At 39.0% G+C, this 72089-nt stretch overlaps 1 protein-coding gene across 1 annotated transcript; it reads left to right on the forward strand.

Moving 5' to 3' along the window:
• Positions 1 to 14093: 14093 nt before the first annotated feature.
• On the forward strand, positions 14094 to 48197 carry LOC127420871 (histone deacetylase 9-B-like). The gene is made up of 11 exons (XM_051663457.1): positions 14094 to 14415; positions 17684 to 17889; positions 20347 to 20512; positions 24116 to 24239; positions 24350 to 24471; positions 33680 to 33811; positions 34017 to 34123; positions 36426 to 36548; positions 39764 to 39917; positions 40118 to 40335; positions 43667 to 48197. The coding sequence occupies exons 1-11, from the start codon at positions 14325 to 14327 to the stop codon at positions 44006 to 44008; spliced, it is 1785 nt and encodes a 594-aa protein (XP_051519417.1). The 5' UTR covers positions 14094 to 14324; the 3' UTR covers positions 44009 to 48197.
• The last annotated feature ends 23892 nt before the right edge of the window (positions 48198 to 72089 follow it).

A 72089-nucleotide genomic window follows, 5' to 3' on the forward strand; every position in this document is an offset into this window, starting at 1 on the left:
GTCATAAATGACTATGGAATGAAATATAGATATTTCTCACATGCTGGTAGTAAATAAAAATTAAGTATTAAGAATATTAAGAATGGGTCTGATCAGTACAGTTTTTCTCAATCGCTTTGGCTCAATTCTTGAATGAGAATATTTTTTTTTTTCAAAACAATAAGTTCAAAATCTCTGAACAATTAGTTTCTTGTTCACACCAGATTTTAATTTCTTATTAATTTAAGCAGATTGCACGTACAACTGTTTACAGTTTGCACAATAACTAAATGCACATGGCTTGCTGATCAAAACTGATGAGTTGATTCTCAGTGAAACTGTCATACTCTTCACAACTTCTAAACATTCTTTCATCGTGTGAGCCATCACATGAAAAATGATCCATTCAATTATCAAAATCTGTACATACATGTATATTCCATAAATACTGTATCTATGACATGGAATGATTGTGATGTCTGATAAATCTATGGCCAGACCAACAAGAGTGACAGGATGTCCACCAAGAAGATGAGAACTTGTAGTGTTACGTATGTGAGGAGGTACAATTTATTGTCTTTTACAGAACTACCGCAGGTTTTTTTTTTTTTTTTTTTTTTTTGCATGGATGTCATTTTGTGGCAATTTTCTGTTCACTATATATGACTTTACATGTAAGAAATGTGTTAAACTGGACATGCAAATGTGAATTTTCTGTTTACATGTAACACATTGCTACAAAAATACATTTATATATCCTTTTTTCTGTGTACTAAAGTATTGTACAGTATTGACTTTCCCCAGAACACTTTTACCTACTGTTGAAATCAGTATCTAAAAAGCTCAGTGTGATACACAATAGCATTCAGCTGGACAAAACTGACATTCTTGTATAGTACAGTAAGCAGTCAATGTCAACAAAAATGTAGAACAAAAATGAAATTTGTATATAACAAACATTTCCAAGGTTGACTGCCATGGTGAAAAAACATCCAAATATTTTGACCAGTATGGCTCACACAATGACAAAAAAACCTTTCATTTTGGTGGCATTGGTCAATTTACTGACACAATAACTAGGTTTTGAAGCATGAGTTAAATGTTTTGGGTGAGTTACTTCATTTTGCAGACATGCAATAGAGTTGTGATAAAACAGTTGTGGCATTTGCACTTACAGTTAAGACTGTTTCAAAAAATGAGCCAAAGCGATTGAGAAAAACTGTTAGAATCAAAAAGTTGTTATAACAATAATTATGCAATTTAAAGGGATAGTTCACCCAAAAATGAAAATTATCTCATTTTCTTATCCTCATGCCATCCCTTTCATTCTTCCACAGAACACAAATTAAGATTTTTAGGAGAATATCTCAGCTTTGTGAGTCAACTCAATGCAATGTTAATGGTGGCCAAAACTTTGAAGTTCCAAAAAGCACATAAAGTCAGCATAAAAGTAATCCATAAGCCTCCAGTGGTTTAATCTATATCTTCAGAAGTGATATGATAGGTGTGGGTGAGAAACAGTATTTACCTCCTTTTTACTCTATATCTCCACCTTTGACCAACCCCAACCAATAGGTGGCGATTATGCACGAAGAATGCGAATCACCAAAAAACAAAAGAATAATTTTGAAGTGAAAGTGAAAGTGGAGATTTATAGTATATAAAAAAGAATTTACAGCGCTGAAATATCCTTCTAAAAATCGAGTGCTTAACAAAAGTTCAGGAGGAGCATGTTAATTTAATCCAACCAATCAGTACGGAGTAAGTGTATATAAGCCGCTGCTTACCTCTGTCCTGCGACAGTTCTTCCGGCATCCCTCCGCCACTGCAACTCCACACTCATGGCTAGTCACCACTAATCAGACAAGGAAGTCCAGGGGTTTCCTCAGGCTCGGGTCGAATCTCAAGCTCGAGCCCTCCATTATGGACAGCGAGCCACAAATGTTTATCTTCTCTTCATTTCAAAGATTACATGAACATGTGAACTCATGAAATCTTCATTTGTGTTCTACAGAAGAAAGTAAGTCATACACATCTGGGATGGCATGACGATGAGTAAATCATGAAAGAATTTTCATTTTTGGGTGAACTATTCCTTTAACACAGCAGGTGCAGCAAAGAAACAGCAAATCAAATTTGAATTATTTTAATCCCAAAGGGGTAATTTAGCTTTGGTCATGCAGAAGGAATCGGATAAATAGAGACACCGGGGTACAGGTGATGAAACAAAAGCAGATATGGTTTCACTGTTTATTCAAAAAATGTATTTGAAAAATATTTAGAATATTATAAATAAATATCATTGAATATTTATAAAACAATAGGAAATATACTATGAATTAATAATAATAAAAAAAACAGAAATATGTCTTGTTATGTAGAGAGTGAAGACACAGTGGGTGTAGCATCAGGACATCAGGAGGTGTTTATTATAAATAATAATGTGCGTAAAACATTAAATAGGGGAAAAGAGTATTCATGGGGATATCTAAATAAAAAGGTCATGGTCAGGAAGTGTTCTGAGGGTGTGGTCCAGGTAAGGGCATATTTCCAAAACATAAGATGGCAGGGGAAGAGTCATTTATATTTATGAGTAAAGTGCTAGTTGGTTAGGGTTAGGTTTAGGGGTAGGGTTGGGTTATAGTTTCTCCGACCAATCAGGTATAGCATTTTCCTAGTGAATATTACTGATTTGTCCAATCAGGTTTGGCTTTCTTTTTGGGGGGATTTTCTCCCCTTTCTCCCCAATTTGGAACGCCCAGTTCCCAATGCGCTCTAAGTCCTCGTGGTGGCGTAGTGACTCGCCTCAATCCGGTTGGTGGAGTATGAATCTCAGTTGCCTCCTCGTCTGAGAACATCAATCCACACATCTTATCACGTGGCTTGTTGAGCGCATTACCACGGAGACATAGCGCATGTGGAGGCTTCACTCTATACTCTGCGACATCCACGCACAATTCACCACGCACCCCACCGAGTGCGAACCACATTATAGCGACCACGAGGAGGTTAAATCAACCTGACTCTATCCACCCTAGCAACCAGGCCATTTGGTTGCTTAGGAAGCCTGACTGGAGTCACTCAGCACGCCCTGGATTCGAACTTGTGACTCCAGGTGTGGTAGTCAGTGTCTTTACTTGCTGAGCTACCCAGGCCCCCTGGTTTGGCTTTCTTTATGAATATAAACGAGTCTTTTATTCCATCGGGCCACACGCGCTTCCACGGTTCTGCCGTCTCAATGTAGAATTCTGCTCATTCCATCACAACCTATAGTATATGAGAAATATGCAAAATATAGAAACTTAGCAATACATGCCTGTGTCTAGAGGGGCAAAAATACATAAAATAACAGTGAATTTAAAATGTTTTACTTTTAAAATGCAAAGCATGCTGGGAACTACAAATCCCCTGGCCAGTTTTAGTTATGTCAACAAAAATGATTCATGTAGTCCCAACACAAATGGATTATGTAAAATTCAGTCAAAAAAAAAATAAAAAATATTCAGTAGATTAAATACAATGTAATTAAGTTGTGACAAAAATGTACGAAGTTGTGACAAAAATGTTTTCAGTGAAGGAAATTAATGAAATATAATGAAAAAATAGAATTATGAAAAATAAAACATAAAAATAAACATTACATTTAGATAAGTTCTCTTAGTTTTTCCCACAAAAACCTCCATGCATTTTTTGGGAATGTTAGTTTATGGTTCTAAAAAATAAAACCTAAAATTAACGTTCTTATGACGTTAGAAATTGGTTTCTAAATGAGAACCATTCACGAACGTTCTAACGTAAGGGGAACGTTCTGTGTTTGCAGGGGTATGCATAATTTAAAAATAATAACTGAGAAAGGTTATTAACAGGCGGGAAATTGCACAAATTTGTCTGTTTTTGTATTTACTAAATATGTAAATAATATATTCTATGGAAGCTTCTTTGCTGAAAGAATGTGTCTGTTTTGTGTGGTCAAATCACGTCTCAAAGCATTGCGCGAGCTCACTTACTGTCCGCATTTGGTCTCTTGAGAAAATATCAGGCTGCAAATGTGATGTGAGAAATTCTGACACCTTCTATAGACCAGTGTGCTGTTATTCTAGTCTAGTGCATCTTCTTCGCTATTGTGGAGATGCGCTATTTTTAGAAACGGACTGTTGCGCGCGCGCGTCCCAAGCCTTGAGGCGCGAGCGCTGAAGATGCGCGGTGCGGATATTTTTTATGAATGAGTGTTTGATCGCCACCATTTCTCTTATATCACTCCACAAACGAGCAGGAACAGATACAAAAGAGTCTCTCAGGTAAGTGTCTTCTTTTTTTCTTTAGGGTTTTCATCGTTCAGATAGATAGATAGATAGATAGATAGATAGATAGATAGATAGATAGATTGATAGAGAGAGAGAGAGAGAGAGAGAGAGAGAGAGAGAGAGAGAGAGAGAGAGAGAGAGAGAGAGCGAGAGAGCGAGAGAGACAGACAGACAGACAGACAGACAGACAGATTGATTGATTGATTTTAAGTTTTTAATCATTGGCTAAATCTAAAGTCAGATAACTGCTTTTAAGCTATTTAGGGTCATGCATTTATTTGAAATGATGCATGGTATAATGCATGCATGCAATTATATGGAATTAACTGGAGCAGTTTTTTACACCAGACTCTGTCTAATAACACATAATAGTGTAAAAATATTAATTTTAATGCATATGTAATTTAATTGAAATTATTTTTGTTGGTTTATTCTAGAAGGGTTTAGAGACCTTAGGGGAACATCACTGCACTATAAATAGAACTGACAGCACACACACACACACACACACACACACACACACACACATACACACACACACACACACACACACACACACACACACCACCTCTGCTATACAGAACCTGTTCCACCAGTGCGTCTCTGCTTGTTTTTAACACAGTGGTGTGTTATTACATAAAGATGAGACTTATGCATGCACAGGTGGATTGTTACTGCTCATATCCATGGCGACCTCAGGAGAAGCTCATAGACTACATTAACAGGTCTGCTATAAATATCGGTGTGAATTTGTCACAGTCTGGCACTATTATTGAACATAAGGGAATTATATGCATATAGGGGAGACCGGGGTTAGTTGTCACACTCCAGTGAATATTTCTCTGGTAGGTTTATTTTTGACAGTCAATTTCTGTATAGTGACATACCTTAGAGGCTTGACTCCAAAACAGCTAGTAAATATTTCAACCATTATTGCACAGGAAAAAAAAAAGATACAGTTCATTAAACACAGGTTGATCTTTTATGAGTTAAGTTGTCATAATGGAACCTAGTTCAATACAAGTTAAGCTCAGTCGACAGCATTTGTGGTATAATGATAACCACAAATATTATTAAAACTCATCCTCGTTTATTTAAAAAACAAAAGCAAAAATCTGGGATACAGTGAGGCACTTACAATGGAAGTGAACGTTAAAATACTCACTGTTTCAAAAGTACAGAAGACATAAACAATATGCGTCTAAACATGATTTTAATGTGATAAAACTTTTGAATCAGTGAGTATTTTAACGTTAACGAATTTGCCCCCATTGACTTCCATTTTAAGTGCCTCACTCTAACCCAGATTTTTGCTTTTTTTTTTTAAGAAAAGGAGGGACGAGTAAAAATAAATGTTTGTGGTAATCAACATTATGCTACAAATGCTGTCGATCGAGCTTAACTTGAATGCTGAACCCCCACAGTGAGCTTGTTAGAGGACACAGGTACCTCTCCATCACTGAAAATGGCATGACCTGCACTCCACACTCACTCTTACCTGCGCTGTAGGGGCTGTTTTCAGGCCGCAGGTAAAAGTAATGTGACAGAAGTGATGTAAATTTAGCCTCGTCTGGCGTCCGCCTGTTTGCAGATCATGGTCTGGACGTGTTTCTGGCTGGTTTATGGAGACAGATGGACGTCCAACTGACAGGTGGCACAGAGGAGACACTTTCAACACACAAACGCAGACAGATTCTCCCTGAAATTATGCAGTGATAATGCATGGATCATACATGGAATTATTGCAATATATTAACAGAATTATTGCAATATATCTTTTGATTGTCTTAATACACAAACAAAAAGCAGTTGTACTCACAAGCAGTTACACATGAACAATCACACAAAAACATATTTGCACACACACATTTGGGTTGTGTCAAATCTCTGACTGCCCTGTGTTAAAGTCACTCATGCACTTTTGTAATTTAGCCTCAAGAGGGAGCGTTTGCAAGAGTGTTCAATCCTGTTTGCAAGTGTGTGCGTCCTCCTGGTAGCTCTTGTATTCTAGTACTCTAGTACTACTTTTCAGTATGCAGCATGTACAAGGCAAATACCCTATACTTAATTTCTCAAGATGTGCAGTATACAACCAGAGCACACTGCGTGAAATACTGTATCCCACAATATGCTGGACTTGTGATTAATTCACTAGAATAGTTATCTCTTGACTCATTCTTGATCAGACAGCCAAAAGTTAAGACAAATGTAAAATAACCATTTTTAAAGGGATAGTTCACCCAAAATGAAAATTCTCTCATTATTTACTCACCCTCATGCCATCCCAGATGTGTATGACATTCTTTCTTCTGCAGAACACAAATCAAGATTTTCAGAACAACATTGCAGCTCTGTAGGTCCATACATTTACATTTATGCATCTGGCTGACGCTTTTATCCAAAGCAACTTACAGTGCCCTTATTACAGGGACAATCCCCCTGGAGCAACCTGGAGTTAAGTGCCTTGCTCAAGGACACAATGGTGGTGGCTGTGGGGATTAAACCAACAACCTTCTGCTTACCAGTTCAGTGCTTTAGTCCACTATGCCACCACACAGTGCAAGTGAATGGGGATGAGACCTTCGAAGTTCCAAAAGTTACTTTTATGCTGCCTTTATATGCGTTTTGGACCTTAAAAATTCTGGCCTCCATTCACTTGCATTGTATGGACCTACAGAGCTAAGATATTCAGTAATAAATGATAAATACTTTTTCACATACTAGTTTTAAAAGCTATTATCTCAAAATATACACTACAAGTACATTTATGTGCATACAGTTGAAGTCATAAGTTTACATACACTTAGGTTGAAGTCATTAAAACTCCTTTTTTAACCACTCCACAGATTTCATATTAGCAAACTATAGTTTTGGCAAGTCGTTTAGGACATCTACTTTGTGCATGACATGAGTAATTTTTCCAACAATTGTTTACAGACAGATTGTTTCACTTTTAACTGACTATATCACAATTCCAGTGGGTCAGAATTGTACATACACTAAGTTAACTATGCCTTTATTTTTCTGGAAAATTCCAGAAAATGATGTCAAGCCTTTAGGCAATTAGCTTCTGATAGGAGGTGTACTGAATTGGAGGTGTACCTGTGGATGTATTTTAAGGTCTACCTTCAAACTCAGTGCCTCTTTGCTTGACATCATGGGAAAATCAAAAGAAATCAGCCAAGATCTCAGAAAAAACATTGTGGACCTCCACAAGTCTGGTTCATCCTTGGGAGCAATTTCCAAATGCCTGAAGGTACCACGTTCATCTGTACAAACAATAGTACGCAAGTATAAACACCATGGGGCCACACAGCCATCATACCGCTCAGGAAGGAGATGCATTCTGTCTCCTAGAGATGAACATAGTTTGGAGCGAAAAGTGCAAATCAATCCCAGAACAACAGCAAAGGACCTTGTGAAGATGCTGGAGGAAACAGGTAGACAAGTATCTATATCCACAGTAAAACGAGTCATATATCGACATAACCTGAAAGGCTGCTCAGCAAGGAAGAAGCCACTACTCCAAAAATCGTACTTTTTGCAGAAATGTCCTCTGGTCTGAAGAAACCAAAAATTGAACTGTATGGCCATAATGACCATCGTTATGTTTGGAGGAAAAAGGGTGAGGCTTGCAAGCCGAAGAACACCATCCCAACCATGAAGCATGGGGGTGGCAGCATCATGTTGTGGGGGTGCTCTGCTGCAGGAGGGACTGGTGCACTTCACAAAATAGATGGCATCATGAGGAAGGAAAATTAAGTGGATATATTGAAGCAACATCTCAAGACATCAGCCAGGAAGTTAAAGCTCAGTCGCAAATGGGTCTGCCAAATGGGAAATGACCTCAAGCATACCTCCAAATTTGTGGCAAAATGGCTTAAGGACAACAAAGTCAAGATATTGGAGTGGCCATCACAAAGCCCTGACCTCAATCCGATAGAAAATTTGTGGGCAGAACTGAATAAGCGTGTGCGAGCAAGGAGGTCTACAAACCTCACTCAGTTACACCAGTTCTGTCTGGAGGAATGGGACAAAATTCCAGCAACGTATTGTGAGAAGCTTGTGGAAGGCTACCCAAAATGTTTGACCCAAGTTAAACAATTTAAAGGCAATGCTACCAAATACTAACAAAATGGATGTAAACCTCTGACGCACTGGGAATGTGATGAAAGAAATAAAAGCTGAAATAAATCATTCTCTCTACTATTATTCTGACATTTCACATTCTTAAAATAAAGTAGTGATCCTAACTGACCTAAGACAGGGAATGTTTTCTATGATTAAATGTCAGGAATTGTGAAAAACTGAGTTTAAATGTATTTGGCTAAGGTGTATGTAAACTTCTGACTTCAATTGTACTTCACTACCACAGTGATACAGGAACACATTATAAGAGTGTGCAACGGAACTGCGCACTTGCAATGTGTTGGCCAGATACTGCACAGGTATTCACATCTGTGTTTGAATACTTGCGTAGAGTATGTTTGTGGCCCTACTATTAAACAATGTGCAGTAAGAAGTACTCTTGCATTCAATTTGGAGCACAGCCAGAGAGAAAGTATGGGGTCAAAATCCCGTCAAAAGTATTCAAAAATAATTAGCGTGAATCAAAATAATAATAAGGGCAGATAAAGAAATAATAAGCGCATATCAAAATAATAAGTGCAGATCAAAAAAATAACAAACATGAATTAAAAACACATTTAAAATATGCTGCAAAAAAAAAACAAAGAAAAGAAAAAAAGAAAAAAAGAAAAAAAAAGCAAAGTTATCAGAATTGCAAACAAAATCATGTTTTCCTTGGTTATATTACTGTTTTTTTGTGTTCTCTGACAATTTTGCTCATATTTTCATTTATTTATTTTTTGTATGCTTACACTGTATTTTTCTTTGCTTTTGTTTCCGAGTTCTGCGCTTGGTTTTCTAAAACTTGTGAGTAGAGTTTCATGTAAATCAGGGGGCATTTTGCATCCCCATTGATCCACTAGTTCTTGATCGACATCTCCTCCTCTAGACAATCATTCGAAGAGGGGAGGTGACATCACTTCAATGCGACTCCGACGGCTGCTGCTCAATTGCAGGATGGTAGATGAAGATGGATAAACGTCAGTTGGCAAATCCTGGACAATCACAGGTAATTGAATATAACTATATTATTTGTGGTTGATAGATACGCTGCTTGTGTCTGTTTTGAGTATTTTCTGCCAGCTCTAGGAAACAATGTGTTGTCCGAGTAGGTCATTATCATAGTCCGTTAACACATGTATCAAGTCAGCTGAATTTAGTTAGCAGAGTTTTAGTTTAGACATTATTTAAGACTTCCTTGTTTGTAGGTTATTGGCTGCATATCTAACAAAAACAAGGCTGGGTTGGTGTGGATGTTTGATGCATATTTTTACTAGCTGTACCAATGTAGTCGCAAGTTCAGAACCCAGCTTGATCCACTTTTCAATGTTGCTGAATGTGCCTTTATGTACTGATCCTACGTTGGCATTGTTGGTATGGCTACATGTAGTTTATTTTTCCACAATACTGCAGCGAAATCAGAAACAAGTGACCAAGTGTCCCCACGTCAATAAATAATGCAATAAAGTGGTCTTGACATTGGACTTCTTTATTCACAAATAGGCGCAAATTTAAGGACCATCTCTAAAGATACAGGCAACATTGGAGCTTAAATATCCTAACATTTACAAACATTTCCATAACATAGAGTATACAACTTCAATAACATTCGAAGCAAATGACTTACAGTCATACAACCAACTCCAAAGTGTGCATGTAGGTGTCAGCAATAATGCACACCTTTTAGATTTTTGATATGATTAGAAAAACAAAAAGTCCAATTATATGTAAGCATTTCTATATTCATCAGTATTGTAATAGGCCTTGGTGTCATAATTATTATCTTAAATCAGGAAATACTTGTTTGTATGTTGCTTTGCAGGCTGTTTGTGCCTTACACAAACAAGAGTAGCCTATTAAATTTACACAAAGATACATTCAATTTATATACTGTAAACACATCTCTCATACTCATTGTTTCCTAGAGCTGGCAGAAAATACTCAAAACAGACACAAGCAGCGTATCTATCAACCACAAATAATATAGTTATATTCAATTACCTGTGATTGTCCAGGATTTGCCAACTGACGTTTATCCATCTTCATCTACCATCCTGCAATTGAGCAGCAGCCGTCGGAGTCGCATTGAAGTGATGTCACCTCCCCTCTTCGAATGATTGTCTAGAGGAGGAGCTGTCGATCAAGAACTAGTGGATCAATGGGGATGCAAAATGCCCCCTGATTTACATGAAACTCTACTCACAAGTTTTAGAAAACCAAGCGCAGAACTCGGAAACAAAAGCAAAGAAAAATACAGCGTAAGCGTACAAAAAATAAATAAATGAAAATATGAGCAAAATTGTCAGAGAACACAAAAAACAGTAATATAACCAAGGAAAACATGATTTTGTTTGCAATTCTGATAACTTTGCTTTTTTTTTTGTTTTTTTTTTTTTTGCAGCATATTTTAAATGTTTATATATTTTTGATTCATGCTTGTTATTTTTTGATCTGCGCTTTTTGCTTATTTTTGCGCTTATGATTTTTTTATCTGCACTTATAATTTTTTGATTCACGCTTAATATTTTGATTCACGCTTATTATTTTTGGATCCATGACCGCAGTACTTTTGACGGGATTTTGATCCCATAAGAAAGAGTTTATAGTCATTGTAGATATAACAGACATTGTTTTGTTGTTGTGGTTATTTTTATCTGTCCTCTTTTACCTTGGGAGTGTCTGTTTCTCTGCCACTGACCTGTGCAGATGACCTATTTACAACACTGCCTTTGTTTTGTCTACAGAGGAAGACCAGGAAAGCTATAGGTGTGTCTCTCTCTCTCTTTCTTTCTCTCTCTCTCTCTCTCTCTCTCTCTCTCTCTCTCTCTCCGTGTGTGTGTGTGTGTGTGTGTGTGTGTGTGTGTGTGTGTGTGATCCAGGTATCACTGCCAGCACTGACTGTACATGAAACATTAATTTATTATAAGATTATATACTATATTAATTTATTCGATTTTTACATTTTCTGAAGAAAATGTGAGCTGTGATTCCCCATGCATAACTTGATGCCACAAAGCAAGGTTGTGAGTGACTGCAAGGGTATAAACATGGTTTCTAAGGTGTTCTGAGTTGTCTTTTGTGAGTTGCTAGGCAGTTGCTATGTGGTTGCAAGGATGTTCTTGGTGTTTACTAGGTGGTTGCTAGGGTTTTCTGGGTGGTTGCTTGGTGGTTGCTAGGGTGTTCTGGGTGTTTGCTAGGGCATTACTTTGCAGTTATTATGGTGTTTTAAGTGGTTGTTAGGTGGTTGAAATTTGCCAAGGTGTTCTTGGTGGTTGCTACGGCTTTACTATATGGTTGCTATGGTGTTCTGTGTGGTGTAATGGGTATTTGCGGTTATTATGGTGTTTTAAGTGGTTGTTTGTTGGTTGCAACTTGCTAGGGTGTTCTTGGTGGTAGCTAGGTTTTTACTATATGGTTGCTAGGGTGTTTTGTCACTCCTTCAATGTAAATCTATTGGATATTTCTGACTTTTTTCATGAAACAAGTGAAAATTTTCAGTGTGATTGCTTAGAAAAGTAACATTACACCTCCCTGATTTGAGGTATCATTCATATAATATAACAGTGCTGAATGAGATACACAGGTTAGTAGATTTAAAAGTACATTTAAAGTAATAGCGATGCTTGCCTTAGTAAACACTAAAAACTGCTTGGGAAAATAAAGTTGTAATGCCATTTGTGGCCACAGAGGAACTACATCTCTGTCATGCATTAGGAATGCATCTCTCCTGGGAATTGTGCTGTTTCTGGATTACAAAAAGATTTCCTCCATTTCCTAATTCCTTCTGCAGGCCTGAGGGTATTCCACGTCAATAGCTGCTGCTTTGTGTCCTATTTGTCTTTTAACACTGCTCAATTGTCAGGTGTTTTCCCCACAGGGTAGTTTAATGCAGTTGGTGTGACGCTGTTCAAAATTGAAGTTTTGTGGCTTTTAGTCCGTGTGTGTTAGCATGGAGGTCATCTATATCCTTGTGCATTCTTTAAGTGTACAAAACAAACTTTTAGCAGATATACTGTACACTTTTAAAATTTACAATCGTTATTTTCTGCAAAAATGGAACAAAAATATGCCTTTGATAATTTCTCATCAAATTCTTCCAAGACCAATTTTCTTTTTAGGTATTCTATCCAAATTAAATGTATTTCTCTATATTCTTACTGCATTATCAATTGACTCATTAGTGTCAAAAGTTGATTCTTCAAAGAAACAAACACAGTATGACCTCCATTAGGTCTCATGAGCTTTAAAAGCCTCCTTGGATGGATTTGACAGCTGTCCGTCACATAATTTTAATGATGTGAATTTGATGCCACAATGGAAATTAACACGGAAAATCAGCAAACTCTTACTGTAAAGCCGACAGTCTGAGTCTACCGTAAACACTTTGCATCTTACTGCAAATTTGCAACCAATGTATTCGCTTGTTAGTCCATGAGCTTCAAGCTTTGTTCTGCAGACAGGGAATCAAAGACTTTTGAAATGTCAGCAGAATGTGCCCAGATCTCCCTTTGAAATCAGCCTGCTAATGTATTTACAGAGTTTAACTGTCTAGAGAAACAGGTAAAGAATGACTGTGACATTGAGGAGATGAGAACATGCAGCCGGAAGATGAGACAGACTCATCTGTTGCTCTCTGAAAGCTCCTTTCAGTCATTTCAAGTGTCAACAGATAAGAAAAAAGATCAAACGGAAGAAAAACAGACAGTGACTGAAAGATTGTCCATAGAGGACTTGAAGAAATACAGTCCTACACAGAGAAGGAGAAAACGTGAGGTAGAGAGAGATTCAAAGGGTACTGAGAGAGATAAGGAGAGAGAGTGTGTTGAATCTCATAAAAAGAGATCACATCAGGTCACATTTCACCCCAAAACCAAAAGAATAAAATGAGAAATCATTGTTTCCATTAAGACAATAAAGTCTATTTTAGGACTGTTAAGATTTTTTATTTTTGTTTTGCATTTCAGCAATATTTTCATCACAATTAGACACCCCCACCCCCTATTATCATTAGCCTACAATAAAAATAATGATGTAAGACCATATGTGAATTAATACGATTGTGCATTATATTAGAAAGGATTTTTTTGTGTGTTACAGTAATAAGAATCGATTTTTTCAAAAGAGACTGATGTTTTGTGTTACACTAATTAAAAGGCATTGTTTTCAAGTGAGTGATGAGAATTATTATTATTATTATTTTTTGGTGTGTTACGGTAATGACAGTTAAATTTATTTGTGTTAAAGTAATTATAATGCATTTTTTAAGTTACAGTAATAAAAATGACTTTTTTGTGCTACAATAATTAGAATGCACTTTTTCATTATACAATAATGAAAATTATTGTTTTGTGTTACAGTAGTGACAGTGAAATTTCTCATATATTTCTATTGGTTTTGGAGTGAAATCTGACTCTTTGCACATGTTCTTTGTGAGATTCACCCACAGAGAGATAATGAAAGGAGAAAGAGAGAGGACAGGGAAGAGATGAAGGCAGACAGCTGTGTTTTTGTGTTGCTATTTTGAGCGCCTGGCCGCTGCTCTACTCCCCGGGTCTGGCCCAGCCTATTTCTGTCCTGGGCTGGTCCTGCTGCTATTCTTGGCACCTAAGAGAGAGAGAGAAAGAGAGAGAGAGAGAGAGAGCGGTTAGGAAGAGTAACAGTGAGAACATGAGACAGAGCCAGAGAGCATCGTTTGTACAGAGAGGCAGTAAAAGAGTTGACATTTTCACGCGTTTATCTACCTGATGAAACTCCGTGCGGACAGCTAAAATAAGCCAGAGGAGACGAAAGAGTCCCAGGAGTCCAGAACAGTTTTACTGAAGAGAGACAGTTCAGAAGAGAGGAAGTTTTGACATTGAGAGGGAGGTGTTGTGGCGTGGAGACAGAGCTCTGTTGTGAGGCAAAGCCAGAGTTATGCTGCAAACCATTTATGAGGCTGACTCCAGCATCACTGCAGAGTGGAGGAGGAGAATTCTGGACACACACGGCACTGCAGTCGGATCAGGTACCAGATGTGAGGAGAAGTCCCAGAGGTTGCTCTTTCATAGCTCAGGAGACTTAATTGAGTTTTTGTTTCAGGTTTTGTTTCATTGAAATATTAAGTTTGTCTATGATGTTTCTTGGTAGAAATACAAATATTAATGTGGAGCGCATAGCTCAGAACATTTACCCGTGGAAGAATATGATACTGAGCACAGTTTGAGACATTGTTGAGATCTCTTCTGACACTCTAGAGGAAAAACCAGAGATGGGGTCTTTTTCTCAGGAGAAACACCTGAGAAGTACAGTAAGAGACTCAAGTAAAAGTCTGCTTTTGATCTCTATTACATCTCATTGCTGTCCAGAAAACATAATTCAGGTTTTAGTGAGATCTCATTTAATCTCTCCAGACACAATTGAAATAGGTGGCAAGATAATATACTTTTTACAGTGGTTTTTCGAAGTGTGCATATATTGTACATATATTTTGGTCTAATATTACACACAGTTCCCACTAAAATAAATAAATAAATAAATACATTTTTTATTTTTAATATTTATGCATTTTAATTGTAAGACAAATCTCCATAAAACCAAATAAACTGAGTAAACTGAATTAACTGGGCAATATAAAAAAATACATATTATGAATGAAGCATGATGTGAAGTATTTAATTAAATGTTAATACTTCACAATTCAATGCTTGATTTATACTATGTAGGTTATTTAAAGATGCAGTTTGATGGCAATTTGTCTTACAACTGAAATGTGTAAATCTTAAAATTAGGCTGATTTATTAAAGTGCATTACAGAAGACAATTTTGCGCTTGCACTGCTGCCTACTATTTTGTAAAATTAGTGTGTAAAACAGAATGCATTGCCATTTTGAGAAGTAGTATGCTACATTGTTATCATTTGACTTCATCACAGTGCATGTTTAAATGAGTGAGTGGCATCCTAAGTTTGTGTTAAAATGTCTTTTTCTTTTAGCAGTCTGATCAAATAATGATTCAGGACAAATAAAGAGTCAGTTCTTTGCTCTGTGGTATACTGCACATTTTTGGAAATTTTAGTACATCATCCGTGTGTTCTAGCATACTGTGCACAGCATACTTACGACAGAACATAGTATAGAAATAGTAAGAGTATTATGGTAGTAGGCTATGCTACACCAAACATAGAATAGCCATTGTTTTTTTGTTTTTTTAAGTATCAACTTATTACTGACGAATTTCACTCACTGAGCAAACAGCATTAAAACAGAGTGATTTATGAGTTCGGCAGTCCAGAGTTGTGACTATGGTTCCTGCTTTTAGCTTATCTCTCTTCTGTGAGGCGTATTGGCCTTCTCTATTTCTCTATAATCCCCCATGATTTCCTGATAGGTCTTCAGGAGATACATGGAGTCATGCTGTATTGAATGAAAGTTTGGTTGTGTCCCATTTAGCATATTTCGGCTACGCACTGCAAGTATGTACTTTGCTTGTGATGGGAGAGTACATACTACACGACAGAGTGTGTAATAAGACAGCGTGCCAGTATTGGGACATACTATCATATTATAAAGTTGTGAATTGAACAAACCCCTTTGATGTACACTGTTTGCATTAGCATGCTAGCATTAGCATGTAGCTAAATTCATTACCTTAACATTCATTATTACATCACTTTAAGGTTCATGCTTGGCGTTTAACACCTGGCCACTTTTGTACAATTAAAAAAACATAACAAACTCATCCTCTTCCGTAATGCAAAGAATTCTGAGTAAAATCAGCTCTAAAAGCATGTAGCCAACAGATGCACACTTCGAAAGTCCACTAGAAAAAGTAGGCCTATACAAAGATAGCACACGTACATCTCTGTGATCATCACATTCGTACATCTTATGAACATTTTAAAGAGAGCAGATTTACATACATTCTAAATCATAAACGTCTCAAAGGCATCTGCTGAAAGTCTTTTTCTAGAGTTTTTCTAGATGAAAACACACAACTGGGGGATGTTCGTGTGCTATCAGGGTAGAATCTAGGCATCTGTAAAATACTATTTTCAAAAGAAATTTGTTTGATTTTTTTCCTTAAGAGATTCGCATTTTATGAATGTTTACCGATTTTGCACATTTTGGAATTTACGCAATAATGCAGAGGTTTTTGCAAAACCTTTCTCTTTCTTAACAGTTATTTAAAGGAGATCTCTCAAGGAATTCAAACAAATGTCTGTGCAAATCGTTCATACTGTATGTTGTAAAATAAAGCCATTTGAATATAGTTCTCTTTAGGAACTTCATATTTTGCAGATGTTTTAGGATGCAAATAATTATAATTTGCAAACTTTTGCACATTTTGACAATAGGCGTCCTGGCTAATACAGAACAGTCGGAAACCCTAACTGTCACAAAATGCGGAGCAGGTTGATGCATGTTGCAGGTGTCTGTATGTTCACTTCATGCTTGGTTTGACATATCTTAGAAAAAGCTACAAAAACACATTGAGTCGTTCTCAAGTGTAAGAGGGCAGTTATTTACCCCTCAGTGCCTCTGCACCCCGTTACTGCCCGTGGCTGCATGTTGAACGTTCTGGCCTCTTGACTTCAAGCTCGACTATTCTTAGCCACTGTATTTTGGGCTTAAGGCATTATGAGGCTAAGATTAGCACCAGTTATCATTCCATCTGAGTTAACTCCTCACATAACTACATACCGGAAGGCTTTATTTATAATGCACACTCATTTCGCCGTTTTTTTCTCGAATAACAGCGGCTAATCTCAGTAGACAGAAACATCGAGAAGTTTTCGAACAAAAAATTTAGCCAAGATGGCATGTTTTAAAAGTCACAAAGTTGTGTCTTATGACCATCTTGCCTTCTTTACTGCAATCAGAACACATGCGACACTATTTTTGGTGTTGATTGACACCTCTGGCCTGTATTGTGGTTCTGTTTTGGTGGTCTGTACTTTTTGTGGCCGGTGTATTCTGGGCAAGGGGCCCAATGGAGTCTCTGTGGCGAGAGATGGTTTCACAACACAACGGTTTTTATTTCTGTGCTTATGGGCGATGTGATGCTGATTTTCAGAGTCAAATGCATCTGTTGACTGTTACATACGTTAGTTACCCCAGAAGTGGCATCAAAGAATAACTGTGTATGCATTTGCCTAGAGGAAGGTTTTATTGCTCTGAGGTTGCTTTTGAGTTGGAATTCTCAGTTATGTTGCATTTTAGCATCAACTTTATTCCATTAAGTCAAAGGTGGCATCTTTTTAATAACTGTATTTGCTCTCTTTCTCTCGGGTTCAGTGGCATTATCCGCGGTGGGCAGGTCTGAGGTCAGTATGTTGGATTGGGATCGTGACTCTGAAGAATGGGAGAAGCAGTTACAGCATGAGCTTCTTCTGATCCAGAGACAGCAGCAGATCCAGAAACATCTACTCATCTCGGAGTTCCAGAAACAGCACCAGAACCTCCTGAGACAGCACCAGGCCCAGCTCGAGGAACACATCAAGGTCTGCACCACTAATATACATGTGAAATAACCATTAGGCTTTATTACACGGCTATAAGGAAGGCTTGATTCACATTTCTGCTTTTAAACCCTCCAGAAAGCCTTGCCCCATAGACTTCCATTGTAATATTACTTTAAAAACATGACTGCTGCTGACCGATTCATTCGTTAAACTAAGTCTTACGTCACTCTGTGTTGTTGTAAATGTTGTTGATGGCTTTGATTGCGTAAGATATTTGTGGTTGAAGTGGACCTTTAAAGCAGTTCAATGTGATATAAGTTCACTTGGCTGACCTGGAGGAAACATTGACCAAAGACTATCAATTTAGCCAGACCTGCTTAGTCAGTGATTATTGTTGAAGTGCTTAATCTCATTACCTCACTGTGTGTTTGTGTTATGCTTTTTAGCTGTGAAGTTGTGCCTTGTACAATAATGTGGCAATACCATTGTATTTTTTAATATAATACCATGATATTTACATGGTTCTCACAGGTATTTAAAAAATACAACAGTTTCCCAATGGTAAATATCCAAAATATGGTAATACTATGGTACTTTGTGGTACTAAATGACTACTACAGGGTGGCCCCAAAACAACGGGCCATTATGTTTGATTGCTCATATCTTAAAAATGCATAAAGGCGTTTGCACGATTATTGGCATACTTCAGCGACTTTTTGTAAACAACTAAATTACATCACTGTGATGTCATTGCGAGCAACAACTTGTTACAAATAAATAAATAAATAAATCGTTTAGCTAAGTTTTCAATGGAAGCAAACTTTGGTGCTTCTCTTTCGCCATGTGGCCCCATTTTTTGGGGGGTCGAACGATTTACGTATTTATTTGTAGCAAGTTCTTCCTCACGATGACGTCTTTTTATTGTTTAAAAAAAGTCATAGAAGTACACCAAAAATCGTGCAACTGCCTTTATGCATTTTTAATATATGAGCAAAAAGCAGAAATAGTGGCCCCATTTTTTTTACTATTATATTTTCATGGTTCTCTTACTCATTTTCTGTTCTTAAAACGTTTTACAAATGTTACATTGTGGTTGTGGGGATGCAACAATGTCCAGTTTTCTTAATGTGAGAAGAACATGATTTAAAGGTTAGCATGGCATTGTTCCTAACCTTAACATAATGTTAGCCAAAGCTGTTGTAATGTTCCCATGGTGATTTTTTAAAGAATATAATGGCATTACCATGGTACTGTACATGTCTAAAAACATGGTAATACCATGGAACTTTAATGTATACCACCGTTCTGAATTACCATATTCAAGTACTATTACATTTTCGTGGTTCTCCCAACCTGCTAACACATTTATGTTCTTAAAACGTTTTCCAAATATTACATTGTGGCTGTAGGGACTCGAAAATGTCCAGTTGTCTTCCAGATGAGTAGAACATAGTGAAACATTCCTAAGAAATGTGAAAAATTCCTGAACACCTAATTCGCCAGCTACTTTTCACTCTCTGAAAAAAAAGAGCATTTTTTGAAGTATGTCGAAGTGACTTACATTGGCTTACATTGACACCTAGTGGCCTGGATGCTGTCTCATTCAAACACAGAAGTTTTTAGTTACCAGTGCCATTGTAGAAATTCACTATGCACAGTTAACCAGGATTCATTTAATCCATGAATGAAACTGTCCAATAACAGGGCAGTTACTCAGATTAAGCGAGTAGTATTCAGATGGTCATATGACAAACATGGCTGCCCCCATAAAGGCGCCCCCACCCCATGTAGGTTAAAAGAGCTTTTATAAGGTTATTAATTTCTTTACAAGTAAAACATTTTATATGAGGAAAAAAAATTACTGAGTGCACCTTTAAGCACAATAGAACATGTTTTGTGAGGTAACCTAAAAATGTGCAATATGTGTTATCATCTAAATTAACTGGTTTTCCCTCAATGCAAAACTGTTATTAATCTGGATAAACTGTTCTGACAAATTAGGTTACACAAATGAAAGTAATTTTTACACATTAAATCAAGTATAAATAAATCCCCAAGGTAATAATGGCATATTACCACTTTTTTTAGTGCATGTCTGAACAAGGTTGCACTAACAATATTCTGCTAACATTGTGAGAACTTTTATCGAATATGAATGCAATCATAAGGATGTTCCATTAATGTTATTTTAACATTGTTTGTTCCTAACTTTTACACTGTGTTAGCCAAAGTTGTTGGAACGTTACTTATTAGGTGAAAGTACTTTATAATATTGCCATGGTACATGTAAAAAAAACAACAATGTAATATCAATGGTACTTTGACATACAATGGTAGCCCTACTGAATGATTGCCATATTCAGCAACCTTTTTTTTCCACATGGTTTACCCAGGTATTTTAAAGAATACAATTAAATGACTATGGTATATGTCCAGAAAACATGGTAATACCATAGTATTTCATGTCAGAGTGAATAAACTCTTTATGTCTCTTAGCTCCAACAGGCTTTGTTGACTCTCCGCCAGCAGCAGGAGGTGTTCACTGAGGAGCGTCGGCCGGTGGAGGAGGAGAAAGAGGAGGTGCACGAGGAGGAGAAGGAGGTCCACAGGAGGGAGACACAGAAACAGCAGCACCACAGGAGGAAGGAGCGATCAAAAGAGAGTGAGCAAATACTGTAGCGAAACAACCAATCCCTGCGTGAGGCCACAGTGATGTCACTGTGTGGAGGTTTAAGAAATGTAACTTGAAATGACACAAAGATTTCATGCAAAATGTGACACTGTTTGGAATGTTCAGAATAGAGTACTAGCGTACTGCGTACTGCAGAGTATCTACTGTAATGCATACTGCATACTAGCTGTGTCCCAAATGACCCATTATACACTATGGACTTACAATATACACAATGCACTCAGCTATGTAGTACATTAATTTTTAAAGTGTAGGATTGTCCCAAATGGAACACTTAACGTTTTTTAACAGCTGACGGAAGTGACATTTCAAATGTGTTGCTGCCAACATTAGCGCATTAGCCAACCTCAGTTCAACACTTGTATCTCAAACAACGTACATATTTACACAGCGTGGGTTGATGGTAAAGCATTCAGCTCACATTTTCCAGGTGCTGTCTTCACTGAAGTTTAGCCAGTTGCCACATTCTCCATAATTTACAAATGTTTTGTCAGACCAGCAGCGCAGCCAGGCAACTCCGCCCGTTCCACTACAAACGGCAAACCGCGAGCGCTAAGTGCATGAAGTGTCCAACATTTCACTCTCTGTTTTGATGGTTGAAGAAGTGCACCATCCTGGTACTTGCAGTACACTTCTTGTTGTATTTTCATTGTTAAAGGGATAGTTCACCCAAAAATGAAAATTCTCCCATCATTTACTCACCCTCATACCATCCCAGATGTGTATGACTTTCTTTCTTCTGCAGAACACAATTGAAGATTTTTAGAGGAATGTTTCAGCTCTGTTGGTCCATACAATGCTAGTGAATGGTGATCAGACCTTTGTAGCTCCAAAAATCACATAAAAGAAACATAAAAGTAATCCATACTGCTCCAGTGGTTAAATCCATATCTTAGGTGTGGGTGAGAAACAGGACAATATTTAAGTCATTTTTTCTCTAAATCTCCACTTGAACTTTCACTTTCAGATGTGAAAGTGAAACTAAACAGACACCACATGTGATTTTCAGATGTAAAAGTGAAAGTGGAGATTTAGAGTAAAAAAAAACGTAATTTTGATCTGTTTCTCAACCACATTTATCATATTGCTTCTGAATATATAGATTCAAAACTTGAGTCATACTGATTACTTCCATGTTTCCTTTATGTGATTTTTGGAGCTACAAAGGTCTGATCGCCGTTCACTTGCATTGTATGGACCTACACAGCTGAAATATTCTTTTAAAAATCTTCATTTGTGTTCAGCAGAAGAAAGAAAGTCCTACACATCTGTAATGGTATGAGGGTGAATAAATGATGAAAGAATTTTCATTTTTGGGTGAACTATCCTTTTAATATACTACTCGCACTACTTAAACTACAAAATGACATAGAATAGTGCAGACGTGTGCGGTTTGGGACGCACATCCTTTTTTAAAACAAAATAAAAAAAAGTATGCAACATTTCAACAGTAGTATGCCACTGAACATTGTTGTCACATGACCTCATTAATTTGCATACTGAATTCAGAATTCAGTGGCGTTTAGTTATCATCTCTGATAAATACGGTTGTTTTGTACTTTGAATAGAATTTTTAGTTTGATCTTTTAGCAGTCTGATCTAATGACAAACATTGAAATACACTGAAAAATCACAGTTGATATCACTTCTCGTTCATTTGTCACGGTGTTTTTTTAAGTCTAGAGCATTGTGGAATACATTATTCCAAACAGTGTGGTCAATTGTATGCCAGACATCTGGGTTATTCAACTCAATTCAACTTTTATTATCCCTCTAGGTGAGACTTGTTTTGCAGCAACACCACAAGGCAACACTAACAACAACTGATGCAATAAACTAATAGCACAAGTAGAGACACATCTGTGCACTGCAAATCAATTTTCAGTCCAAGTTAATTTTATTTTTCAGTCCAAATGAATTTTCAGTATTGTATGAATACAGAAAATTAGATCTGTATTCATCGTTCAATTCAAAATTGTTTGCTGATGACACGACGGTGGTAGGTCTGATCACTGACAATGATGAAACAGCCTACAGAGAGGAGGTACACACTCTGACACACTGGTGTCAGGAGCACAACCTCTCCCTCAACGTCAGTAAGACAAAGGAGCTTGTGGTGGACTTCAGGAGAAAAGACAGAGAACACAGTCCCATCACCATCAATGGAGCACCAGTGGAGAGAGTCAGCAGCTTCAAGTTCCTGGGTGTCCACATCACTGAGGAACTCACATGGTCCGTCCACACTGAAGTCGTTGTGAAGAAGGCTCATCAGCACCTTTTCTTCCTGAGATGGCTGAGGAAGTTTGGAATGAACCGCCACATCCTCACACGGTTCTACACCTGCACTGTGGAGAGCATCCTGACTGGCTGTATCTCCGCCTGGTACGGCAATAGCACTGCCCACAACCGCAAAGCACTGCAAAGGGTGGTGCGAACTGCCAAACACATCATCGGAGGTGAGCTTCCCTCCCTCCAGGAAATATATACAAGGCGATGTGTGAAAAAAGCTCGCAGGATCAGAGACTCCAGCCACCCGAGCCATGGGCTGTTCTCACTGCTACCATCAGGTAGGCGGTATCGCAGCATCAGGACCCGCACCAGCCGACTCCATGATAGCTTCTTCCCCCAAGCAATCAGACTTCTGAACTCTTGATCTCCCACGATCAAAATACATCAGCCCTGCACTTTATTACTCTTTTATCTCACACCGGACTGTCATAAATTATATTACTGTCATTATATTATGTCTCTCTTAACAACTGACTATCAACCGACAGCCTGAATGTCAATACAGTACAATACTGTACATTCTATATATATACTTTTTTCATATATATTTAAATTTTTATTGAATAATGTGTATCTATATAGTATCTATATAGTAAAAAACAAAAAAAAAACAAAAAAAAAAACAAAAACAGCATATTGTATACTGTACAGTGTATGTTATTATTTGTATATTGTTGAGTGTAATTGTGTATAACAGATGTTTAAATTGTGTTGTGTTAATTTGATGTTTTAAGTTGTGTAATTATGTATAACAGATGTTTAAATTGTGTTGTGTTAATTTGATGTTTTAAGTTGAGTGTAATTATGTATAACAGATGTTTAAATTGTGTTGTGTTAATTTGATGTTTTAAGTCGAGTTTAATTATGTATAACAGATGTTTAAACTGCGTTGTGTTAATTTGATGTTATTGTAAATTGGTATATGTCTCATCACTGTCACGACTGCTATGTTGATCGGAACTGCACCCAAGAATTTCACACACCATTGCACTTGTGTATATGGCTGTGTGACAATAAAGTGATTTGATTTGATTTGATTTGATATATACCAAGGTGCTCCATCCTGCAATATGCTGACTTAACCACAAGATGGCACTGTTTAGGCACTTATCAGTCCAATATGAATTTCACAGCAGCATTTGAGTGAGAATGTGCAAACACATCATGATTCAGTTATGAAATACAATTTTAGGTGACACCTTTGATATGGATCAAATAACAGACTCTTTAATCCGTCATAAACTCAGCTGGACTAAATGATGCGTTTATGTCATTTTCCTGCAGGTGCGATGGCGAGCACTGAAGTTCGACAGAAACTGCACGACTTCTTGATGAGTAAATCAGCTAAAGATCTATCTACATCTTGTGCTGGTTACCCTCTCAGCCAGCGCACAAAACTGTGGTACAGGTGCGTCCCATCAGATATTTTTAAAAAGAGTAAATATTCAATAGAATAAGAGATTACCAATGTGTGCCATTGTATTGTGATGTCATAATCTGTGTTATCACTCCTTCTAGCTCTGCCCACCCAGGTCCCGTAGAGCAGAGCTCCCCACTGTTAGGAGAGACCCCTCCCACCTTCAAATACCCCCTGACCTCTGGCCTGGACTACAGAGAGGACTTCCCTCTCAGGAAGACTGGTAGGTCAGAGTTCAGAGGTCACGCTGAAGAATTCTGTTCTATGATCGTTACAAAATCAGTATAATCTGAGACATGTTTGGATGGCAAACTCTGAAGTATTTGGGTTTGAGTCTTTGAAAAGGGCTGCTGGGATGTGTATTTGGTTACGTCTAAAGAATGAATTATAATCAGAAGTTTTATACTAGTACGTGGGTTTTGGATTAGATGGATGCCCCTTGTATTTTGCAGAATATAACAGCATTATACAAGTGTCACAGGGGCTCAGCGGAGGTGACACTGCCTAAATGTTTGCAGATGAATCTTGCCGATATTTAATCACTGAGGTCAAGAATCAACTGTGCATGTCACCGAGCCTGTTGGCCTGTGGGCAGAGCTAAATGGGGCCGGTGAGTGACCCTGTTTAGCTTTAGGGTCAGCCTGGTGAGAATGCCCACGCTTATGCCCGTTCTGTGCCCTGAGGCGGCCGGTGCAGAGGTTTGCAAACAATTAAACAGTGAAGGGGTTATCGAGACTGGACCCAGGCCCAGGCAGAGGGGTCTGGCTCTCTGCCCCCTAATCAGAGCGGAGAGGAAAGGGGGAGAGGTTAACTCCTCCTGGGCGTGAGCAGGAAGTAGGTTGCTTTGGGTCGTATGTTTACCGAATCACCCTGGAGGAAATGCAGCATCTGTGCATTACTTGTGCTCAGGGTGGTCAGTGTGGGCATTTGATCTTTCACCCCATGCTTGATGTTTTCTGAGCAGCTCAAGAGATCCTTTACATTTACATATTTTCGATTTTTATATTTTCTGAAAATGTGAGCGGTAATTGCCCACGCAAAACTCAATGCCAAGATGCAAGGGTGTTGTGGGTGGTTGCCAGTGTGTTGATATACGGTTGCTAAGGTGTTTTGAGCGCTCTTTAGCATGTTGTGATGTGGTTGCCAGGGTGTTTTGCTAGAGTGTTGTGGGTGGTTGCCATTTTGCTGCGATGTGGTTGCTAGGATGTTCTGAGTGCTTTTTAGCATGTTGCTATGCAGTTGTCAGGGTGTTTTGCTAGGGTGTTGTGAGTGGTTGCCAGTGTGTTGCTATGTGGTTGCTAGGGAGTTCTGAGTGCTTTTTAGCATGTTGCTATGCAGTTGCTAGGTGTTGTGGGTGGTTGCCAGGGTGTTGCTATGTGGCTGCTAGGGTGTTCTGAGTGCTTTTTAGCATGCTGCTGTGCGGTTGCTAGGGTGTTGTAGCTTGTTTCCAGTGGGTTGATATATGGTTGCTAGTTTTTTCTGAGTGCTTTTAAGCATGTTGCAATGCAGTTGCTAGGTGTTGTGGGTGGTTGCCAGGGTGTTGCTATGTGGCTGCTAGGGTGTTCTGAGTGCTTTTTAGCATGCTGCTGTGCGGGTGCTAGGGTGTTGTAGCTTGTTTCCAGTGGGTTGATATGTGGTTGCTAGTTTTTTCTGAGTGCTTTTTAGCATGTTGCTCATGAGTGCAGTGTGCTAGGTGTTGTGGTGTAGGTTGCCAGGGTGTTGCTATGTGGCTGCTAGGGTGTTCTGAGTGCTTTTTAGCATGCTGCTGTGCGGTTGCTAGGGTGTTGTAGCTTGTTTCCAGTGGGTTGATATATGGTTGCTAGTTTTTTCTGAGTGCTTTTAAGCATGTTGCAATGCAGTTGCAAGGTGTTCTGGGTAGTTGCCAGTGTGTTATTATGTGGCTGCTAGGGTGTTCTGAGTGCTTTTTAGCATGTTGCTGTGTGGTTGCTAGGGTGTTGTAGCTTAATTCCAGTGGGTTTCCATACGGTTGCTAGTGTGTTGAGTGTTTTTAAGCATGTTGCAATGTGGTTGCCTGGGTGTTTTGCTAGAGTGTTGTGGGTGGTTGCCAGTCTGTTGTTATGCGGTTGCAAGGACTGTTCTGAGTGCTTTTTAGCATGTTGCTATTCGGTTGCAATGCGGTTGCCAGTGTGTTGCTACTGTATGCAGTTGCTTGGGTTTTCTGAGTGCGTTTTAGCATGTTGTTATGCTGTTGCCAGGGTCTTTTGCTAGGGTGTTGTGAGTAGTTGCCAGGATGTTGCTGTGCAGTTGCTGAGGTGTTCTAAGTAGTTTTTAGTGCACTGATTTGCAGTTACTAGGGTGTTTTGTTTGGTTGCTAAGGTGTTCTGAGTGGTTGCTTACTGGTCCATGTCAAAAGATTACACTCCCAAGTCTCTATGATATTTTGGTCTCTAGATATGGCGGCAGTCCTTCCTTCAATTTACAGGATTTTTTGCATGTTTTATTAACCGCAAGGCGAAAATGGTAAGTCTGACTGCTCAGAAATGTAATAGTGAGGTGATTTTGAGGTGACTTTGCAGTGGAAGGTGATACATCTGACTCAATGATAAGAATGAAACTGGTTTCAAAGGGTATGTGAAAATAGACCTGGTTTTTATCCAGGCACTGTTTTCACGGAATTTCCAGCATGGTGAAAAACCGGGAAGGGGGTCCTGAGGCTTAGCGGGCCAGAATACCGCAAACCTCCGGGGAGATTATTCCCGAGTGCAGGGGTCTGAACTGCCTCAGGCCGCATCTGAGATCAGCGTGAAACTATGGGCCATCTTTTCATCCGCTCTCAATAACTCAGGCAACAGCTTTTAAAAAGAGACCCGTCCAGCACATTAGGGGGATACAAAAACAACAGGAACGAAACAGAGAAGAAAACAAAGACAAAAGAAAAACAGCCTGCTTTTTTGTCAATGGAATAATTTGTCTACGCTGACAAGACAGTCTGCAGGCCCACTTCCTGTGGCTCTGGTTTCAGACCATACATCAGAACGGGCAAAGATAGAGCTGAGACAGCCAATTAAAACACAAAACACCTCGCTGTGCTGAAAGAGAATGAGATTTATGAACTGTAAAACCGTATTCCCAATGCGAGCAGTTTCATACCCAACATTCAAGGTGTTTACACTGCGAAAAATAATTTTCTTATCAGTATTTTAGGCTTGATTTCCAAGTAAATGCCACTGGAAAACATTTTGTGAGAAAATTATTTATTTTGTAGTGTAAGCATGCTAAGCACTGCAAGCAAAACAAAAAATGTTCAGTGTTTTTATGTACGAATTAAATAAATTTCAAACATCCTGTATGTATACTCTTGTGTTAGTGGTTTTAAATGACTTTTTAAGGACCCCTTCCCCCACTTCCTGTCTGTCCCGGTAGATGCCTGCTCAGATTGTGCTAGACAGGGGGTGAGGGGGCTGATCATGAAGGTAACGTTTGTTCTTTGCCCTGGTCAGGAACCTTCACGACTGAGTGATTGACAGGTGTGAAGGGGGGCGGGATGTTGAGTGCTCATGATGTGCAGGCGACAGGTCTGTTTGTGTAAGGAAAGAGAACAGCGGGAGAAACACTCGAAAATTGCAAAGGCAAGCATCACGTTTACTATTGCTCATACTTGGGGTCAGGGATTTGAACAAACCTCTAACACTATGTACTACAGGCAAAAAATCCCATAGACATACATAGATGGAGGGACTCAAGCCATATCTAGAGACAAGAATATCATAGAGACTAGGGTGTAGGGCTATTTTGATTGGGACAACAAGCAACCACCTAGAAACCACTCAGAACACCCTAGCAACAACATAGCAACACCACAAAAACACTCAGAACACCTTAGCAACCATACTGCAACACCCCAGCAACCACCCAGTACACCATAGCGACTGCATAGCAATGTACTAAAATCTTACAGAACACCCTTGCAACCACATAGCAACACACTAAAAAAAACCATAACACTACTCAGGTTATTCCAGGCTTACTATAATAAGTGTTCTGCAAGTCACTTCAGAAAAGAATGCTTCACCTTCCCCCTTGCTATAGTACTGGACCAACATATGGAACAGGTCAGCACCAGCTAAAAAAAGCCTTGCAGGTGTGTGTGTGTGGGATTTTGGTGGACGTACAGCCAGCCTCTCATGCCATGTAACTCCGTCCCACGAGTGTTTGTTTAAGGAAATTTGAGTCAGGATTCATTCGAAATGCCCTTTAATGACGTGGCCCAATGTAAACACGCCAACAACTCTGCGTATTTTCCCTATGAATTAAAAATGTGTAAATCCTTCCTGCTGATTGCTGGGCAAATATTTTTGCAGTATTTTTCTAATAGCTCTTATTCATCATGTGTCACATGAGGCTAAATTACTATATTATGCCATGTCTGTAATCTGGCTATCTCCGCCAACTCAAAGCATCCTTTTCATTAAAGTCGGCCTTTTTTGTCAGTGGTCTTCCATTTTCTTAATCAGCTATTTGGGATGTGAGAAGTTAATGAAGCTATAGCTTGTTGGGTTTTTCCCCCAAAATGAGAGTCGTAAGGTTCTAGGTTCTAAGTATCAGTTATCATAATGGATGAAACCAAACCTACATTTATACAGATGCAATGAGAGGCCTCATGCTCAACTTCTGTGTGTAGATCTGGTTTTCTTCTAAATTTCTAACTTAAGAAAAAAAGTTAAGGATATTTTGTATTCCCAGAAAAAAAAAAAACTTCTTAAGAAAGTTCTTATCTTTTTACTTAAGGATTCAAATTCTCAAATTGTTTTTAAATTTATAATCATCGTAAATAACATATAAAAGTTGGGATAACCTCACAGTTGTCTTAAATCCCAAAAGGTATTAAAGATGCTTAATGAATTGAATGGGTTGTTTCATGTGTGACACATTCAGATTCCAAGTAGTCGCAATGAGCTGTGTATGTAGAAATGTGATTTTAGAACAAAAAAACATTTTCAGCTCTCAAACCATGTAAATGTTATCACGAAATTCAAACAATAAATGTAGTTTTGAAGCTTCTTAATATGGTGACAAATCATGCTAGTCAATTCAAACGGATGTGCTGCATAGCGCTCCCTCTCCACCAACTTTAGAGTCCATAGAAACATAGTAATTATATCATTTGAAAGCTGAGACTGCCCTTTTTACTTTAGTACATAAAACAATTCTGGCTCAAAGTGACTCAGAATGATGGAGAGGGTCACAAATTTTAAGCATTACAACATTATAATACTAGCTACATATATAGTACTACTACAACATTTTACTTTTATAAAAAGTTTAATAGATAGATACTTATAGTGTTATGATTTACCAGTGTTTAAGTATTGAATTCGTTGGATTAAACAAGACAACCTCATGAGCAGGCTAGTATATTCAGACAACATCAAAGCCAAAAATATTTGAGTTTCTATTTTTTATTTTTTTGGATTTTTCCCCTTTTCTCCCTAATTTGGAATGCCCAATTCCCAATGTGCTCAATCCAGGTGGCGGAGGACGAATCCCAGTTTCCTCCGCATCTTATCACATGGCTTGTTGAGCGTGTTGCCACGGAGACATTGCACGTGTGGAGGTTTCACGCCATCCACTGCGGCATCCATGCTCAACTCACCACACGCCCCACCGAGAACGAACCACATTATAGCGACCACGAGATGGTTGCCCCATGTGACTCTACCCTCCCTTGCAACCGGGCCAATTTGGTTGCTCAGGAGACCTGGCTGGAGTCACTCAGCACGCCCTGGGATTTGAACTAGCGAACTAGCAAACTCCAGGGGTGGTAGCCAGCGTCTTTTACCACTGAGCTACCCAGACCCCCGAGAACTTAAGAATTTTTTAAGAATTGCACTTAGAAACATTAGGAACTTCTGATAATTATGAACTAAAAATTTTCTCTTTTTTTTTTAAGTACATTTTTGTGAATCTGGCCCCAGTTCCCTAACGTCATCGTTTTCCGAAGTAAGCGGTAATAGAGATCGTTTTCAAAACGCTCCATTTTCGTTGGAGGAAAATGCCATTCTAGTGTGGATAAGAGGCATAAACGTAGCTAATTTAATGCATTTTCAAACAAAAAACATTCAGCTGGATGTGGCCATAGGCTTTTATCTGTCTTTCTAAAGCTCAAAGTATACTTTGGTTTTGAGCGAATGCTAGGTGTATGCATTCAGGGCGAGTGACGAAAATCTTGTCATCAGTAGAGTGCACAAGCACTGTACCCATATGGCTGGTTTTTCTAAATGCTCATAGGCTTAACACATATGTACTAATTAGTGGTTCCACAAGGGGGCAATACTCACTGTTGGGCCGTTGCTTTTACGAAAAAGTGCAAGAAGCAATGGCGTAGATTTGTCTTGAACATTGGGGGGGTTGCAGCATGAAGCATTTTCATGTTTCCACTGATCATGGTATAAATATTGGGGGGGTGATACTTGCTTGTTTTGATCCCCCCGGAATCTACGCCCCTGGCAAGAAGGTCAGAGGATACCTGAATTTGTATAGCTAGAGTCTGAAGGAGTATAAAGACATCTTCATGGGTCTAAACTCCCGAAGAGAAAGTCCACCATCTAATAGCATTTATGTGCGCTAATGGAGTAGTATACTTTGAAAGGCTGAACTTTCGACGATACGCATTCGTGTCAAAACCAAAGTATACTTTTGGCTTTACTTTAAGGCTTATTAAACTTTTTAAAATTTTCAGATAAGGCTTTGTCAAGCACACATCAAAGTTTGTCTTGACTTCTTTTTTTTATTATTTTATGTATTATTATTATTAATATTACATTCTGAAGCTTTATTTCAAAACAATAGAGGACTACGCCCTCATTTAGATTGGTAAACATGTCCGTGTGAGTGTGTTTTTATATTCCTAATCTCCTTTCATCTCTACACCCTCAGTGTGTTGTTATAATTTTGGTCTCCTGATGTGTGTATATTTGTGATGTGTGTATATTTGATGCCCACTCAGTGGTCAGACTGGCAGTAGGTGGCGTCTGTTGGGCGACTGAGTTTCCAGCCATGACTGAGTACAATTTTTTGGAGTTTTTGGACTTCACAGCTGTTCCTATTGGGACAAAAATGAGGATTTCCCCTTTTTCAGGCCAAATCTCTATGTCTCTCTGTCTTTGTTTTTGCTGATAGTTCTATCTGCATCTGTGTGTTAGTTTGAACATGGCCACCGTCAAGTTTTGTGGTTAGCACGGCAACATATACTGGACTCTTACTGTCCTAATGTCGTTCAGATGAAGAATGGAACTGATCTTCCAGTTATTACCTCATTACAGCTGGGAGCTATCCCAGAATTACAGTGAGTCTGGACACATCCACATATTCACTCAGTAGGTTCTGAGCCACTTCGTCAGAATACCTTTATCTCTGTGGGTGTGACATTTACTTAGCGATAGTTTGGGAACAAAATTGTCTGTAGAAGTTAACGAAATCTGATAGAACCTCCATTTGAGAACATCCAGGAAAGTCCTCTATAGGGAAACTACTCAAATGTACAGCAAATAATGTTTTTTTTCTTCTTTTTTTTACATTTATTTTCTTCTAAAAATAAAAGTTTCCTTTTAGGGTTAAGGTATGGTTTAGGGTTAGTGTCTAAAGTAATAATAACTAGCTTTATATAAATAAAAAAACCCCATAGGTTTACGGTATGTCTTTATTTAGATTGCAAAGTATACGTATTTTCACTCAGGTTCTCTTTTTTAATACAATTTATAGGGCTGTCAAATAACATTTTTAATCAAATTATTTACATGATGTGTCAGTTAATCGAATTAATTGCAATTAATCGCATATTTACAATATTAAGAAAAGCCCCAAAATAAAGATGATTTTGTATATAATTATTTAAATAATTTGTTTAGCCGACATCTCTGCCTGGATGAAGGAGCACCACCTGCAACTTAACCCAGCCGGGACTGAACTCCTTGTCTTTCCAGTTAACCCTGCTGTTGAACACAACATCACCGTGCAGCTGGGTTCAACTACAGTAACGCCTTCCAAATCAGTCAGAAATCTAGGGGTAACCATCGATAACCAACTACATTTTACAGACCACATCTCAAAGACTGCAAGATCATGTAGATTTACACTCTACAATATCAGGAAGATAAGACCCTTCCTCTCTAAACATGCCACACAACTGCTTGTCCAGTCACTTGTCATAACTAGACTGGACTACTGTAACGCTCTCATTGCAGGCCTCCCTGCATGCGCAATTAGACCCCTGCAAATGATCCAGAATGCAGCAGCACGTCTGGTCTTTAATGAACCAAAGAGAGCACATGTTACACCACTCCTAGTCTCTCTTCACTGGCTGCCAGTTAATGCTCATATCAAAATCAAGGCTCTGATGCTGGCATCACTGGGTCTGCTCCAGCATACCTAAAATCATTTCTGCAGAGCTACGTTTCCCACCAGAAGCTTGCAGTTGGCTAAGGAATGTCGCCTTGTTGTACCAACACAAAGAGGCACCAAAACACTTTCCCGAACTTTTGGCTTCATCGTACCACGTTGGTGGAATGACCTTCCCAACTCCATCCGTGAAGCTGACTCACTGTCTGTCTTCAAAAAATGGCTAAAGACACATCTTTTCCATGAGCACTTAACCAGTCACTAAAAAACGTCATTATTATAATTCAGATCATTCAAATTCATTACATCACAAAGGCTAGTGGCAGCTGACAGAATTTAACCAAAACAAAAAGTGGCTTTAGACGTCAAAATAAGTCAAAATAACCCTATTATTGGTCTACTTCCATCTGCACTATTTTTAATTGTTGGTCTTTGCACTTATACATCAAAGGGACACATTAGGAGCATCTCTCTTTGGCTGTGTCTCATCTCCCTAGTTTTCAGCCTCTCTAGTTATAAATATTGTGTTTTTAAAACACATAATGTGTTATATAATTAATCACTCTAATAACACAGCCCTACAGTTTTTTTGGTTGCACTTTATTTTACAGTACATGTACTTTCAGTATACTTACAGTTACTAACCCAAGAAAGTACTGAGTAATATTAAGTAACTACATGTTCTTAATGTGGGTTAAGGTTAAGGTTAGGGTTATTACCAAGTAATTACTATAGTTGTGGAATTATAGGGTACATAAATGTAGAACAGTACTGTAAAATAAAGTGCTGCCTTTTTTTATTTCTATAATTTTGTAAATTTTTGTGTTGTATTCCTATGCATGCAGTCCTGTATTTCCCCCTGTAATGTGCTGACAGTAACATTTGTGCCATGTGAACTATGCGCAAGACATAAAATCACACAGATAACGGAAGTATACTTTGGCTTTGAGTGTATCAGAATTTTAGGGAAACAATGAATTGACACATCAGAGCTATTTGTCTTTGTTACATCACAGAAACTCAAGCCATTTGGATGTGCCAAGATCATTGATGCTATCTGATTTCTCCCACAGCGTCTGAGCCCAATCTGAAGGTACGCTACAGACTCAAGCAGAAAGTTTCCGAGAGAAGAAGCGGTCCCATCCGGCGCCGAGAAGGCAGTGTACTCGTCACACCTCTGAAAAAACGAACCCTAGAACAAACAGGTGAGCAAATGACAGCAGTTTGAGCTAAACAACTCTCTACCTGCAACCTGAAAGAGAAATAAACAGCCATGATGTCAGACAACAGAGATCAAATGGCTCAGCAAGCAAATTTTAATATAAGTACAAGTCCTCTGACAGTTACATTTCAGTATTAGAGCTGAAACCTCTCTGTTTTTTAATCACTTCATATTCTCCTTTCCTCTAGATTCTTCAGCCAATGACAGCCTTGCTGGTTCTGGGCCCAGCTCACCGATTGGTTTGTGCAACAATGAGAACGGAGCGTCATCCTGGTGCAGCACAGCCCAAATCGAGGTACAGAAATCAAGGAATTCATTAACTCACCTCTTAAGTGTCACTTAAGTGTCCAAATGACCCTTGTGTTCAATTAAGCTGTTGCACCAATCTTATCTTCTCAAAGAAGTTATTTTTCGTAAACTTGCGTGCAGTTTCTATTGATTGCATTCTTGGGAAATGTAATCCCTGGTTAGGTTCCAATGTCTCATTACTCTTATCAAACTATGGGGTGAAAGAATCTGGCCCCCGAATTTTCCGTTGCTTGGAATTGAGAGGACACAGATCTGTGTGGGGGCTGTGCATTACACCAACCTGCTGAATGAACACTCATCATAAACATTGCATTTAAAATGGCATTTTAATATCAAAACACCCCCAACAGATTCTAAATGTCAGTTTGTTCTTGTTGTACAGTTATATGGAGTTTGAAGGTGTAATGTGTGATTGTGTGTGTGTGTGTATGGCAGTGTTGTGCTGAACTAACTGTGACAGCTCTTTTCCGCTGTGGTTTTGGCTGTGCTGGTGGTTGGGGAAGGGGGTGAGGGGCGCAGGGATGGTGAGGTTTATATCCCCTGTGAAGTTTTGCCCAAGCATTTCCTCACGGGCACTGGGCCAGAGAACCACAGCAGCAGAACTCTCCTTTACTCATGTACACAATCTGTCATACCGCCAACAAAGTTCATGCTCAAGTGAGAGACTCCGAGTATGTTTTTAACTGCTTACAGCCAAAGCGTTGATAGCAACAATGCCAAACAAAAGCTAATGTTATCTATTTAACTTCACTATGTCACTCATCCCACACCGTTCTCAAATCACGTGGCTTTTTGAAGAGAGGTTTGCTTTTACTTTTCTAAGTGATCAGACTTATGATTTATGCCTTGCGGGCAATAAAAGGGGCCAGAATATCAGAGAATTGGTAGTGGACTCAACCACCTAGAACACCCTAGCAACCACATAGCAACACTGTAAAACCACCCAGAACACCCCAGCAACCGCATAACAACACACTAAAAAACCCTCAGAACACCCTAGCAACCACATACAACATCCTATAAACCATTCAGAACACCCTAGCAACCATATAACACACCAAAAACCACCCAGAACACCCAAGCAACCACTTAGCAGCACACTAAAAACCACTTAAAACAACCAAATCACTGCATAGCAACACACTAAAAACCACCCAGAATGCCTTAGCGATGGCATAGCAACACACAAAAACACTCAGAACACCCTAGCAACCACATAGCAACAGATTAAAAAAACCATCCATAACACACTAGCAACTGCTTGGCAACACACTAAAAACCACCAGAACACCCTAGCAACCACTTAGCAACATGTTGGCAACCTCATAGCAACACGATAAAAACCACCAGAACACCCTAGCAACCACTTAGCAACACTCTAGAAACCACTCAGAACACCCTAGCAACCAACTAGTAAAGGCAAAGCAACCACAATAGCAGTGCGCTAAAACCCACTTAAAACCCCTTAGCAACCACCTTGTGACTTCCTACCAACCACACAAAAACACACTAAAAACAATCCAGAACACCATAGCAACACACTACAAACCACCAAGAACACCCTAGCAACTGCATAGCAACACATAAAAACACTTAGAACACCCTAGCAACCACATAGCAACAGATTAAAAACCACCCATAACACGTTAGAAACTGCATAGCAACACACTAATAACCACCAGAACACCCTAGCAACCACTTAGTGACATGTCAGCAGCCTCATAGCAACACACTAGAAAACACTCAGAACACCCTAGCAGCCTCATAGCAACATGCTAAAACCACTCAGAACACCCTAGCAACCACATAGCAACACATTGAAAATCACTCAGAACACCCTAGTAACCAACTAGTAAAGGCAAAGCAACCACAATAGCAGTGCGCTAAAAACCCACTCAAACCCCCTTAGCAACCACCTAGCGACTTCCTACCAACTGCATAGCAACACACTAAAAAACACTCAGATCACTCTAGCAACCACCTAGTAAAAGCAAAGCAACCATAATAGCAGTGTGCTAAAAACCCACTCAGAACCCTTAGCAACCACCTAGTGACATCCTAGCAACACACTAAAAACCACCCAGAACATCCTAGCAACCACCTAGTAAAAGCAAAGCAACCACAATAGCAGTGTGCTAAAATCCCACTCAGAATCCCTTAGCAACCACCAAGTGACATCCTAGCAACCACATAGCAACACACTAAAATCCCACTCAGAACACCTTCATTTGTGTTTCTCTGCCTTATGTAAGAAGTGATGTAATGCTTTCTCTCTGTCTCTTCTGCAGCGATGTCTGTCTCAGAGTGGTTTACTAAAGACAGATGGATCCATGTCTCTGCTGAATCTCTACACGTCCCCCTCTCTACCCAACCTTACGCTGGCTCTGCACCCTGCTCATGCACACATCTGCGTGAGTTTCTATCCATCACAGACACGTCATGTTTATGAACCTTATGTATGAATTTTTTTTTTTTAATGATGACAGAACTTATATTTTGGGTGAACTATCCCTTCAAGCCCCTTAGCTATGACAGAAATAAGAATGTTTCTCTGGGGTTAAACACAAAAACAGCATCAACAGGTCTGTGCTGTTCTTCTGGCAACAGATATGAATAGAGCTCACAGAAAAAGCAGCGACTGTATACAGTATTTTTAGGAGACAGTGAGACATCGAGTCGAATCTATTTGTGGAGAAAGCACAAAATACTGTACGAGGAATTCGCCAGGTTCATTAAGAGACGGAGATGAGACAATCCTCTTTATAGAGAGCAGAGATCAGGTGTGTTTTTGAAAAAGATGAGGGTTCGGATGTGTTGTTTGCGGATGGCTTAAGATGAGATTTCATTTTCTGCTTTCACTAAGTTGTTATGTTCAAACCTGGCTGGATTAATGTACAGCCCTGGGGGCTTGTGACCTCTGACCTGTGGGATCTTTAGCCCTTAGGTAAATAAGCCACACGGGTTTAGGGTTTCAGGGCGTTAATTTAGCATGCCGTTCATCAACTGCCTGTTAAAACATTCAAGAAATGGTGTTTGAAAACCACGTAACATGCCAACAAATCAAAACACGGATCACTTTAACATCAAGACGAGAATACTTTCAACACTTTCACATTTTAAAATAGTTAAATGACTCACTGGGGAATTCTAAAAGTGGTGTGATAATTACATTCACTGTATGGATGACGCAGAACACAAATGCTGACTGTACGTGTTTTAAAAAGGTTGCAGTTATTAATATTTCATATACAGGAGGTATGATGTATGTCTCTCATGCTTGAGTGATTTGGACTGGTAAATATATGATTGCGCACGGTGTGCACAAGTGATCTCCTGATGTCGGCAGACGTCGGAGCGGGAGTGTTGAACTATCATGGTTCACAATCTATCTCTCTCAAGCCCAGAGGGGATAAATACACAATCACACACATACACAGGGAAAAGTTACTTTATGAATAGCAACCTTATTCAGTCTGTTACGATTGTTTATGTCCACGCGGTACTTCTGTTGTTATTTCGCCAATCTCCACGTGACAGGGAAACAGAGAGAAAGTCAGAATAAGCCAGTATGTCTCCCCTCTGCCATTCTGAAACTGTGTGTATGACAGAACTCAGACTGAAGAGAACGAGACCTCAAGCACAACATTCGGTAGATGTGTGACACCCTCGGCCAAAATCAAGTTATTCTGAACTGGCTAGTGAGATGCCAGCTTTAATATACTGTAAAAATAATAATTTTAGACCCATTTGTTGACAGTGCTGTCTGACGTGACATCGCAGGAATAGAAACCATTCCAAAAATAGAAAGCCCTGACGCTGTCACTCGTCATGTGTCGTGGCTGGTTAGGACAAAAACTCGAATTAACATGAAAAAGATACCTTTTATCGCATATCACAGTGTCGTGTTGCATCTGGTTAGGACATGGTGTTAAACTTTATTGTATTACGGACATGAGTGATACCTCAAAACAGGGCCGTTTCTAGGCACAGGCGAACCAGGCGGTCGCCTAGGGTGGGGGGGGTCACAAATTGGAAGCTGCCCCTAAACTCTGCACTGCACACACTGCCAGACAACACCCCCCCACCCCCCACCTCGTCCGACAGTCGTGGTCTCGCCTAGGGTGCCAAAATGGTCAGAAATGGCCTTGCCTCAAAATACGCAGATTATTGAGAAGATGTGTATTTGTAATTTTGTGAGTGGTCAGACTTGCAATTTTTGTCTGGTAGACAATAAAAACAATGCAGAACACAATAGCAACCGCATAACAACACACTAAAAAAACACTCAGAACACCCTAGAAACCACATAGCAACACACTTCAAACCACCCAGAACTCCCAAGCAACTGCACTGCAACACACTCAAAACCACTTAACATCCCAGCAACTACATAGCAATACACTAAAAATCACCCAGAACACCCTAGTAACCGTATAGCAACACACTACAAACCACCCAGAACACCCGAGCAACCACAGTGCAAAACACTAAAAACCATTTTAGAACACCCTAGCAAACTGCATAGCAACACACTAAAAACCACTCAAAGACCTAGCAACTGCATAGCAATACACTCAAAAATCACCCAGAACACCCTAGCAACCGCAGAGCAAAACACTTAAAAAACAATCAGATCACCCTAGCAACCAACTAGCTACATGCTAACAACCACATAGTGACACACTAAAAACCACTCAGAACACCCTTAGCAACTGCACAGCAACACACAAAAAACAACTCAGAACACCCTAGCAACTGCATAGCAACACACTAACAACCACTCAACAACCCAGCAATCACATAGCAATGCACTGGCAACCACCTAGAGTGTGCTAAAAACAATCCGGAACACCCTGACAACTGCATAGCAAGCACCCAGAACACCCTAGCAACTGCACTGCAAAGCAGTATAAACATTTAGAACACCTTAGCAGTGACCTAGCAACCACCCAAACATTGTGGCCATGAGTTTTGCATGGCAAGCAATACTTAAAGTATCTAAAAATTTGAAAAACAAGAAAGCTAAATTAAAATAGAACATTCATAATGTGCTCCTTTGACTTGGGCCAGTAAGCAACCACATAGCAACCACTCAGAACACCCTAGCAACCACATAGCAATGTGCTATAACCGCTCAGGACACCTAAGCATCCACCTAGAAACATCCTACCAACCACCCAGAACACTTTAAAAACACTCAGAATACCTTGACAATCACCTAGCAACCAGCCAGAACACCTTAGCAACTGCATAGCAACACTCTAAAAAGCACTCAGCATACTTTGTGGCTATTAAAATGTAAAAATCGATAACTAAGTTTCACAGTTCACAAAAAATTGTCTCTCTTGACTTGGGCCAGGAAAAATCCACCTAGCAACCATACAGAAACCCTAGCAACAGCATAGCAACACTCTAAAACACACCCAGAACACCAGTGCAACTGCAATGCACTGACAAACCAGAACATGCTAAAAAACCATTCCGAACATTCTGACAACCACCTTGCAAAAATATCGATTTTGTAACAAATTGTAACTTCACATAAATAATGTTTAGATTTATAAATGTTATCTTCTGTCTGGCTGATATATGCCGAGTCTGATGTGTCTGATCTCTCCTCTCTCAGACGGGTGCGGCACTGAAAGATCGGACCACAGAGGGGCTTGTGGCCGCCACATCGCCTGTCTCACTGGAGTCCAAAGTGAGCAACAGTCAACAGGCACTCTTGCAACACCTCCTGCTGAAGGAGCAGAGACAGCAGAGACAGATGATGTCCCCTGGTGAGCAGATCTTAAAGTGACAGAGGGATCAGACACAGTTAATTCTTCACTATAATTGTTTTTTATTCACTTCATTTGTTCTTTCTCAGTTTGATCTCTATATCTCTAAATCCCATCAGAGGAGGCAAGGAAGGCCAAGCCTTACTGTAGATGAATCTTGCCCTAGTGGTGCTTAGGTATTTTCTGCTCTCTCTGTCCAGTCTCAGGTAGTGTTCCTGTGCTGTCTCCATCCCCTTTGGTGATGAAAGACCGTCAGGCAGCGAGCTCTCGTGCAAGGTTACCACGGCACCGGCCCCTGAACCGGACCCAATCAGCCCCGCTGCCCCAGAGCACCCTGGCCCAGCTCGTGCTACAACAACAGCACCAGAACTTTGTGGAAAAACAGAAACAGTACCAGCAGCAGGTCCACATCAGCCAGGTATCTCAACAAGAACTCATTCACAAAAATCACCCTGAACAGTTTTAATGGCTCTTTTCTCTCAAACGAAGGTGTTAAACTATCTAACAGAGGCCTCGTTGGGACAGGAAGTGAGTAAATTCCAGCAGGATTTTGAATCTGTGCTCCTCTTACCTCTCCATGTCTCTGTTTCTTTATTTTACATAATTCAGCTTAGATTTAAAGTGAGGGTACACATTTATAAATATTCCTGTAAATCTGCCAGCTTAGCTACAGTTTTACAGATAGGGTACAACCGGGCTAAAGCCCCCCATAAAAAGAATGGATTTTTTATGAAGAATGTTCAACTTCAAAGTGGGCTCACTGGTCCAATCATAATGGAGATTCATTTGTTTACAGAATACTTAAGGTGTTATGAAATGCCAAATGTGATTGAAATGAACTGGAAATGGTGCACTTATTTTGAAGAGGCATGATCTTAATTTTTACCCAAAAATGCATCTGACTTACCAAAGCAATCCAAAATCACTTGCTTAAATGACTGGTGTCCTGTTGCTCTGACCCCCATCATCAGCAAATGTTTTGAGAGGCTAATCAGAGATTACATCTGCTCTGTGCTGCCTGCCTCACTGGACTCACTGCAGTTTGCTTACCGCAACAACCGCTCCACTGATGATGCCATTGCATCTACAATACACACTGCTCTCTCCCACCTGGAAAAAAGGAACGCTTATGTGAGAATGCTATTTATAGACTACAGCTCAGCATTCAACACCATAGTGCCCTCCAAGCTTGATGTGAAACTCCGGGCTCTGGTCTTAAACAGCTCGCTGTGCAGCTGGATCATGGACTTCCTGTCAGGCAGATACCAGGTGGTTAGAATGGGCAGCAGCAACTCCTCATCACTGACCCTCAACACTGGAGCCCCACAGGGCTGTGTTCTCAGCCCACTCCTGTATTCCCTGTACACACATGACTGTGTGGCAACACATAGCTCCAATGCCATCATTAAGTTTGCTGATGATACGACGGTAGTAGGTCTGATCACTGACAATGATAAAACAGCCTACAGAGAGGAGGTGCACACTCTGACACACTGGTGTCAGGAGCACAACCTCTCCCTCAATGTCAGTAAGACAAAGGAGCTTGTGGTGGACTTCAGAAGAAAAGACAGAGAACACAGTCCCATCACCATCAATGGAGCACCAGTGGAGAGAGTCAGCAGCTTCAAGTTCCTCGGTGTCCACATCACAGAGGAACTCACTTGTGAAGAAGGCTCATCAGCGCCTCTTCTTCCTGAGGTGGTTGAGGAAGTTTGGAATGAACCACCACATCCTCACACGGTTCTACACCAGCACTGCAGAGAGCATCCTGACTGGATGCATCACTGCCTGGTACGCAACAAAGCCCTGCAAAGGGTGGTGCGAACTGATAGACACAACATCGGAGGTGAGCTTCCCTCCCTCCAGGACATACTGTATATACCAGGCGGTGTGTGAAAAAAGCTTGGAGGATCATCAGAGACTCCAGCCACCCGAGCCATGGGCTGTTCTCACTGCTACCATCAGGCAGGCAGTATCGCAGCATCAGGACCCGCACCAGCCGACTTCAGGACAGCTTCTTCCCCCAAGCAATCAGACTTCTGAACTCTTGATCTCTCACGATCAATATACATTAGCACTGCACTTTATTAATCTTATTATCTCACACCGGACTGCATAAATTATATTCTCTCTTAACAACACACTGGCAACTGACTATCAACCGACAGCCTGAATGTCAATACAATACAATACAACCTACTGTATATTTTATATACACTTTATATACTATTTTTATTGTATGTGTATTCTATATTGTGTGTATTCTATTTGTGTGTGTTGTATACTGGACATTGTATATTATTATTGTGTTGTGTAATTATGTGTAAATCAGATGTTTATTGTAATTGTCATGACTGCTATGTTGCTCGGAACTGCACCCAAGACTTTCACCCACTGTTGCACTTGTGTATATGGTTGAGTGACAATACAAGTGATTTAATTTGACTGTCTCAAAAGTATTTGCATAAGTTGACATATTTTACCCTATAACTATTGCCTTTCACTATACTATCAGGAACTATATCACTATAACTGCCATGGGGGCCTTGGGGTAAAGAGGTTTAAAGGGATATTTCACCCAAAAATTCATTTCTTACTCATCCTCATGCCATCCCAGATGTGTATGACTTTCTTTCTTCTGAAGAACACAAATGAAGATTTTTTCAAGATATTTCAGCTCTGTAGGTCCATACAATGCAAGTGAATGGTGATCAGAACTTTGAAGGTCTAAAAAGCAGGTAAAGCCAGCATAAATGTAATCCATAAGACTCCAGTGGTTTAATCCATGTCTTCTGAAGTGATATGATAGGTGTGGGCAGGGGCGGACTGGCCATAGGGAGAACCAGGACTCTTCCCGGTGGGCTGGCTGCGAAATGGGGCTGAATGGGCGGCGACTGGCTAAAGAGGGCCGCAAAACGGCACTACGATATGCCGAAAGGGGCCGCGATATGCAGAAAAGGACAGCGACATTGTTCACTTGCATTGTACTGACCTATACAGCTGAGATATTTTTCTAAAAATCTTCATTTGTGTTCAGCAGAAGAAAGAAAGTCATACACATCTGGGATGGCATGAGGGTGAGTAAATGATGAGAGAATTTAGATTTTTGGGTGAACTATCTCTTTAAAAAAATCTGAATTTGAATCAAAACCTTCTATTATTATTTTTTCACACAAATGACATTACTCCATCAATATTCAATCTTGAAACAATTTTCCATTTTTCCATTGTACACTTCTATAATTTTTACCTGTTGATCAGATTGTAGGTATAACAAAAAAGGGACAAATAAAAATAGTGAAAAAGGTGTGAAAGGCACTGTGTTAAACATGAATAAGTCGGTCCGGTGAAGATAAAACCAGTTGCCAACCCTAAAGATCAAAATTCACCCGTAAAGATCACATCCTAGTACCGCCCCTCCACCCTTATCTTGTATGACTTTCTTCTGTGGAACACTAAAAGGAGATATTAGGCAGAATGTCCAAGCTGCTTTTTCCGTACAACTTTGACTTCAATGACATCAAACATGGTGCTACACATCCAAAAGTAAAAGAAAATGATTTTTAAAAATGTGATCGCAAATTAGACTTGTTAGCTCCCTTACAAACTAAGGCCACAAACACACTAGAATCACACTAGAATCGAAAAACACTCTCCACAAATGAAAATGTAGTGTGGATGTGGCCTGAAAGTCTACACACTTTATTTGCTAGTGGATCATCTCACACTTTTGGGTTCTCTTTCTGCAGGTTCTGTCTCAATCCATCGATCAGCTGAGGAACCCCAGCACCCACCTGGAGGAAGACGAGGAAGAGGGATCTTCAACAGACCACAGAGAGCCGGAGATCATATCACCACCTGCTGGAGTCATCCGGAGCCGCAGTTTCCCAAACTCCACCAGGATCACTGCACACAGTGAGCCAAGTGCCACCCATGCCAGAGTGATCAGACTGAAACAAGAGTCTCAGGAGGAAGAGAGAGAGAGCGAGAGAGGAAGAGATACAGATGGAAAAAACAAGAGGATACCAGCTCAGCTTAAACAAAGAGATGCTGAACGATGCCTTGAAAACATGACTGAAACTGATGTGTGAAGGAAGGAAGGAAAGAAGGAAAGAAAGAAAGAAAGAAAATGAAAGTTAGTGAATCTCAGAAAACCTGTTAAGGATATGTCCCGGTCAAATTTTACCCCAAAATCAAAAGAAAGAAATGAGAAAATAATGAAGCCTAGTTTTAGGACCATTACAATTTGTTGCATTATGACATTTTTTTATTAAGAACTACGCAATTTCTAAAAAGTAAACACATTTTCACCCCAATTCAAAATGCAAAATATTATTTATAGTATTTAGGGGTATTTTTTCAACTTCGGGCACTTGGGACTTTTAGACTATAGAGTCTCGTTAAAATTTTTTCACACTCTCACTATTTATTTTTTATTTGTCTACTAACAATGTTCAACAGTGTATGTGCATGCATCACAGGAGATTTATGTCATATTTCTCATGAAAATTCCCAACAAAGTGATACTTTAATAATTCAATTTTTTATGTTTTTTGGAATAAAATATCCTTCTGCTTTGTCTTGTTAAAGGCTAATTTCATAGCTAACATTTTATGTATCCTAAATACACACAATTAAATATTTTCACACTTAAAATGCATAATGAATAATTTAAATTAAGCAACATTTTTACCTTGATATTTCTTTATCTTCAAACATCACTTCATCATATTTCATCTCAAGCATGCTCTTCACTGACACTTTAGTTCACTTTAGTACACTAACGTTTGAAAAAACTTTATTTGGTGCACAATTGTTTAGTGGGACAGTCGTAATTTTTGGAAAAATGTATAGAAATGATTTTCACACAATAAATATTGAAATGGTATGTTTATTTTTTTTGGATGATCATAGTTTTAAACGTAATAATTTGTATTTTTATAATGGATTTTCATAGTTTAATATTGAACGTCTGGGTCTGGGACATGATTACAACAGTAAAATCTATACATAAAGGCATTTGAAAAGTGCCAAAAATAAATGATGATGGCCTGGTAAGAAGTTTCTATATCAGATTTAATGAGACCTTAAAATAACAAAAAAGACACAAATATGTTTGCTTTAAAGGTGCACTCAGTAATTTTTTCCCATTTAAAAAAGTTTTACTCCTAAAGAAATGAATTGTAATTTTAAAACGTATGTATAAAATCATGAGTACTCACATGAGATGAGGACTCCAGTCATATCAGTAACCTTATAAAAGCTGTTTTATTCTACATGGAGAGGGTCCCCTCATGGGGGCAGCCATTTTAGAATCACATGACCAGCCGAATACTACTCGCTTAATCTCAGTAACCGTCTTGTTATTGGACACTTTCACTGTTGGATTAAATTAATCATGTCTGATTGTGAATAGTGAATTTCTACAGTGGCATCTATAATGGAAAACTATTGGTTTTGAATGATGCTGCATCCACACCACTAGGTGTCACTGTAAGTCTAAGATGACACCAGCAAAAAGATACAGAGTGCACCTTTAATAAAAATCAACCCCTGGGACATGAAAGTGCCTGAAGTTGAAGAAACACCCTTCCTCATGTTAGTATTAGTCGTACTACTTTTGATTTATTCAGATGTATATTTTAATACAGTAATTCAGTAAATTATGCATAAACACAGGGGAATTCTCATGGGTGAGTCTGTACTGAGAAATATGCTTACATATGTCATGAATATATTGTCATAATCTTCCTAAAATGGTCCTAAAATAGTCCCAAATATTTTTTTTATTTTTATTTTTTTATTTTGGGGTGAAATGCAACCTGCGTATGTTTTCATGAGATTCACCCAAAGAGAAAGTTTGAAGTAAGAATTAGTAAAGGAATGACACAAAAGTAAAGTTGAATACTTAAGAGAGGGATAACGTTTGCAGGTTTGAGAGTGAAAATACACCTTTCTGTGTTGGCGTCTCTATCTTGTGTCCCTCTTTTAACATCTTCCTCACTCAGTCGGGAGTTCGCCCTGTTAGTGTGACACTGTATGTGACCTCTGACCTCTGTCTCTGCTGTGATCTTCCTCCTCTGGTTGTTGTTGTTGTGTTTGAAGCTAAATCAAGAAAAGCAATGAGCACAGATCTTCATTTCAACCCCCACAGCACACAAACAGTAGCACACCAGCTGGCTTTCCTGTGAAAGGTCATGTGACTGTAGGAAGTGTTGCTAGTGAGCTTTTCTGCTGTCTGAAGGGTACCGTGCGGAAAGATGCACACTTGTCGTCTCAAAATCGCTGAGGTTGTTTACCATCAATCTCGATAGACTTGAACATCCTGACCAGGCGTGACGCAACAAGTTTCCAGTGCCAAGTGAAAATGCTGCCACCAACAACGAAATCACACCGAATAAATACATATTTAATGTTTAATATATAATTCTGTGAACTGGTGGAAAAATGTGTGAAAGATGTTGTACAGCCAGAAACTTAAATTCCATCATAATTTACTAACAGTTTTCAGGTTTTGCCTGAAAAATTACTTATCACAGAAACCAATTTTATACCTTCAAAAGACTTGGAAAATGATGCAGGAGTTGCATGGATCCTTTTTTATAAAAGTGAGGCACTATCCATGGCCACTTTATTCACAGGACGACCTCCGATATTCATTTAACATCTTCTTTTGTGTTCAGCAGAAAAGTCATTTTTGGGTGAACTGTCACTTTAAATGAAGCCGAGAGTACTGCACTCTTATTGGTGTCTGAAAGCATGAATAAGCAAACAATAAGCAAACATACAAGAGGCATGAAACATGGCGAACTTTGAAAATGAGGGGCGTTCCTTATTGGGCTGGGGTGTTGAATGTAGAACAATTTAAAATGATTGCTATGCCCCTGCTATTGTACAAGTTTACTATATTAGGTTGTTAATGTGATGAGAATCCGTGTTTGTGACAGTCCGGTCAGTCTAGACTGAAATCGGGGATGATTTAAAAACAGCATTCATTTGTCAACGAGAACAGATGATGTTTCGATGTGTCTTATGTCTTGCTTGATGTTCCATTCTTTTTAAAGAACTAAATAAAAATAATCAGTGTGTACCACCTTGGTGTCATTAAAGGGATAATTCACCCAAAAAAAACAAAAAATAATAATTTACTCACCCTCATGCAATCCCAGGTGCGTATGACTTTCTTTCTTATGCTAAACTCAAATGAAGATTTTCAGAAGAATATTTCAGCTCTGCTGATCCTCGCAATGTAAGTGAATGGTGACAATGTCCAAAAAGCACATGAAGTCAGCATAAAAGTAATCCATATGACTCCAGTGGTTTAATCCATGTCTTCTGAAGTGATATGATAGGTGTGGGTGAGAAACAGATCAATATTAAAGTCCTTTTTTATACAATAAATCTCCACTTTAACTTTCACATTCTTCTGTTTTTGGCGATACGCATTCTTTGTGCATATCACCACCTACTGGGCAGGGAGAAGAATTTATAGTACAAAAGGCTTAAATATTGATGTGTTTCTCACCCACACCTGTCATATCGGCTCAGAAGACATTGATCAAACCACTGGAGTCATATGGATTACATTTATGTGGACTTTATGTGATTTTAGACCTTCAAAGGTCTGGTCACCATTCACTTGCATTATAAGGACCTACAGAGCTGAAATATTCTTCTAAAAATGTCTATTTGTGTTCTGCTGAAGAATGAAAGTCAGACACATCTGGGATGGCACAAGGGTGAGTAAATGATAAGATAATTTTAATTTTTAGGTGAACTATCCCTTTAAATGTGAACAAAACTGTAAAAAAAACACTGTTGTCTAAAATCTTGATATTTTTAATGTAAGTAGTTGAATCCAGATTTCAAGAGCTCAATTCATAATGATGCCAGCACAAATTCTCATAAAGATGTATAAAGTTTTGTGAATTTGCAATATCATTTTGTGATCATACACAGTTAAAGGCATGTGAGATATCACATTTGATGTACAGAGCAGCATATTACATGTTTCATAAATATGTTTGACAACACTGCTATGATGAATTAGACAAAGATTTTGTTTAACCACTTTAACTAATCACTAATGATGGACATTTTCTTAATCACATGGCCATAAAAGTACAAAAACTCTGTTTTTACTTCACTGATATGTAAATAAAGTTTATTATTCACTGTTGCAATAGAGATTGAATCAATATCAGCATGAAAAACCTTGGGTCAAATGTCATGTTTACGCTGACATTTAAGTTTTAAAATAAAAGTTGTTTCAAAACCCTCGCCAGTCTTCTTGCGTTATTGCCATTTCGGGGTTATTTTTGAGGGGTTTAATGGTAATTTTGAGTCAACAGGACAGCGTTTTCTCTCTGGAGACTGTCGGTGGGGTTGACCTCTGGACATTTTTCCCACACTGCTGAGGGAACGTTACGTTAACCTCCTATGCATCGCAAAGCTCAGGGATCAGGTTAACCCTTTGAAGTGTGCTTAGGAGAATCTGTGATCTTCTGGCTCAGATAAACGACTAACAGATCAGAGATCAGTAGAACCATCTGACAGCTGACTGTATGCACACTATGGATACTTCGCATTTTTAAGTAAAGCTTTGCATTAAGACAGAACAGAAGGCAGATACTGGATTTGTGAATGGCACATCTAAATATTCACAACAAAATCTGCCAATGTTTTATCGCCAATTCCAGAAGTACAGTACTCAATTTCAGACACCGAACTGAAATTTGGGGTTTGAATATACATATACAGGCATGCTGAATTTCATGCAAATTTTTCTAGTTAAAGGGATAGTTCACACAAAAATGAAAATTCTCTCATCATTTACACACCCTCATGCCATCCCAGATATGTATGACTTTTTTTCTTCTGCTGAACACAAAAAATTATTTTTAGAAGAATTTCTCATCTGTTTTGGTCCATACAATGCAAGTGAATGGGTGCCAGAATTTTTAAGCTACAAAAATCACATAAATCACCATAAAAGTAATCCATAAGACTCCAGTGGTTAAATCAACCTCTTTAGAAGTGATATCATAGGTGTGGGTGAGAAACAGATCACGTTCACATTCTTCTTCTTGTGTTTTTGGTGATTTACATTCTTCATGCATATCACCCCCTACTGGGCAGGGAGAAGAATTTATAGTAAAAAAGACTTAAATATTGATCTGTTTCTCACCCACACCTATCATATCACTTCTGCAGACATTGATTTAACCACTGGTGTCTTATGGATGACTTTTATGCTGCCTTTATGTGCTTTTTGGAGCATCACAATTTTGGCATCCATTTACTTGCATTGTATGGACCTACAGAGCTGAAATATTTTTCTAAAAATCTTCATTTGTGTTCTGCAGAAGAAAGGAAGTCAGACACATCTGGGATGGCATGAGAGTGAGTAAATGATGAGAAAATTTTCATTTTTGGGTGAACTATCTCTTTAAAGCTTTTTACTCAATTTGTTTCACTTCAAATACTGATAATATAAATTGTAAGTGAAAGAAATGGGGTCTCAGATTTTTGGAACCCACTTTACGTGAAATTACAGCCTTATATGTCAGCACGAGCGTGAGTGAAAATGAACTTGATTGTGAAACTTAGAAAAGTGCATGATTTTTTTTTTTTTTAAGTTACAGTGCAAATAGGGTATTTTAAAAAGTGGCCACTTCATTCAGAATCATTGGTATAATATTATTTTTTCTTTAAGTGAATTCATCTGAAGCCATCTGACTTCAGAAATGGAAATCAAAAACTGTAGGTTGACTTTTCTTTAGTTTAAATCAGTCTGTGTGTAAAGGGAGAAAGCTGATATGTGATAGCTGTGCGGTATGTGTAAACTTCACTCCCTGGCCTAAAGAGGCACACTATCGATTGAGGCTGTAGCCTTTAGCCTCCACGTTTGCGTGCCCACCTCCCATGCCGGAGACGCCGGTTCGAATCCCGCTTGGAGCAGGTCAAGCAGGACTGGTTACGTTGGTGCCATGACCTGGATGGGAATGAGATTTAGTGGGCTGAGTGTAATGGGAGCCAGCTGGTACATGATAGCTGTGTGGTATAAACCTCACTCCCCTGGCCTCAAGAGGCGCACTAGCGACTGACACTAGAGGCTGTAGCCTCTAGTCTCCATGTTAGCGCACCCACCTGCCATGCCAGAGATGCCAGTTTGAATCCCGCTTGGAGCAGGTTGAGCAGGAATGGTTATGTGTGCTCACAGAAATTCAAAACACTGCCCCCAGTTGCCAAAGCAGTAAGTGTTGTTGGGTGTATGAACATGTGTGAGCTCCATTTTCCAGGTGAAATGTCCACAGGGTGTTGCCAAAAGTGAGTTGTTCAAGCTGTAATACAGTGATGAGGAATGCATATTTTATTAACGGAACCCCCTAACCCAAACCCCAAACCTAAACCTAACCATCAGTGGAGTAAAAACATAATGTTAGAGGGAAAAATGCAACCTCCAAATCACACTCATCAGTGATTATGCAAATGCAGTTACTTTATGGTTTCAGCACAGGATCTGAACCCAGGTCTCCCACACTTTTAATGCAATGTGCTTCCAGTCACACCACAGCAGAAGATAAACACTGGAGCTGATGCAAAAATGTCTGATGGGAGATAGCACTTGTCAGCCAGTCATCATAATGCGGCCAAGGGTACTGGAACTCTCAGAAACTACATGCCGACTACCTGTGTGTTCATGTTGGTTTACATGCACACCAATACGCCAATAAGTACAAAAATCAGCTTATTCGAAAAAATGCATTTTAGATGAGATAGTCATGCGCTCACTGGATAAGCTGGTAAAAACACTGGTAAAGGTTTGCAAAAAAGTGTCGAAAGGTTTATGCTTAAACCGTTATGACCTTGTCCTCAATGAAGGAAAACAAAACCATTTAAGGCATTTTACATGACCACACTTGCTATCGGTTTCTTAAGCATAATCAGTGTAAAAACAATGTAAGCATGCTAACTGTCTAATAAGAATGATTTTGCATTAGATGCTAAATTGAAAGTGCATTACCTTATTTTCATGCTACTTTTAGGGGCTAATTATAATAAGTGTAAATTCAGAACTAGGCATGATGTGAGCCACAAAATATAGGCTGCTGAGTTGCTCCTAATCTGTGGTCTGCAAAGTCTGACTAATATCTAGAAAAAAGGATCCATTAAAATCTGAAAAGGTCATACATATTTTGTTAAATGAATATTTATTTCCCAAACAGTTATGCAAGAAGGACCACGTGCCCCAAGAGATTGGCAGCTCTTCCTGCGGCCGTAAACTGACCCCTTCCTTTGGCGTTCTTTCCAATGGACCCTCTCTCCTGAAACAGGCCAGTTTCTCTTGTATACTTACGTTCTGGAAAATAATGTGGTCAGACCTCAATTTGACATCAGCTCTCTATTTTCAGCTAGGAGCCATTTGGTTCTCCACAAATAAGGGCAAACATCATTCATAAAAAGATTAGGAGACGCTTGAAAATGGAGGAATTATTCCATTCCCCCTTATTAGGGAGCGTTCCACCTTCATGCAGAAGTATGCCATTCATCTTAGGAGCTCACCGGGGTTACCCACCTGCAAGCTGTGAAAGCAAACTTTAATGCTGCAGTGAAATCCGCAGTTTAAACGCTACTTTGCTACTTTGGTTGGCAGTTATTCTTAGAGGTGCCATTACAATTATGCTGAAAATCAGTGAGACTAGCAGCCCAAAAGTTTGGAACTGTTTCCACCTGTTGGACTTCAGTTCTGGGGATAAAAGCTTATTATTCTTCACTTTTTTAGCCAAATATCATAATGACTAAGAAGCTCCATAGGTCTGCAACCTCATTTTTCCAAATTGGAAATCAATGATAGAATTTTATGTTTAAGCTTTTTATGATTTACTTGGAAGAAATGTGCCAAACATTACATATTCTATTCTTTCCGTTGATAGAAATCCTGGTAATGTGAGTATACTTGTATAGTTTGCATGCAAAAGTGTTTGCCAATGTGTGTGTGTGTGTGTGTGTGTGTGTGTGTGTGGCCGTAGCGATGGAAGAGCAGTTTCCTGTCATTTAGTTTAATGATGTAGGTCATGCACACAGATGAGCTCTGGCAGAGAAAAAAAAACAATGTCCCTCACCGTGAAGTCTTCATGTAAGGTCTTCAAATATAACTTAATATGCATGGACAGCATCTGAGATGTGTTATCGAAATCCTGTTTGAGTGAAATATGCCAAGTTACAAACATAATTCCGGATATTCTGGGTCCAATACAAGTTAAGCTCAATCGACAGCATTTGTGGCATAAAAATGTATTTTGAATTGTCCCTCCTTTTCTTAAAGAAAGGAAAAATCTGGATTACATTGAGGCACTTACAATGGAAGTGAATGGGGTCAATCTGTAAACATAAAAAACAATAAAATATAAAAGTATATCCACAAGACGTAAACAATATACTTGTTAACATGATGTTAGTGTGATAAAATCACTTACTAATCTTTTCTGAGTAAAGTTATATCCAATTTTAGAACGTTATTTCCATGATGACGTAAAACGACCCTAAAAACGCAGATTTAAACAACTTTACAGCTTGAGTTTTAACAGAAATATGTACGTAAGTGCTTTTATAAAATTATAAGCTTCACATTTCTGCCTTTAAACCCTCCTAAAATTGGCCCCATTGACTTCCATTGTAAGTGCCTCACTGTAACCTCGATTTTTGCTTTTTTTAAATGTATTTTTGTGGTAATCAACATGCCACAAATGCTGTCGATTGAGCTTAACTTGTATTGAACCTGGAATATTCCTTTAAATGTGTTGCATGCTATTTCATGTTAACTTTAAAGTTTAAGTGTGTCATTTTTGCACCATTAGCATCACCAAAATGAATTGCATAATGACCATCTGCCATTGTTTGGGGGAAAAAATTACACACTTCTTACCTTTAAGTTGCATTTGATCCTGAAACAAATTTTAACTAAGAGTATTAAAATGGTCTGGGAGATATTAGAATTGAGAAAATGTAAACTTTGAACCCCTTTACATATTTTGGGGTGTTTCTGAACTATGAAACAAAATATGTGACCTGAAAAATTATCTTACAACGCAGCATTCAATCTCATTCATACAGAGATAAAACTTAGGGAGAGTTAAAATAAAAGTAGGCAAATTGATCTTAAAGCATCTATCAAAAAATAACCCAAAGAAAATACAAACAGATAACCATGTTGTTTGTAGAACAGTTAGACACATGAACCATAAACATGTAGGTTTATGGAGACCGTAACCCCCTCCACCAGGCAAATAATCATGACAAACTGCTCATGTTCACTTTATGTGCACATCACAATTATCCCGGTTAATCTCGAAATGCCACACCGCCTGATCATTAAACAAACAAAACATTTATCCCTGTTATTGCTGTGACACTGAGAGCACGGTCGGGTCACAGGACAAGTTTATTATTCCCTTCTTGCACTGAAGACAGGCGAGAGCGAAGAAAAATAACCCAGAAGGAAGCACATTCTTTTACTGTGAGCTGTACCGCAGAGAGACCCTGGAGTGAAAGATAATCAACTTGTGTTGTGTAAAATATGGAACACCAACAGCTTCATAAAGCTCAAAAACTCACCTTGCATGGTGCTGAGATACTGCATTAAGAATTACTGCCATAAAAAAGCATAAAATGCATAAAGCTGTTTATTTTTGTGCTCTGAAATGGGGCTGCACTACTCAAATGATTTCACATTGAGAATTATGCGGCCTATAGAGGGGAATAATGTAATAAACAATTCCTAGATCACAACCAGTGGAAATATGTTGAAGATTCATGTAGCCCAGTGGTGATTCATTAAATGTTTGAAAGGATTTCAAACACTTTTATGACACACAAAGAGGTCTTATCAAGAACAGTGGTTCTCAACTGGTGAGTCGCAGGTCTGTTCTGATAGAACAGGAGGGAAAAACAATGCTAAATGCAAATAATACAATGCAAATAACCATATTATTATTATTATAAGTAATAGGCTTTTAAAAGGGAGGAGAAAATGCTATATCTTTTGTTGTTGGCATCAAAGGCCGTACATCCAATCAAACTATTTTATCACAAATTAACTTATCACTGGCAATATGACAAATACTAATACAATATTTATCCCAGTGTTTGTTCCATGCGTTAAATCACACTCCTGCTGCTGTTTATGCATTAACAAAATTAGCAATTTTCCTATTCAACCTGTGTCAAGTTATTACTTTTTGCATATTGTTTTGGCCTATGGGTGGGCGATAAAAGCGGAAATTTATTGCAATATTCTTGACACTTTTAGTCGATAACAATGTATCATGATATATACGCATTTTATGGAAAGGGATTCAAAAACATAAGAAAAATAATGAAAGTAAGGCTATTTAAAAGTAAATAATGAAAAGTGTAATGAAAGCACTCTCATCCAAGAAAAAGGCACTTTAGATGCAAAAAAAAAAAAAAAAAAAAAGCAAAATAAAATGAAACCTAGTAATTATTTGTAGCGCAACATCTGAGTGGAATGCATATTCCCTGCCACGAAGCAACCTTTTGCAAAACCATGACTAAAACAATACTAAAACATGTATATGGGTTGACACATTTCAACCGGCATATCAACTTAAAGCCCTGCACACTTCCTACTAAATCGAAGAACGAATGGGTGACTTAATTTAGAACACAATTGAGTTGCTTTCGTGGTTCGTAACAGCTTGCAGGGGGGAACTTTTAGGAAAACTTCTTACTGGCTACTAAACACCTTCTTCCTGCCACTCGTCCACGTCATTGGTTGGTGTGCCCATGAGCTCCACCCACTTTGAGGCTGAGAACGAATTCCCAGTCAGTTAAAATCAGTCAACAAGAACACACTGGTGTGCAGTTATTAGTGAGCTGGTGCAAATTTACCTACATCTGTACAATCTTTCATATAAAGACATTTTCCAAGATCATGTCATGCGATTTTTTTGTTTTGTTTAATTAGTCTACAAAAGGAACCAAATCTACTCAAATGCTCTTAAGTTTCCATTCACTCTATTGTTTGATATGCTACTTCATTAATCATGTGCTGTTCACACATCTGCCCAAAGTAAGATATGCCTATCATTATTCTTGTGTCTGTATTCTACCCATTAACACTCTTTTATACACCCATTTTTGTAGAAGTATTGGTGTCATCATAACAGAGGGTATTTGGCACATATTATTGCCAAGTATAGCATGTTAGCGCACTGGTGCCATGAATTCATAATGGAAAAAAGACAAATTACACATTATCTAGTGCATACACTGTACAGTATATATTACTTTAAATCATCATCGAGTAGTTAAAACAGCTTCTTTTACTGATCTCATGTGACATCTTCATTCTATGTTTGATTCTCTAAATATTGCAGATTGTAGAAATAGTTCATTAAGTAAGTAAGTTCACTGATTTACTTATTCTCATGTCCACCTGTCGGCAGTTATATTGCGCATAGCATCAGAGCTCATAACGGTTTACATGTGGGACAGCTCGTGGAATCTGGTTTATTATTATTCTTCGTGGCTTTCCTATGTGTCCAGGCATTCGGGTGTGAAGCGGTAATGTATCGTGGCTGTTATTCTTTCCATATACGTAAGTTATTAGCACATGGACGGTGTGGGACAGCGTGGGGAGCATGTTAAAGGAAGAGACTCGGTACATGAGAATATAAAACAGACCACCCTAGACTTAAAGCAGGCTTCAGTGGAGCTATGAGCTTTCTCTTGCCAGGTTTCCAAAGGCTTTGTACTGATGTTCTACCATGATGACCCAGCTAACAGGAGATTTCGCCTGGTTGCCATCCAAAACGGCTTGGAGCAACTCATCTACTATAACACTTGGCTTTGTTTAGACATGGCTTTCAACATTGATGGAGAAAATTAAGAACTGAATAAATGACGCAACGAACCGTGCACTCAGGGCAGACTACTGCAAACTTCTTTAGCCACTGACAGCGTAAACTACAGTGTCTTCAACTGAAAATATTCATAATGAAATTAAAGGAGCTGTTCACACCAAACACATTTTGGTGTCCGTCTACACTGTTTTTGAGTTATTTTCCCTATGCATTAAGGCCCGGGTATACTTCCTCCTTAACTTTATTACACCCGGTCGACCATGTTTCAAAATACACTCTTTCGACCATGAACGAATATGAACGCGTTCGACACATGCTCAGTATGGCTGACTGTCTATGCAGGCTGTGCTGATGCCGGAATTTGCATCACGCATACTGTGCGCATTACGACCAGCAACGCAGACAGGCAACTAAAGGATACTGGCCTTTAGAGAGTCGTCTTTGATAAGACCGTCACTACATCTGAAATCACGTACCGTCAGAGTATGGACGATTTTGATGAAGGCTTCTCTGCAGGTAAACTGTACATACTTTAGGTATGCATGTAATTTGAATAGATTCCAGACTCCACAGGAGCGCATTAACGCATGGGCTTACACGGGCTGAAGCCCAGAGGCACACAACTCCCAAGGGGGCCCTATTTGCAGTGTCCGTCACCCTTTTCTCCCCCATCAATGTTAGTAGGAGCACGCATATAAACTTGTACTACATGGAAAGCCATTCGTGTAGTGCATCTTCATAGAATAACAGTCCTTGAAACCTTGTTAAATCTTGATCGACAAATTGCAGAGGGGGCCGACGGGGAATGGTGTGCCCATTGGCCCTGAGGAACTTTAATGCGCCGCTGTTCATCCAGGCATATGGGCATTGTCCCATGACCCAAATAAATAGTGTAATAACAACAACCGTGAAAATAATCAACCCTGGTTTTATTAAACAAGCACCAATTAAGCACAAGGAACAACTTTCTTAGTATATCATGTATGGCACAAACAGTTTAAAAGAGCCACCATACTTTAATTTAATCCAACGTTTTGAACGTGACGTCTCCTCAGCTCCCGAGGCATTATGGGGTATTTCGGAATCTTGCCGGAAATAGTAGGTCATCCAGGTATTTCTTGCTTACTGTTTTATCAATATTGATGGTTCGGACATACTACTCCATTGGCATACTGTTTTTAGCATACTATAGTAGGGAAGTATGGACATTCAGATGTAGCGTGTGTCATGCATGGCTGTTTCTGTGCAAATGTGCCCTAGCGAAATCCTACTTGGAGGCCCACCGCAATTTCAACTCCCCCCCCAATTACATTCTCCCTTCTCTCAAGGGCCACAAGGGGGCCCCCTTTACCTGTCCAATTCAGCCTTAACAGATGCCTGAGTCTTACTGGCAGCTTTTAGTACTGTACATAAAAAAATAAAAAAATAAAAACGACCTTGGTTTGCAGGGTCCCCTGGTGGCTCAGGGGCCCTAACGCCCGCTTATACCGCTTATAGCTAGAAACAGCCCTGGTGTCAAGTTTAAAAGAAACTTCAACTGTTAAAAACATGTCTCGAGACACCACTTTTTTAGAGAAAGCGTCCGGTGTGAACGGCCCCTAAAAGGTTAATTCTGTAGCGATTCTTTTACTGTTACTGTATGGATTCACAAGACTTAAAATATAGTGCTTGACTTGTACTGACTACTCTTAAGATACTTTTGTGGTGTTTTTGGAGTTTGACAGCCATCAGTTTTCAGAATGTGTCACCATGTTTGTGAGGACATTTTCAAATATTTGGCCTGCAAAAGAGTAGCGAAACCTGTACACACACACTAACGCACAAGCACATACAGCTCATCTCTAGAAAGATGAATGAGCCTTTAGTAGACCTGGTTTATGAGTGTGTCAGGCTGATTGCTCGTATCGTTCATGCTGTTATCTCAACCTCTTCTGAGGGATCAGCACTCCCTCTCAAGCTATGGGAGATAAGATCCGAGGGGCGAGAGGAGGGGATCATTCCTGCAGGAGTTCAAAAGAGACAGTTTTTTTTATCTGTTGGTTGATGGAGAGATGTTTTGTGGATGGGAGGCAGATTCAAGCCCAACCTTCATCCATTTAGATCAGCTGAAGATTCAGGTCACTTCCAGCTCCCCCCTCCACCTCATCAAAAACACATCCTCTGAAACTTCACACTGGCACAGCTATGTTTAATGACAATGCTATCAGTTTACAAAGAGAGACACAGGGGCTTCATCCATAATCACATGATATCTGTTCTAAACATTATGCAAGATTAGAATTGGATTAGAAGCGAAAATATTGACGGCAATTGCACGTTTGTGAGTGCTTGAGAGAAGCTTGTTCATAGCGGCTTCAGAATCAGAATCAGCTTTAATGCCAAGTATGCTTACACATACAAGGAATTTGTCTTGGTGACAGGAGCTTCCAGTGCGCAACAATACAAAACAGCAACAAGACATAGATAATAATACAAAATAATTACAAATTGAATAACTTGCACATTGACTTGCTTTTAGAGTAGTTTTTAGTGCTAAACAATGCAATGCTCATGTGGGCATTCAAGCCACTGTGGTCCACTCATAGCGGTCATGAATGCGCAACAGACGTCCAGGTTTTCACTGCAAAAATGACTTTTTTGGGTTGTTTCTCACCAAAACCTATCATACGCATTCGAATATGATGCACAATTTGCATAGATTACTTTTATGTTACTTCTGGCTCCCAAGCACTATCAGTGTTGGCTGTAAACTGATTACAACGCAGTCATTTATAGTAATATATAATAATTCCCGTTTATGTCAAAAAGCAGTGTAATCCATTACATTATTTATTCTTGTAATCAGATTACAGTTACTGATTTTCTCTTTAGTTAATTTCTTATAAATACATAACTTGGGTTACATATTTTGGTCCCACTTTATATTAGGTGTTTTTAACTATGGTTTACTAACATTAAAATACATATAATACAATGTACTTATTGTATAATTAGATCTTGTCCTGTTAAATTCTCACAAGATTCACAATTGCTGCTACTGAGATTGAGGTTCGGGTAGGTTTAGAAGTAGGGTTAGGGTTAGGTTTAGGATTAGGGGTAAGGTTAACAGTATAAGTATAGATGGTATTAAATGTACTTTAAATGTAAGTACACATATGTACATAATAAGTATATTGTATCAAATGCTGAAGTACATAGTAGCTAAAGACACCTCTTAAAAAGAGTTCCTATATTTCTAAAATAATATCATTTATGTATTATATATAAAAAAATATGAATTTGGTTAATATGCATGTCTGTTTGTTTAATTCCTGTGAGTGAGAAATGAGTGAAGCTGAGTGTATGACTTACATGCAACAATAAACAAGAAGGAAATATATATTATTTTGAATTTGTTTAGCGGGGAAATAACTTTTCTGTGAAAAGTGTTTTCAGAAAGTAACTTGAAAGTAGCGCAATTATTAATGTGATTACTTTCAAAGAAGCAATCAATGAAGTAATCAGATTACAATATTAAAGAAGTTATTAGTAATTTGTAGTGGATTACTTTTTTGAATAATTTACGCATTGTTGGGTACTGTCCACATCCGCTATATTGATAAGATGATTAAAACACCTTGATAGATCTGAGCATTTTTCTGCAGTGTTTTTAAAGGCAACTTAGTGTGTGTGGCTTCAAGAGAGCAAATATACACTACATCTGTGTTGTATTTAATTTCTTTAATTCTTTCATTTTACTGTCTTATATATTTACTCATATACATTTATATATATATATATATATATATATATATATATATATATTTCTTCATATATTATTTTATTTTTTATATCATTTTATATAATCATTTTTACTTATTACTTTCACTATCATATTTTTAATCATACTTTTATATTCATTTACTGTTTAATCTTATGCTGTATGCTGTAATGTCTTCACAAGTTAGAGATAAAGAGCATATATTATAGAACTTTCCTACAACACTGCACATCAGCTTTGAAGTTTGTATTCTTTGTCAAGAGGTAAATAGATGACATTTACAGTGTTAGACGTTTGTGGTTTTTAGTTTCAATGTATTTTAGCTTTGAGGCCTTTAGTGAATATATCTTGAATACTTCAGTTTATTTTTCTTACCCGATTGGCAAATAGTTTCTTCTTGTTTTAAGCATAAACCTTTCTAATTCTTTTAGATGTATGCTCAAAAACTAAAACTAAACTATCTGAAACAGCTTCTCTTGTAAAATGATCTTGTTTAGATCAAAGGGCATAGGTTTGGGAGAAAGTTGGGAGGGACACATTGCAAGGAGGACATTATTCAAAATGTTGGTATTAAGAAAATGCGAGAAAGTCTGGTCATATAGCCAACATTTCCCATTTAACACCATTTCCTCATATAACAAGTCTCATTTCCTATTTCTCTGCCATACCATAATAAATCTTAGCCTATTTTTTTCTTCTAAAGAATAAACAAGTTTAGAACTGAACAGACAAAAGTTGCATGATGAATGCATTAAAATCAACTGCAATTTATTTTGCGATATATAAACATGCGTTGTATAATAATTTACACATGAATAATGATACTGAGAAACTTGAATAGTCATTAAAATGAAAATAAAACATTGAATAAAGTATTTTCTATATGGTAAACTCGCCCAAATGTTGGCTGGGACATTTCTAATTTTCTGAAAGTTGGTTGGGACATGTCCCTACCATCCCTACCTAAATCTACACCTATGGTTTAGATATTTCACTGGAAAACACACACAAAAAATACTGATTTAGAAAATTATTACTTTCTCATCACCAGCTAATAATTGCAAACTTTTAGTAGATAAATCCATGGACATTAATGGCCTTACTACATGCACAGGATGTGATTTTATTGTATTAACTTAAAAATTTTCTCTCTGCTTCATTTTTAATCTGTTTTTAGTGGTAACATGGTTCTCACACGTGTCTCCTTTTCTCTTAAAATGAAATGTGTCCTATACATCATCAAAGTCTCCAGTCTTGCATTTCTTATCTTTAAAAAGAATTCAATTTACAAAAATATTGTTGAAGCTCCCTATAATTTAATAAAAGCCCCTGAAAAAATGGAATGAATCTAATTACGCACATATCTCTTGGAATCAGCACTGCTCTAGCCCCTGTAATACATCCATGTTTGTTTTTCTTCATTGAAAAAAACTTATTTATTTTTTTTCTGGTATGCCGAGGCTAAAGAGGTTATCCTTAACTTACTTACTAACACAAATAGCCCACAGCAAGGTAGCTTTTCACTGGCCCGTCTCTCTGACTCTCTATTTGAAGATATATATAAAGGAATAGTTTGCCCAAAAATGAAAGTTCTGCCATTATTTACTCATCCTCATGTTGGTTTAGCCCGTTTGAACACAAAAGGTCAGACTTAAAGGTTTCCATTAAGTAAGTGAGATAGAGATTGTTTCTGTGAGTTTTAATATCAGTACATAACCACAATGTTTACACTTTTCAGGGAAATCAACCCACAAATGTCTTATTTACGGTTGTCTGTGCATATTTAGCTGGGATGAGAGTAATGTATTTTAACATGAAAAACAAATTACAAACTTCCCCTTTTAATCAAACTCATATCAGTTCCGCTATGTGCTGTTATCAGGCTGTGATGTCACTGATGCCTCATTTAAATGAATTCTGCTGTAATGAGTATTCTGTGTCTGACACGCTGTGGTTTTAATCAGAAACTCGATCGCTTCTTCTAATCAGTGCATTGATTTCCCTCCCGCTAACACGGGTCAGGTGGAGCAGATCTGCTTTCAAACGCGCCCACAAATCAGCTGCTGCCGAACAAATCCCCTCTGTTTGTGTGAGACGCCACTAAACCGAAAGCCCTTCCTCGAACCCTCGCTCTGCTTTTTGATCAAGCGCTCAGTAAGACAGGATGGTTTCCTTTGCTTTTGCAGTCTTGCATTTGATTAGCGGAAAAGCTATTTTTCAATGTGAGACTACGTTTTTGGGATTCTACCCCTTGAACTGTAACTGTATGGAAACCTCAATTTGTGGCTTTTCCAAGTTCGACCAATAGCCATCACTAACGCAGATGTGAGTTTTGTATGACTGTGGTAAAGTCAAAATAACGTGACTGTATACTATGCTAAATGTCTGTGTGGGTGCCTCGTGTGGGTGCCCCCCCCCCCGCGAGATGCCGCCGTTCCCCCACAAGATGCCGCCCTGGGCAACTGCACATGTCGCCCATGCCTAAATCCGCTACTGATTACAACTTTGTTGTCATGACAACATATGGGTAAATGCTGTAACATTGGTAAAACACTGTAACATTGGTAAATCCCTGATTTTATCCCACTAAAATCATGTTAACACGTGTAAAATATTTCAGTCTTGTGGCTATACTTTAGAAACAGTGAGTATTTTAACATTTATAAACTGGCCCTGTTCACTTCCATTGCAGCTGTGATTTTTGAGGGGTTTTATTTTTAATAAATGCAGGACGAGACAATATTTTAATCAGTATTTTGCCACAAATGCTGTTGATTGAGCTTTACATGTATTGAACCCAGAATATTCCATTAAGGCCTGTTCATGCTAATATGTAAATCACCAGACACGACTGATCTCACAGTGAAATTAGAAACAGTAGGTTGATTGTTCCTTAGATTAAATCGGTCGGCGCTTACTGTAATTCGAAACACTGCCCCCAGTGGCCAAAGCGGTAAGTGGGCACATGTAAGCTCCATCTTGAAATGTCCTCAGAGGGGCGCCAAAAGTGAGCTGTGAAGTGAGTTGTTTTCAACTGTACAGACTTTAATACAGTAAAGAGGAATGCATATTTTATGAACCTATCATAAACATAAACCTAACCATCAGTGGAGTAAAAATGTAATATTTGAGGGGGGAAATGCAACCTCCGAATCAATCTCCTGATTTTAACGCGGGATCCGAACCCCGGTCTCTCACGCTGATGATGCACTTCCGGTTGCACCACAAGGGAAGGTCAAAATGCAGGAGCCTATTAAAAAATGTCTGACAGGAGATGGCGCTTGTCAGTGGGTCAGCACATTGTGGCCAATCCTAGGGTACTGGACCTCTTGGAAACAACATGCCAACTTCCTGTGTGAACATGTTGCATTAATCATACCTCAAATGGTACGGCTTGTTTAAGAAAGGTGCATTCTGACTTACAAGTTTTTGCACCACTCACATTTTCTTTAGAAAATGTCAAATCTAGTTATTTTATCGCTTCAGTATTACAAATAACTTAATTATTAGAGGTATTGTAGGTCTGGACAGATTTTGAGCTGTAAAACATGGTTGGATTTTCTTAAAGTGAGGTTTATTAAAACATTTTGCAGCATTTTAACGTTGTCAGGGTTCAGATTTGCTGCAGAACTCACACTCTTAATAGACCTTGATGAAATAGTTTCATTTGATTCATCCTCTTCATTTGGAGGTTTATTAGATTCATTTTATGTGCCTCCGTATTGAGCCTCCCAAAAACTGTTCTGTGAGGCCGTAGCTAAATATTACACTTATATTTCTATCCCAGAGCAAATCTTTGTGATGCTTTGGACTATTTGTGCCTTTCAACAAGTAGAATTTACGGCTCTCTCAAATATTGCGTTGGCTTATCTGGGTGGTGTGGGGAGACTGGTTTGGAGATGAATGATGTGGCATGAAGAGGTATGGAGACAGGCTGAGAGGTTTAAATCTAGTATGATAAACTGGTTAATTAAGATTTCTGTTGCAAAACAGCAACCTGAACCTGGGCAACTCCAGTTGTAGAAGGAATTACGAAACAATTTCGCAAGCCTAATCACTCCAAATATGAGACGGACCAACAGGAAAGACCACATGACTTCCCAGTATGACTGAGGCAAGAAACATACTTTACGCAAGTTCACAAATGCAAACAGAATGCTTGAGAAATGCATTGAAAGGGCAGTCCTGTTCACTCATTGCTGTGGCAGTACTCAAGGGGGCGATAGAGTTACCTTCTCAAATAGGGTGAACAGACATCCCGCTTTACCCGGGACAGTCCCGGTTTTAATAGGTGTGTCCTGGTGTCCCAACAATTCTCTAAAAAATGTAATTACCGTATGTTCTGGTTTCAGCTGGGTGGCTCACTGATTTATTTCTTCATAGATTAAATATCCACATTGTCCTTCTCGCTATTGTCTCCGGTATCTTTGGAAAGAAGAGAAGCAATTACGTTGCGTCGCACATTGATTTGACGATACTTTCATTCTAGTCATTCAGCAAATCCGCTGAAGTGCTTGTGATTACCATGGCAATGACGGCATGCACTTAGCGCTCGTGCTCTTTGACGTCCTGTCAGTCAGCGCAAGTTAGAAATGGCCAAATAAAAAATGTGTTTTCAACAACGAGCAGAAAGAAGCCGATCCATTTCTTCACACAACACGTGAAAATGTAAGCGAGGTGTTTTCTGTCACTGTAAATGTTCATTTCCCCCCACGAGCACGGAGGTAAATCAGACAATGTCACATTCAGACAGCTTCACTGCACTTTTTACATAGTACAAGCACTTGTTGAGATGTGGGGATTGTATTTTTAATATTAGGTTGCAATGTTGTGAATTTTGTGTAAAAATGTGTTCCTGACATGCAAGTCATTTCATAATTACACATGCAATATGATATCATATGGATAGAATAGGCTACATGAAATTTGTACATAAAAAAAAAAAAAAAAAAGCTAAACTGTGGTTAAATCATGAAAAAAAAAATATATATATATATAGTTTGTGAAAATTTATATTATATATATATATATATATATATATATATATATATATATATATATATATACAGTTAAGTGTAGAATTTGCATTCCCCTTTTGTTTTTGTAAGTTTTCACACCCTTTCAAAATTTATACAAATACAAGATATGAAACAGTGGTTCTCAATCCGGTCCTGTAGGACCCCAACACTGCACAATTTGTATGTTGCCCTTTTCTGACTCACACAATTTAAGTCTTGGACTCAAGATCATATTTTTTCATGTAGTAGGGTACAACAGGGCTAAAGGCTCCATTGATTTTATTCTCTCCAAAACACTAAATAGCATCAAAAACTACCACAGCACTTTCCTAAACACCTGTTTATCACTATGCACTGCAAAATTTTCCTGTTCCTTGAGTTCATTGTGTGTGGTGTCTAATGGTTGACTTTGAGGCAATTAATCTAATTTTTAATATTTTTTAAAATGCTGCACATTTATGTAGCTAATGAAAATCTCTGAAATTAACACATTTCTTTTTAGACAAAGTAAAAAAATTTAATTTTCAGTTTTGTTTAAGGTCATTAAATCAAATGTTTTTTCAATAACTGTCCAATAAGTGAAAGGATGGTATTTGGGGTAAAAAGCCCTGCTGTTGCAGAGGCTAAAGGCCTCCATAAAACACATTGTTTTTTAAGTGGGGGGAATAGATTTGTTATGAAAAATATTCAAATTGGGCTCACATTGACTTATCCAATCATAATAGAGATTAGTTTGTTAATAAAATACTTGAGATATAATAAAATGCCAAATGTGTTTAATGAAATTATGTGAAATGTGACTTTTTTTCTAAAGTAGTCATTTTGAGTAAGCAACATCTTAATTTGTTACTCCAAAAAGCATCTTGGTGTCTCAAAATGATTTGCATTAGTTGACAAATTGTGCCCTATAACTATTGCCCTGGTATCTACACTTGGCCTTTTACCCCAAGTGAGGGAGCTAGTTCAACAAATTAGGTCTTCATCAGGCAAAACTTGACAACGTGTGCAAGCAAAGGTTGAAATTTTCAATGGACCGTCACTTTCGCAAACCCTTGTTGAGCAAGTGCCTTTGAGATGAATGGAAATGCTAACGGATGTCTGTCTCTAGGTATTATAGACCTCCTTGATCCAAACATGGCTTTAATTGGCGTGGGCACAACCTGATCAGCATCAGCTGTGTCCTTCCATGTGAGCATGAGAGAACGAGTGATCCAGTTCCGTTGAAATTGTTTTAAACCCTTGAGACTGTTATGACCATCTGTGTCAAAACGAGAGCCAATGAGAATATTAGTTTAAAAGAACAAAGAAGACGTGCTTTTTTCAAAAAGGAATTTTTTGACAAAGAATAAATATTGTTTTCCAGAAACTTTGAGAGTCAGTTTTGGGCACAGTGCTGGTGGAGCGATGTGGAGTGTGTCGCTTCGTGGTGGTTGGTGACTGGTCATGTTGCTTTAGGGGTCAAAATAGATGAGAATGGTATAACACACTGATTTCATGACTTCTGTCTTGGTTATTTCTATAAGCATTTTCTCTTTAATCTGGTAGGATTTGGGTTTTTTTCATATGGATTTGGGGGTCCAGGAACCAAAGAACGGATGGAAACTCGATGATCTACTAAAGCAACAGAGAAAAAAAATGCAAACACACATTTTGTTTAGTGAGGCAGCATGTGGGGTTGTGTGTTCTGTAATGCTTTTGCTTTTGCTATAGGCATCATTCACATATTCAATTTGGCTTCAGAACTAGAAAACCATAAATAATTTTGAATCTTAAACTGGAAATTATTTTAGCCTGAAAGTACATCACACAGTTGAAGTGAACAAGAATAGGTAGTTTAGCTGCACTTTAAACACACATAGTGCAGGTTATTATTGTCTTTACAGGCATATTGTGACATATTCCTACATGACCCAATCAGTATATCACTGGATTAAAGAAATTTGTATTATTAAATAATTACAATTTAGCATTAAATTGCCACAGTCTCTGTGAATCTGCCGGTTTGTTCTGTTTGTTTTGGTGGTCTCTCCCTCATGTGTTTCAGGTGCCGCCGGCATGCGGAATCAGCGTTTCCATGGGATACCAGATTGTTTCCATGGGAACGCTGATCATGCTAACCTTCAGCAGGCTGATGGCACCTCTCTCTTGTTTGTTTCCTTCTTACATAAACCCCACTCTGTCTCGTGTTCATTGCTAGATTGTTGTTGTGAGTGTTGTTTAACTCACCTTGCTCTCTCTGCCTTAGTCGGTCCTGTTACGTGTATTCTGTGTCGGTTGCCAGTCCCCGTCTGGGTGTCCGGATTGCAGTTACCTTCCAATCAGCCTCTTTGCTCGCCTTGACGCTTCACCTGAGGATTCCTCACTGGTTTTCCCTCTACATTGCCACCACGCACACATGCCTACGAATACTCTCTCCTCCAGATGATTCCTCGCGGAACTACGTTCCACACTGCCACGACGCACACATGCCTACGAACACACTCTCCATCTCCACACTGCAGACATTGCCGGGTTCCTATCTGCCCACCAGCCCTATTTGAGTCTTCCTTGCTCATCAGCATTGTTGTCTGAGTTTGTACTAATAAATTCTGTTGACTGTGCCTCCGCACCTGGATCTCTTGTCTCATTTGTGACAGAACAATCTAGCCAGGATGGATCCAGTGGAGGACTCCAGCCTCCAGTCTGCACTTGCTCAGCAGGGAGCTTTATTGGGATGCCAGCAGGACCAGAACTCTGCCTTAAACCGGGCCTTGGAAATGTTGGTGAAGCAGCTTGCTGAGCTCACGTCCTTGGTCCAACAACTCTGCCATTCTCCCAATATTGGTCCCACTGCAGAAGTCCCCACACCTGCCCCAGCGGTTCCCCCCAGCATCGGATGCTCGGAACCCCATCTCAACCCTCCTGCTCCAAACTCAGGTGAGGCGGAGTCATGCCGCACATTCCTTTCACAGTGCTCACTGTTTTTCTTGCTGCAGCCCTCCGCATTTCATCTGAGACAGCTAAGGTGGCTTTCGTCATTATGCTCCTTTCCAGGAGGATCAGCGAGTGGATATTCGTGCTCCTCGTCATTCCAGGAGTTCTCGGCAGAGCTCCGGCAAGTTTTCGACCGCACAGCTTAGGGCCGTGAGGCAGCGAGGGTTCTGGCCGGTTTGTCCCAGGGTAACTGGTCAGTTGTGGAATATACCATAGAGTTCCACACCCTCGCTGCATCTTGTGAATGGAATGATCGAGCGCAGTGGGACCAGTTCTGCATGGGTTGTCCGACAACATCCAGGATGAAATCTGCGCCTTGGACTTGCTGTCCCGTTTTGATGACCTGGTGGATTTGGCCATCAGAATGGACCACCACCCTGCACTCTGTCGCAGCTGGTGACGTTCCCCACATATTAAGCTGGCCGACCGACGTATCCGCTCCACTCCTGCTGCCGGACCATCGAAACTGCAGTCCGAGGTGGAACCCATGCAGATCGGGAGGACTTGGCTGTCACCGGAGGAGAAGCAGTGACGCCTCATTAACGGACTCTGCGTCTACTGTGCCAGCCCCGGCCATGTCTGGCCACCTGCCCAGCAAAATCAGACTCTCGTCAGTAGGTAGGGGGTTACTGGCAAGCGCAACTCCACTAAACCCCGCACTACAGACTCTTCTCCCAGCCCGACTCCCGGGAACTTCCTGGACATCGCCACAGCTTCCAAATGGTAGATCCTGGTGGTCCAGTTGGATGAACCCATCATAGTCCATACTATCAGCGGCACACCCATGGCCATCATCACACATTCCACCAAGCCATTAACCCTTATCTCTGGCAATCACTCAGAGCAGCTTTCCTTCCTCCTGTTCCAATCACCATCGGCACTGGTTGTGTAAGGGCATCCTTGGTTGGTAACCCACAATCCTCACAATGACTGGTCAACCAACAAGACGAGACAGTCTTAATTCTGCTGTCTCTCCTGTTCAGTCTTGTGTTTAATTTCAGGATGAATCGGCAGATTTATCAGGAGTACCTGTGGCATACCATGACTTGAGGGGGGTGTTCAGTCGGTCCCGCGCCGTGACCCTTCCTCTTCATCGCCAGTACGATTGAGCCATTGATTTTCTTTTTGGCACTCCCCCCCCACGAGGTCGTCTAATTTCGGTCTCTTGAAGGGAGCATCCGTCTTTACGAAGTTGGACCTATGCAATGCTTATCACCTTGGGAAGGGGATGAGTGGAACATTTTAACACCCAAAGGGGGCACTTTTTATATTTGGTCATGCCTTTTGGATTGGTTAACACCCCTGCTGTCTTCCAGGGGCTCGTAAATGACGTGCTTAGAGACATGGTCGATCGATTCGTGTTTGTTTACTTAGATGATATTCTGATCTTCTCCCAGAATATCCAGGACCATGTTCAGCATGTCTGGAGGGTGCTTCAGTGACTGCCAGAGAACCGGCTGTTTGTGAAGATGGAGAACTGTGCTTTTCATGCGCAATCGGTTCTGTTTCTAGGGTTCATTGTTTCGTCCGAGGGACTGCGCATGGACCAGGTTAAGGTCAGAGCAGTCTCGGATTGGCCAACCCCAGATCCCACAAATCCTTGCAGAGGTTTTGGTTCTCATTACATGCTGATATTCTTAAAAAAATATCGGCATGAGTAGTGCAGAATAATCTTTTATTATTTCTTAAAAAAGCAGTGAAACAATTTGGTTTAAAAAAATTATTAATTTTTGAAAAATGTTTTGTCAAAATCAAAATCAAAATCAAATAAATAAAGTAAAAAAACTAACATTGTTTCACTGCATTTTGTTGTTTATGTTGATAAAAAACATAAAACAGAGAAGACCCTTTAGACCCTCATATCCAATGTTTTGATATTTTTATAAAAAAGGGCAGAACAATTATTGATATTCTTGACAACAAAATGTTTAAAATTTGTAAAAAAAAAAAAGAATATATATATATATATATATAATAAGTTATATATAACCCTGTAATTTCAAGTGTTTTCAAGGTAAACAGGGTGACATAAAATAATTGGGGCCACTCTTATTGAGTGCTCATATCTTAAAAATACATAAAGGCGTTTGAACGATTTTTTTACATACTTATATGACTTTTTGCAAACAACAAAATGATGTCTCTGTGAGCAACAACTTGCTACAAATAAAAAAATAAGTAAATCATTTAGCTAAGTTTTCAATGGCAGCAAACTTAGATGCTTCTCCATATGGCCTTTTTGTTTTTTTGGCCTAATCGATTTACTTATTTATTTCTTCGTAGCAAGTTGTTGCTCATGATGACGTCACAGTGACATAATTTTGTTGTATACAAAAAGTAATATTTATGCATTTATAAAATATATAAAATATGCCTTTATGCATTTTTAAGATATGAGCAATTAAACGTAGTGATATATATATATGTTTTTGGCCCACCATATATATATATATTATAATTTAAATGAATGATTAAGTTGTGTACACTCTAATGTTTTCAATGTGCAATTTAAGTATTTTAATACCTTTTATTTGAAGGTTTTGAAGTGCAATAACTGTTTAAAAAATAAAATAAAAATGAAACCAACATGGAGACAAAGATTACATTTCTACAATCTTGACACATGTCTTTAAAGATTTCTATCACCTCGGACAACCTTGTTTTTCAATAACCCAAAACAAAAGTGTGTTTTTGTCAGATTTCTCTGACTTCCTCTTCATGTGAAAAGACCTTTAGTCCGCATTTCATTTCAGTTTTTTGTTTCGATATTGGTATGAACAGGCCTTACAATGCTTGAAGCCTATGTTGGTATAAATGTGCTTCTGAAGTTAGCTACATTTTTGTTTAGCGTGCAGGAAAAGCTTGAAAGCAGAGATGTGAGTGTGTTGACGTACTGTCATCGGCCTGCAGGATTCAAAGACCTCCCGCTGTGTGTGTTGTGCTTTGAGTGACGGAGGAACTGAAGATCTCAGATGCCCAAGAACCATCTGCAGAAATTCACAACATGTTGTCTGGAAGTCTGTTCTGCTCGCTCTGTCACATTCCCTGTCTGTCTCTCGTCTCTTTGCTCTTTCGAAACTCCTGTAACTGATTTGGAAGATTCAACACTGAAAGTTTCAAGGGATATTTCACTCAAAAATGAAAATTCTTTCTTTATTATATGCAGAGGCACCTACAGGTAGGCCATTTGCAGGGTGATTTCCCCAGAAAGTGAAACACTGTGACTCTGATTGTTTGAGCATCCCAACAAACAAAAATTGGCTCATCCATTGGCATGAGTTTGGGGCAGGGCCACCTAGTTTCCAAACAATGGAAGATGGGAAAGTTTCTTTATTTCTCTCTTCTTTGAACAGCTGGTTCACTCCTTTTCTCTCTCTTCCTCCTTCTGCATGTCACAACCCCTCTAGCCTCATGAGTTTCACTGACAACAACAGTTCTGCCTTCACATGCACCACATCTCTCTTGCCCTCTTTTTCCTGTTTGCTCAGGTGGATGACGCTGTGCTTTTGGAATGAACCAGTAGTGACCCTTTACATCTACTCCCAACACACACAAAAACACATCCACTTACATGCACATATCCCACACAAATATCTGGGCTATTAAACTGACAGCTTCACTTTGGGTTCATGTAAAGTCAACAGATCACATTACTGGATCGGTTAATGAAAATGTAAAAAAGCAGAGTGAGTAATTCTAAGGTAACAGGTATAGCTTAAAGTCAACATGAAATCAAAATTGACCCTATTTACTTTCTTAAACGGACAGCTCACCCAAAAAAGGAAATTATCTCATAATTTACTCACCCTCATGCCATCTCAGATGTGTATGACTTTCTTTCTTCTGCAGAAGACAAATGAAGAATTTTCTATACCTTGAACTATACCTTTAATACACGTTCCTGGTCTTATTGTGTATGTTTCATCATTAGGACTAGGTAAAAATATAGTTAAAACGATGCATCGTGATCTGCATTTGAATGATCTCGATATCGATTCTTAAATCTCAAGATCTATCTTTTCTTCAGCCGTCAACAATGTGAGTATAAAACAAGCCGTACAGTATCTTACGATTTCGCCATCTTGTACAAGAAGCTATGTTGCGTAAACGTGCGTGCGTGTGTGTGAAGTGAGCTGCACACCTGCAGGGTCTTTACCCAGCTTTTTTATCATTACCCAGACTCACTCTCTCAGGGAATGACACACCAGACTCTTGCAGCACATCTAGTCTGAAACAGGATATGACATCGGACATCGAGTTGGACTCACCACACATGGAAACGATCAGAACTCACAGACTTGTTTTGATGGTGGTAAAATAAAGAGAAAAAAAGAAAAAAACCTTTTAGCCACAGTTCTCTCTCTCTCTCTCTGATGCAGGATCTTCAGGAGGTAACACATAAATAAACACATTGCGGGACGTGTTGAAGGTATTTTGGGTGCAACCCTTACAAAAAATCTAGAGTTGCATTTTCACATGCAAATGAGCTTGCTATTCGCTGCAAATGTTTGCCAGAAGTTTGCAGCTCTTCAAT

This window comes from Myxocyprinus asiaticus, chromosome 30 (genome assembly GCF_019703515.2).
Source record: "Myxocyprinus asiaticus isolate MX2 ecotype Aquarium Trade chromosome 30, UBuf_Myxa_2, whole genome shotgun sequence".
In the NCBI taxonomy this organism is placed as follows: domain Eukaryota; kingdom Metazoa; phylum Chordata; class Actinopteri; order Cypriniformes; family Catostomidae; genus Myxocyprinus; species Myxocyprinus asiaticus.

Coding starts and splice junctions, on each gene's coding strand:
- LOC127420871 (XM_051663457.1), top strand. CDS start 14,325: ATGCTGCAAACCATTTATGAGGCTGACTCCAGCATCACTGCAGAGTGG. Junction 17,890..20,346: donor AGCTCGAGGAACACATCAAG/GTCTGCACCACT, acceptor TATGTCTCTTAG/CTCCAACAGGCTTTGTTGAC. Junction 34,124..36,425: donor GCAGCACAGCCCAAATCGAG/GTACAGAAATCA, acceptor TCTCTTCTGCAG/CGATGTCTGTCTCAGAGTGG.